Below are 72,089 nucleotides of genomic sequence, written 5' to 3'. Positions count from 1 at the left end.
TTAATAATCCTTGAAGTTGCTGAATGAGAAAACGGTCCAGAGATAATTGCTTCCTAGATAAGGTATCCATTATCCTCAGATCCTATGACATAATCTTCAAAGTGATTCGCCCAGACTTCATAATCATGGGTGTAGAGGATGGGAAGCTTTGTCGTTGATCCAATGCTGTTTGAAATATTGATGGGATTGGATTGTGACTCGTCCATAATTGATCGAATAACCTGTTCAAAGATCAGACTTGTAATATATCGAATCAGGGCAAAGATAATAAATATTGAGATACGTCAATTATGAGATGACGGCTCAATAAATATCAATGAATGCGGAATAACCCTAATCGAAGCTTTTTCACAGAAAAGAAGTGTATGGATTACACAGTCTCCTGCTCTGATACCAATTGATGAGATTAAAACAAACTTAAAGATCGATTAGATCTATGAAACAGGTAGATAAATGACTAAGTAAACAATTAAGAACAAGCTAATGAATCAAAAGGTGTCGAATGATTCAATAAACAATCCACAGAAGAGCTCGATAAAGAACGTCAACTGTAGAGGATTTTAGGGTTTACAATATTCAATGAGAGTGACGACCGTTACTATACGCATACATGCATGCATATATTTATAATGAAACCCTAACAGTTTTTCTAAGAAAAGGAAGGCTAATCTAGCTGAACACGGATTGACAAGCCCAATCCGGTTGTAAAACAAAAGGGCCCAAGACGCAACTCTATTATCTTCAACAATAAGTTGTCAAAACATTTCAAAATGCGTTTAAAGTTATGTTACTTTATAGTTATACAAAACTCTGTTTTTAAAGTACAAGCATAACTTAGTAGATAAATGAGTCTTTTCAATAACAGTCAAGGTAGAACATTAGTAAACTATTATAGGTATAGTTTAGGAGAATGCTATTCTTTACTTCTAATACAATGAAGCACACAAAGAAACAGTAGCATAACAGAAGAAACAGTGAAGAGAATCAAACAGTGAAGAGAAGCAAACAATACCATAATAGAACAAACAGTGAAGAGAATCAAACAATACCATAACAGAACATACAGTGAAGAGAATCAAACAGTACCAGAATAGAATATAACAAACAGGGTAAGTTACTATAGCATGAGAACACACAAACAGGATCTAATTATATCAATGAATCACTAACACATTAGTGATAGTTATATTGGGTATACATGATCATATAAATTTAATGTGAGTTACATGGCTTCCATGGATTTGCCTTAATCTCTTTTCATTGAGAGCGTTTAGTAGGGGTTCTAGCTTTCACATTATGACCGTAATAAGACAAATATGTTTTTAGGTTATTAGTACATCTGCATGTCATTATAAACGACATTTGTGTACTTACTTTTCCCATTACTTTCATAAAGTGATAGTACCACTTGAAAGTTGATCTATTTTCTAGTCAAGGTAGTTATAAATTAGGGAGAATATACTTTTACATTTGACAAAGGAACAGTAGGGTTTAACTCAGAAAAAAAGATGCCTTGGTAGAAGGCTACGATTAAAGGTTAGGATCATGATGCTAACTTTATGATTCCTTAATGTTTACACTATAGGATACCTATATGCTAGTAGATTCTGACAGATAAAAGGATGTGTGCTCTTCGCTGTAATTCTTGTTCCCGTTGGATGTGGGCTTGCACTGAGGTCACCCAATCTATTATTTACCCGAATCAATATATATCTATGGTTAGTATACATTAAGTCATCATAAGGTACCAGGTATGGATCAAGTCATAGGACACAGAGTCAACGCACAGTTATTCTAGTACGAAACTTACCTATCAAAGTTAGTATTTTTGTTATACAAAACTAGAGATTTCCTAGAAAAGGGCTTAGTCCATTTATTAAGCCAGTACACTTTTAGAGACTTTAGGTGAATTAACTCTATAACACCTTAGTTTATACACCATGTTTATATATAAAACTAATATCCAATAGATATTTAAATGTGTGTTTACCCCCGACATCCTGTTCCCCCAATTAACTATCTACCCGATATCAGATTATATATAGCAGTATAAACAAAGCTATTATAAAAGTAATCACCGTAGTCATTATTTTACTCTAAGAAAAATAGGTTTTCTTAAAAGAACTCTCCATTAGATATAAAGGAACCATTACAAATAACTCCATAAGTAACAAGTGATTACACCAAGGTTATATATGACAATGATCTAACAACCAATGGAATATGTGTTATCCGCCTTACTTGTTGTTCCCCGTTGGGTTGTAAGTTTAGGGCAGATGCACACAATCGATTGTTTATTTACTCTAAGTATATATAACTTGTACACACTTAGTACGCATAGAAAGGCTTGTAGTGTAATTTTACTTAACTTTCATTAAAGTAGGAAACATAGGATTTTCTAGAGGAACAAACAAACTTTTCAAAACAGAACTTACAACTTACATCACTTGTGCATATACATTTTCAACCACATTTTACAGCTTACTCACATCACTAAAATCTTATGAACTCACCAGCTTAATTGCTGATCAACTCTTTCAAATAACCTGTATTCTCAGGAGACTATTAGACAGGTGCTCGTGCTGGGACTTCAGAAGATGGAGCGTTATAACTTCAAGTCTTGTTTTGTTATTTGTTTATGACTTCTATGTTTTGTGAACACACACATTGTAAACACTTTCTTTCTAAGTGAAATGGTTGTTCATTACTTGCTTACAATATACATATCTTGTGATACTTGAGATGACGTCCTCCACCCCCGAACGTGTCCGCCGTTCCGGTTTTGGGGTGTGACAGACTGGTATCAGAGCATTGTTTATAGTGAACTAAGTATATCAACCGAAAAAAGATATACATCTATAAATACAATGGGGCTTGTGCTCTGGATAATGATATATTTTAGAGTATAACTGCAAGTTATAAAAATATACTTACTTGCTCATACATGTACACAATAGAACTAGTGTCACGAGGAGAACAAAGCTAAAAGTATTTAAAGGTTGGGCACTATCGTCAACCCGAACAATTATCTAATCATAGCTAGGATCAATATAGCATGATCAACTATATTCATTCGAGATGTGACCAACATGTGTTTAGGAATGATGTGATGTTGCAACAGGGTTAAAACTTATCGGAACACCAGTGAAGAGAACGCCAGAACAAGTATAGTTAGAGTTAGAGTACTATGGGAGTATTCTATGATACGATAGCGCGATAACAAGTGTAGAACATACCAAGTACATTACGTAAGAATACTATAGGAGTATTTTAGTCCAGATAAATAACTTATGTGATAACTTTAAAGACCCTTGCGGATAGATCTATAATCTTACAGGGTATATTTATAAAGTTTTATATATAATCAAGATCTTATAGACATAGGATTTGTGACCGATGCTTCGCTATCCATTCCTTTTATGGAAGTAGTGTTAAGGTGGGATCAATTATTCGAAGGTCTATTTGATCTTCAATTATATACAATACAAACTGCTGTACCTTGTACAATTATAGGGGGATTTCGTAAGGATCACCCCATAAAGTTACCTTAAAGCTCATAGGTTCTTTAGTCACTTTCATTCTCGCACGACAAGCCCAAATAGATGTAACCACTTCCTCATAGTATACAATAGAAGAGTTCAGGAGGAATAAGGACAAGTTCATGAGAAGATTTCAAGGAGAGATCAGCCGAAGTAACCAAAACATCTTATGCGTCACACTAATAAATGTTAATTAGGTTAATTTATCGAGCGAGTGGAAACACTGCTCACATTACATGTGTTAGAATTACTTTCTTACATGCAGCTGGTAACAGTTATCCAGGAAACATATATTCATTCGAGGATAGTTATTTCAAATTCATAGAGTTTATTAGGTATCGACTCATTTATGAATTGTTCCTAGAACCCTGTGGAAGTCACGACCCGATACATCTAGAACTAGGATAACCTTGTCTTTTCAGCTTTTGGCTTGTGTCCATTGCTATAGGCATATTCTGCCTCATCTTTGTTTTCTTATAGCAAAGATGCCTCCTCACATATCACCCAGGCACACTACTCCGATAACTCCCATACCTTCTCCACAAATCGATGCAACAACTCTGAACGCTGCAGTAGCCACAGCTGTGGCAACAACCATGGCACAATATCACCCCATCGGTATAGGTGGAGGTGAAACGCCTACTGATTCTACTCAAGGTGAGGTAACTATGTGCCAGGGAGAGTTCTCCTACAAAGACTTCACCAGATGCCAACCATTGTCCTTTAAAGGGACTGAAGGAGTCATTGCACTCATGCAATGGTTCGAGAAAATAGAGTCGGTCTTCGAAATCTGTTTATGCACTGAAGGAAGCAAAGTGAAGTTTGCTGCATGCACCTTCGATGGCAAGGCCCTAACATGGTGGAATAGCCATGCTAAGTCACTGACCCTATCAGTGGCAAACTCAATAGGTTGGGAAAACCTAATAGAGTTAATGTGGGTAGAATATTGCCCGTTATGCGAGATTCAAAAGCTGTGACAAGAGCTGTGGGATCTCACTATGGTCAGCTCAGACATAGTGACCTACACCGACCGGTTCAGCGAACTAGCAGCTCTATGCCCCGAGATGATTACCACGGAGAGAAAGAATATAGAAAGATACATTTGGGTCTGACTGCTCCGACCCAAGGAAATGTGTTGTCTTCTAACCCAGCCACGTTCGATAGTGCTAAACGCCTGGCTCAGCGACTCGTCGACCATGGAGTCCGCCATGGTGTAAAAGTCCCTATTCCTGAGTCATCTAGGGAAAAGGACTATAATCAGAAGTCAGAGAACAAGAGGAAGAAGAAGAGAACAACACAAGACATCCCACAAGAGCAACGAATGAGTACTATGTACGCCGCTACGATGCCTACTGCTTCAGCACCTGCCAGTCGTTATGCTAGAAACATTCCGAAATGTGGAAAATGCAATTTCCACCACACCAGAGTATGCCGAGAAATGCAGTGTATGAACTGCCACATAAATGGACACACCATCCGTTACTGCAGGGCGCCGGCCCAACCGATCTCCTAAGTCCTCGGAACTGAAGAAAACCAAGCCTTCTATGGCTGTGGTGAGACTGGACACCGTTAGAAGAACTGCCCGATAATCAGAAACTCAGGAGCGGATGGACGTATTCTGATGATCACCGCAGGAGAATCTACCCGGACTCATCAACGAGTAGTGGTACGTTTTCAAAATGGTAATTACTTTTAAAATTAATTTATATTCACATAAGATTAAAATTTGGGGATAACACTTAAAAGTAACAATAACAACTCACATGTTGAAATAGGTCGTAATATTTAGGAGAAATAAAAGATCCCTTAGAGAAACTATTATGGCTCACCATATACATGAGGGTTGTGCGCAACTAAGATGTTGCAGACTTAGAGTAAGTGTGTAACAACCCGAAATTTCCGCGTCTTTTTAAAAGTAACTTTTTCATAAATCAACTCGCGCAACCGATCGTCGTTCCGATTTTCGATTTCTACGTTTAATTAAGTCATTAATTAGTACACATTTAAAATGACTTAATGGGTGTCTTAATACATTTAGAAATCAATTTAACACCCAACTTTAGTGATCGGAATAATTCTAGAATTTACCGTATCGGGTTACGGTAACTTAATCGGGTACGACCAAAAACCCCGTCTAACGCCGGTATCGGGTAGAATTCCACCGTGTCCAAAACTTAAACACTATATAAACGTGTTTAGGACTTCATTTGAAGCCTTTGGTCAAATTATCACTAAACTCTTACAACCTCTCTCCTCAAGCTAGAATTAAGGTCCAAATCACAAGTTTAAAGCTTCAAACCTTTAAGGTAACCTCCCTAACATGTTATTCAACACCTTTAGCCTTCAAATTGATGAAATAATTGAGTTTTAGGTCCAAGAACATGAGTTTACGGCCAACGAACAATCTTGGGCCGTAAACTCTATTTAATGGGGTTGTAAGCCCTTAAACTCCTTCCTAAACTCAATTGGACTTTAGATATGGCTATGGGACTTCAAGATATGGACTTAGGACATTTAAAACTGTGATTTTGAGCCATTTAAAGGAGTTTACGGCCAAGGCATAAGCTTAGGCCGTAAACTCAAGTAAAAGGGGTTTTTCATGCCCTAAAACCCTTCCAAATCACTCCTATGGCTTAGATATGAATTGTAGGACCTTGGTTTTAGCATTTGGACACTTGAAACATGAATTTTGTGGGACTTATGTGAGTTTACGGCCAAGGATAGTGCTTGGGCCGTAAACTCCCCAAAATGTGACATAAATCCAATTCTAAGGTGTTAGAAAGCCATCCAACACCACCAAAAGACTTGGAATAAATCAAGGGACCAACCAAAAATGCTTTAAGGGTCTAAAACACATCATTTGTGGGACTTATAAGGGTTTATGGCCAAGGCTTGTTCTTGGGCTGTAAACTCCAAAACTTTTGGTGTTAGAATGCAAACTAAACACCCCTAAAGCCTTTAGATGAATTTTAGAAGCCCTTCTATGCAAGTTTTAGACCTTGAAACACTTTGTATGACCCTACATTAGAGTTTACGGCCATGAGGAGGGTCTCATGGGCCGTAAACTCCATAACACCCCTCAAATGTCACATAAAAATCATACTAGGTCTTGGAATAATCTTATGAATCACATATGATTTGTTTTAACAACATTTGACACCCGTTTCATGAAGATTAAGGAGTTTACGGCCAGGAGCCTATACTGGGCCGTAAACTCCCATAAAATAAGCATTTTGATGATTTACATTCAGTCCAAGTGTTCCAAGACAATTTAGAAAATCCATTCTAGCAACCTCTAGGTCCATTTGAGCCCTTAAACCCTCAAAACCACACCAACATGAGTTTACGGCCGTAAACTCATGTGTGAGTGTGTTTCATGGTTGTAAACTCATTTAAATGTTTACTTATGGAGAGTAAACTCATGTCCCAAGTCCCTAGTGCCATTACAAGTCCGAAGATGTCACCCGGGTCACTCCAAACGCTCGTTTTGAGGTGTTTAACCTCATTGGAGTGTAATGTTCCATATGATTAGCGAATGTATCTCTAATTGTATATATATGGACATTATATCATTTTACATAGGGTCATCGTGAGTAATCAAACCCCGAACCGACGTCTAGCATTCAAAACCGACACGTTTCCGAGTCCGGTGAGTTCATACCCCTACCCTTTTTCACTGTTTTCACTGTTTTCAGGGGGGAACACAAGCAAAGTACAAGGAAATTCTTGTACTCATAACATGTTTTCAAATGTGTGTTTCATATTCTTATGCTTTTATAACTGATAACTACAACTGATAATAGATCGAACATACAAATCACGTAACATATATTTGTGAAATAAGTCTTTAAACTAGTATGTTTTACATGTATTTCACAAATGGTTTTCCACATTTATCAGTTAAAAGCATGACATTAAAACATTTGAATATAATAACTGTACACTGTTTTGTCCTCGGTAACACTCCACGCACATACGCGAGTGGAGGACTTTCATATTATTACTAGTAAATTTGTTATTCCGGTACGATTGGAGACACGTCCTCGGAGAACACTCCACCTGGATTACGCGAGTGGAGGACTACACCCATAACTAGAATCTCTGGTATTTAGAGAGCGTGACTTGAGTGTATAGATCTATACGGGGCTGACTACCCCACACCTGGCTGCTAGCTACAGCCGAACCGAAATGGTTCAAAGGTGACGAAAGTCATAAATATGTGGACGACTTATTGCCACAGGTTTCAGTCTATTGTATGGTTATGGAACTCGCAATTAGGATAACAGAGATTTACTTACAGTAATAATGGATTACTTTATACATTGTTTACATCTTTTACTTACTGTAACTAACATGCAGGAAGGTACGGGACCTTCCTGGGGAAAACATGGAATCTAATCACGATTACATCTTTTACATCTTTCACATCGTTTACATAAGATACATACATGCAGGAAAGCATGGGGCTTTCCTGGGTAGCACTTACATAACTAGAAAGAGTCACAGAATGGATAACATTACATCTTTTACAATTTGTAACATACAATAAGGAAAGTATGGGACTTTCCTGGTAACACATGATAAGTAAACAGAACAGTTTAACCAGTCACATGAGTAAACATGTTTTCTGTGTACAAACTTACTATACTTTACATTTGTGAAACAATAACCAACTTTTAAGAAAATACGGTATTTTCTTGGTGTACATAACATTTCAGAAATAGAAAGGAAACCGATACATTTTCGTAAAACAAAACCGTTTATGAACTCACCAGCTTTATGCTGATTTTCAAATCGCTTGTGTTCTCAGGTCAGCGTTAGAACAGGTACCCTAAGATCCTTTTGCATGAAGACGGCGTACATGAAGATCCGTTACATTTTGTCTATATATACTATGTATCACAACTGTACAAACTTTACTTTTGAAACAACTGTAAAACTGTTATTATGTAATGTAATGCTTGTTTTACTTTACTTACTATGTACATTGGATTTGATACTCAACACAGTAGTCAACCCCGGAAATGTATTCCGCCTTCGGTTTTCGGGGTGTGACAAAGTGACTTCGCTTAGGTCCTCGTTCCTTAAATGGTTGAGGATTTGAGGCAGAGATACTCAGTCGACTTCCTGGCTCATCTTAAGTATTCACAACTTGTATATTACGGGCGATGGTAGTGGTACCATGGGGGAATCATGATATAAAAGTATCCCTTCAATTAGTAAATAACTTTTATTTGTATATATGAGCACATAGTGGTACGATACATAGGAGTGTTAACTTCAAATAGAAAACAGGAAACACGAGAACAGTTACAAGGAGTACATTGTTGAACATAATAGGAGTACAGTATCGAGCATACCACGGATGCATCGTCGTTTATCAGATGTTTCTTTCATTTGACCAAAACTTTGTTCAGTATAGAGTCCATGGTTATCTTCCGTCATGAGTTGGCGTGGTCCTCACCATACTGAGTTCATAGGTCTCCATCGCTTCGATCGGCAAGTTCTCAAAACTTTCATCATTCGTATCGAAAGTCCAACTTAAATCAAAAAATATTTTCTTTCGCATTCTAAAACCCCGAAGTACTCGTACGAAAAGTACTTTGTCCTCCAAAGCCTTATCGTCATATACCTGCAGATCGTCACGAAATACCACTCGTTTAGCAGACCAAGTTCGAGCACAGAGGCTATGGACGAATACAGCCCGCCTATTATTATTTAGTATATACGCGAGGGTGGTATATGAGTATGATTACGCTGATATAGTATGTGTGTTTCCGCCCTATCTCCTGTTTCCCGTTAGGTTGTGGACATGGGGGAGAGTCGCACATCCGATAGTCCTACTAATCCTAATTATACACGGCTTGTATACACGAGGTAATGATAGATGGACCAAGTATGAATGCTATCAAGAACACCAGGGCAAAGTTGCCAGGTCTAGGAGTGAGTATACTACAAATCAGAAGAGCGTAATCCTAGTAGTAATGCTAAAAGTGCTAATTTCTGAACAAAATTCATTCTAACGGGGGGATGATGTGACAACCCAAACATTTCTATTATGTACAACCATCCACTTCAATATGAGTCAAAACTGTTTCTGCTAACTATCAAACTTTTTGGAATAAGTTTGAGTGTTTTAAAGTTAGTGCTTCAGAAGATATCAGGAAAGTGGATACCCTAGGGTTTATTATGTAGCAATCAGTGCCAAAACTTAAAGAGTTTGGAGTTTACGGTCCAAAATGGAATTGAGACCGTAAACCCTAAAGGCTATTTAAGTGATACTTAGATATTTTATTCACTTTTTCACATTTCCAAAGACTAAAGCTATTTCTCTCTCAAGTATCATCCCGTTTTTCTTCAAGATCTTCAACTTGTAAGTGTTTCTAGCCCTATTATGTTTAGATCAAGTGTTAAACATCATGAAATCACTCAAAAATCCCAAGGACAAGGTGTTCATGGCCCAAGATTTTCTTGGACCGTAAACACCAAAAATGTGGCAAAAATGTGCCCAATGTCTCTTTAGACCTTTGAAACAAGCTTAGAAGCAACCGTTGACATGTCTAGACCTTAAGAGTATCAAGAAAACAACCAAATATCACAAGGAACTAGTGTTTACGGTCCAAGAATCTCCTTGGACCGTAAACCCTAAAAAGGGTGCTAAAGGGTGCCAAAGCGCCCCTAAACTCTTGTCAAACCTTAGACACAAACATAGAACCTTCCTTGGATGTGTTTAGAACAAGAAAACCACAAAAACGTCCCGTGTTTATGTGTTTACGGTTTGGGGAGCTCCCAAAACCGTAAACACCCCAATAAGCGTTATAATGCCCCATAACTTTTTCCTTAAGCTTAGAAACTAGCATAGACCTTTACCCGGAAGTGTTTAGGACTTGAAAACATCATTTGACCATGAACAATATGGGTTTACTACCGTAAACCCAAGGACATATGGTCCAAAAACCGTAAACCCTATAAAGTGGTGATATGTTGCCCAAATCACTTCCTAAGGCTAAGAATTGAAGTTAGGATGCTACAAAAGGACTTCTACGACTTCAAACCACCAAATGGTCAAAGTACCATGAGTTTAAAACCGTAAACTCAAGTGGAGTTGTCTACAAAACCATAAACACCAATTAGTGCCATTTCACTTCCCTTTGTTGAATCACATGTGATTCCAACACCTAGCTAAGGTGTTTCCTAGTCCCGGAAGGTGTTTCCTTTCATATAGTTGTTTATAAACACTATATTCATGTCAATATGTGTCCATATATGTAATTTAGGACTTATTGTGTCTCGGGACTTCATTCGTGGAACTTCTGATCCGTACGCGCATACCCGTTTGAATCACCCACATCAGGTGAGTTCATACCCCGTAATAATTCTTAAAATTATTTTAACTGTTTTTAAGGGGGGTATACAGGTTGAACACAATGATAATTGTGTAAATGTTTGTTGTTAAACATCTTTCAAAATGTTACTTATGTTATTTATAAGTTGTCAAAACATTTCAAAACGCGTTTAAAGTTATGTTACATTATAGTTATACAAAACTCTATTTTTAAAGTACAAGCATAACTTAGTAGCTAAATGAGTCTTTTCAGTAACAGTCCAGGTAGAACATTAGTAAACTATTATAGGTATAGTTTAGGAGAATGCTATTCTTTACTTCTAATACAATGAAGCACACAAAGAAACAGTACCATAATAGAACAAACAGTGAAGAGAATCAAACAATACCATAACATAACAAACAGTGAACATAATCAAACAATACCATAACAAAACATACAATGAAGAGAATCAAACTGTACCAGAACAGAACATAACAAATAGGGTAAGCTGTTATAGCATGAGAACACACAAACTGGATCTAATTATATCAATGAATCACTAATGCATTAGTGATAGTTATATTGGGTATACATGATCATATAACTTTAATGTGAATTACATGGCTTTCATGGATTTGCTAGGGTTGCGTTGGGTTCCCTTAATCTCTTTTCATTGAGAGAGTTTTGTAGGGGTTCTAGCTTTCACATTATGATCGTAATAAGACAAATATATTTTTAGGTTATTAGTACATACGCATGTCATTATAAATGACATCTGTGTACTTACTTTTCCCATTACTTTCATAAAGTGACAATACCACTTGAAATTTGATCTATTTTCTAGTCAAGATAGTTATAAACTACAGAGAATATACTTTTACATTTGACAAAGGAACAGTGGGGTTTAACTCAAAACAGAAGATGCCTTGGGAGAAGGCTACGATTGAAGGTTAGGATCATGATGCTAACTTTATGATTCCTTAATGTATACGCTATAGGATACCTATATTCTAGTAGATTCCAACAACTAATAGGATGTGTGCTCTTCGCTGTAATTCCTATTCCCGTTGGAGGTGGGCTTGCACCGAGGTCACCCAATCTATTATATACCCGAATCAATATATATCTATGCTTAGTATACATTAAGTCAACATAAGGGTACCAGGTATGGATCAAGTCATAGGACACAGAGTCAACACACAATTATTCTAGTACAAAACTTACTTATCATAGTTAGTATTTTTGGTATACAAAACTAGAGATTTCCCAGAAAAGGGCTTAATCCTTTTACTAAGCCAGTATAGTTTTAGAGACTTTAGGTGAATTAAGTCTATAACACCTTAGTTTATACACCATGTTTATATATAAAACTAATATCCAATAGATAGTTAAATGTGTGATTACCCGCCGACGTCCTGTTCCCGTTGGATGTGGGCTGAAGGTTGATTCCCCCAATTAACTATCTACCCGATATCATATTATATATAGCAGTATAAACAAAGCTATTATAAAAGTAATCACCGTAGACATTATTTTACTATAAGAAAAATAGGTTTTCTTAAAAGAACTCTCCATTAGATATAAAGGAACCATTACAAATAACTCCATGAGTAACAAGCGAATACACCAAGGTTATATATGACAACGATCTAACAACCAATGGAATGTGTGCTATCTGCCTTACTTTTTGTTCCCCGTTGGGTTGTAAGTTTAGGGCAGATGCGCACAAGCGATTGTTTATTTACTCTAAGTATATATAACTTGTACCCACTTAGTACGCATAGAAAGGCTTGTAGTGTCATTTTACTTAGCTTCCATTAGAGTAGGAAATATAGGATTTTCTAGAGGAACAGGTGAACTTTTCAAAACAGACCTTACAGCTTACATCACTTATGCATATACATTTTCAACCACATTTTACAGCTTACTCACATCACTAAAATCTTATGAACTCACCAGCTTAATAGTTGATCAACTCTTTCAAATAACTTTTATTCTCAGGAGATTATTAGACAGGTGCTCGTACTGGGACTTCGGAAGATGGAGCATTATAGCTTCAAGTCTTGTTTAGTTATTTGATTGTGACTTCTATGTTTTGTGAATACACACACTGTAAACACTTTCTTTCTAAATGAAATGGTTGTTCATTATTTGCTTACCATATACGTATCTTGTGATACTTAACATGACGTCCTCCACCCCCGAACGTTTTCACCGTTCCGTTTTTGGGGTGTGACATATGTACATATCATTTGTGCTTTTTGTTCTACCGTTTTCCATTTCTACTGTGAATATCTTATTGAGTGTTTTAGGGTTCTGTCTTTGTATGTGCTTGAATTTGTGACTCACGAAACTCCTCTCCGCACCACAATCAAAAAGTATGCATGCATAAGCGTTATTGAGGAGAAACGTACCCGTAACCACCGTGAGATCAAATATTGCTTCGTTCTGCCCTATTGGCATCACTCTTCCTATGCTGCCAGAATTCCTTGCCTTAGGGCAGTCCCTATTGTAATGTCCAGCCTCACCGCATCCATAACATTCCTCGCCCACCTCGACTCCAGGGACTTGGGTGATTGGTCGTGCCAGTGCCTTACAGAAATGGGCAGTGTGCCCTTTCTTGTTGCAATTGTTGCAATGAATCTCCCGACAATTTCTGTTGTGATGGAAATTGCATTTGCTGCATTTCGGTAGGTTCCCAGTGTGTTGCTTCGCTGGGGCAGAGGTAACTGGGGCAGTAGTGGGGGTAGTAGCAGCATGGATTGCCACTAGTTGTTGTTTCTTGGAAGGTTCCTGTGATGAATGACCCTTCCTCTTGTTCCAGAACTTCTTCGTCTTGTTGTTGTTGGTATTAATGTTGTTGTTCTTGTTGTTGTTGTTGTTGTTTCCTATGGTTTTCTTCGGGACAACATTTGCGAAGCCTTGACAGATTCCATGGTCAACGAGAGCTTGTGCCAACTGTTTGGCGCTATCGAAAGTGACTGGTTTGGAAGCTAGTACACTTCCTCGAATCCGGGGTTACAGTCCCCAGATGTATCTTTTGATTTTCTTTCTCTCTAGAGCAACCATCCCTGGTCAAAGGATTGCCAAATCACTAAGCCTATTGGTATAGGTCGTGATGTCCGAGCCTACCATAGTAAGGCCCCAAAATTCCTGCTCTAGCTTTTGTACTTCGCCCCTTGGATAATACTCTTGCATTAACAGTTGTTTTAGATTCTCCCATCCCATAGAGTTTGCCACTACCAGGGTTAGTGACTTGATGTGTCCATTCCACCACGTTAGGGCTCTCTCGGAGAATGTACAAGCAGAAAATTTTACCTTGCTCACTTCCAGACATGCACAGATCTCGAAAACCGCTTTTGTTTTCTCTATCCATTGTGATAGAGCGATTATCCTTCCGAATCCATTAAAAGTCATGGGCTTGCTATTGGTGAAGTCCTTGAAGGTACAATCCCCTGAGCGACCTGGGCGTTTGCCATTTGTAAGGCTATTCACTCCTCCTCCTGACCCATTATTACTCATCTGTACCATTGCTGCTGTTACTGCAGATGTTAAAGCAGCAATCAATGCGGCATTTTCCATCGACGGAGGTGGTGGTGGTGGAGGTTTTGTGCCCAGCCTGGGTCTTAGGTTTGGATGAGGAGACATCGTGCTGCCAAGAAATAAAAATAAAAGATTATAAGTTTTGGTGGTTGAGAGTTGAATGATAATGAGCTAACTATCTTTAATAGTTCGAGAATTTGGTTTGACCAACATAGGGCTTTGAGTTTAATTCATAAATGGAGTTTGAATAACAATAAACAAACTCATGAACTCGAATGAAATGCAGAGGATTAACACACGGAAGAGGTATGCCCTATATATATATATATATATATATATATATATATATATATATATATATATTAAACATATGGTTGTGTTACATCCGAAGTTAGAAAATTTTGACGTTTCTAAAGGTCTCTGATTACATAAAGTTAAAGAAGGTAAGACTTTTAGCCGTTGGTCCTATTCTATATCAAAACTTGTGGTTAGGCGGGCACTACCTGCTGCGTGGATTACGCTTGGAGCTTGACTCCGCATCCGACTACTTGGCTCCCATGAGACGCCTGTGACAACCCGATATTTCAACTCTATGTAACGACCTAAAAAGTCAAGTATTGTAACCACTTTTGTCATAATGAAATTAACTTCGAAAATAAAATATCCAAAAACAACTAATTAAATTACCTATTATGTTAGATGTCATTATACTGTGATCATACGTAAAAAGAACGCCCAAATCTGACTTCATATAAGGAAGTTATGAATTTTCCAAGTTCGGCTTAGCAACGGACAGTTCAAAACTCGAAACAGAGATCAAGTAACTTTTGACTGGAATGACCTAAATGAGAATCGAAGGTCTCGACAATGGTTTTTCAATGATAAAAAGTTTGGAAAAAACAGACGTCAGATAATGAAGTTATGAATTTCTAACGAAATTTTCTTACCGCGACCTTTTAAAAATAATTTCAAAATTTGCTGACGGAATTTAAAAGAAAGTTGTAGAGTATAGTGTCACCTACGCGTGGATATAAAGAACGTCGAAAACGGAGTTCGTATGAAGAAGATATGAATTTTTGAAGTTTATTGAATAATAAAAATATAATTTTTATATTTAATTTCGGTATTATCTGAAGGCTGAGTCACGGGCTGAGTACGCCCAGCGTACTCGCGTACGCCCAACGTACTGGAGGCGTAGGCATCAGATCGTCCACGTCGCCCCTATGCGAGGCTATGCCCCGTCCCATCCGGAGTCTGAAGCAGTCGAGAATGCGGTCATGCATGACGCACGAGTACGCCCAGTGTACCGAGCCGGTTCCCACTCCCTATAAAAGGGATGCAAGGGTTCCGAAGAAAAGGGCCAATTCCTCTCATCGTTCTTGCGTTTTGCCTCATTTTCAGTGAACGTGCTATCTCGAAGTCCCGGTTACCTTGCTCAAGTCCCGAAGGTCGTTTGTGCTCCCGAGATTCCCGAGAATCCCGAGAAAATCCGCTTTCTCGAGTTGAAATTCTGCTCGGTTTTCATCTCACCTTCTTCGATCTTTCAAGTGAGTTGATACCCCTACAATCCACAATTTTAAATGTTTTATAAATACTTTTATATGCTTTTAAGGGGGGGGGGGGGGGAATACAAGTAAAACATTCGATTATTATCGTGTGTTATATAATAAAGTTTCATTATACGCTTTTTATCAATGGAATCATATGTGATTTATAACTATTATAGGGAAACTTTCGTATGCAAATTATACCAAGATAACATCTTATCTTTTGAAATAAGAAATGATTTATGTATTTATGTAAATCAAACACTATGTTTATACTACAGGTATATGTGTCCAGTTTTGGCAGTACAAAAATTATACTTTTCCTAACAAGTGAGCATTTTCACTAGGGATTATTATACAAACAAAACGCACTTTTAGAAAACTATAATAGGTATAGTTTTACGAGAACACTACGAACTTTTACATACTGGAAATATTATTTCAAGAAGTTACTTTCATATACAAGAACAAACGAAAATTTTCAAACGTAAATCTGTTTTATACTAAGTTTTGTGAGACATTAAACTTCACGTACGCTCGAGTACACATTTCAAGTCTTGTGTTATATACAAGAATCCCTTGGAGGGGGAGCATGGTGTTTGTGTATAGATCTATACGGGATTGACAACCTCGCACCCTGACTGTTAGCTACAGTACACCATTTGGGCTGACAAACGTCAGAACATTCCAACGCCTGAAGAACGTTATGTATAGGCATTTCTAGTCAATAGCATGGTTATAAAACTCACATAGAGTATTAAAAACACATTGGTTTATGGGGTTTTTCAGACGTATTGGAGGTTTTATACGTACATAAATTAACTACTTTAGGCATTAAAAACCTAATTCTGATACAAGTTTGGAACTTCCAAAACCACTACTCACAGATGGGGAAACATCAAATTTCTAACAAACATTGGTTTTGATTTAAGGCTACATTTATACCAGTAGGAAATATGGGATTTTCTAGAAACTAACAAACAAAAAGAAACCATTTCATTTTAGTTCGTACAAATACTATCATTTAAAACTTATGAAACTCATCAGCTTAAATGCTGATCTACTCTTTCAAAACTACTTGTATGTCCCAGGGACTCAGTAATTGCAGGTGCCAAACAGCTCTTTGAAGAAGGAACGCTGCAGCGCCAGTTTAAATTCATATTTTTGGCATCATTTTGTAATTGGTTTTGAACATGTACTTTTTTAACAATGTAAACTTCCAATTATATATATGATGGTTGTATTGCTTTCTTTACTATGTATTCATTTGTTATGTTACCACATGAAGTCATCCGCCCCCGAACGTTTCTGCCGTTCCGGTTTGGGGGTGTGACAGATTGGTATCAGAGCAATGTTTATAGTGAAATAAGTATATTGAACCTCATAAGATATACAAACTATAAATGCTTAGGGACTTAAAGTCTCTGAGAAAAGGTTTTCACACCTAAAATCCTTATTTCATTTAAATAGATTATTTTAGTTCATGCAAATACAAAATACATGCATACAACGATATATTTTCATGATGAGAGCTATACAAAAAGTATTAAGATGAGTTGGACATTACGATTAGTTCTCGAGATATGTATTTGAATTTGGGACGAATATAGCCTAATCAACTATATTTATTCGAGATTGAACTAACGTATATCGAGGAATGATCGTAGTGAGCAACAAGTCAAAACTTATGAAAATGGACACTAGTATCAAACGTACAATTTAAATGCTATAGGAGTATTTGGTGCATTCAATGGATTAATTGACATGTTTAGTGTTACATGTTTTCAAGTTTTGTTCAAATTTTATGACCATATTCTCGTATAGTCAAATGGTTGGATTTCACCCATAAGGGGATCCCTACTACCCGGACCAGGGCAATGGAGGATAGGTAGATGAGGATCCTGAAGAGGATGAAGAACCTATTGAGTTGGAAGAAGGGGAAGACTCTGGTATAGAATCAGAACTAGAAGTAGTCGACCCTCCAGCCATTAGGAGGAACTTCCAGGGACCGAATCCCATTTGGGGAAGTCACCTCCACCATTGGAGACAACAACAAGGGATACGCTCTCCCTACGGTATGTGTCGGAACTTCTACGACATCAGGAACGGAGGTTCAGCAGACCGAGCACTTCCGGTCATGGTAGGTAAATTGGCCAACCAGTCCTATCAATCGGGGGTCCAAGCAAATGGAATCCGCGAAGTCAACATGGAAGTACAAGTTCACACGGCCGACATCCGTCATCTGGATATGTTGCAGGATGACACCCATCTCCGCGCCGACGCATTCCAAACACAAATGATTGCAGCCCTCGCAATGTTGAGGGAACAACAAGCCGCCTTCGATAGGCGTCTTACGGAATCAAAGCAATCAGATGCGGATTCATGCTCTAAGCGCAACACACGTCGCAAGTAGTACTTGCGAAAACGTCAATTTTTGATATAAGTTAGGACCTCGGCTAAAAGTTTTTACTTTCTTAAAATCTTGTAACCGGAGACCCTTTTAAGGGTCAAGTCTTCATGATCGTTGTATCATCTATTATATTAATATAATTTGCACGCTATTTTTACTACGTTGAGTATTTCTTTCAATCTTTAAAATATTATGGAAAAACCATACGCTTGTTCATATATTCGGATTTACGAATAACCTTCGTTCTTCTATCTTTGGGACTCATACTATCATCTGTTGTTGAACTATAGCGATTTAGTTCATGAGACACATTCATTTTCTATACTATGGACTTCTTACCCTTTTCTTTTCAATCTTTAGTTGAAGGTTGTCTGCGCGTAGAAATCCGAGATGAAACAATGGTGGGGAAGCACCGATACCACCACCACCTCCACCTCCTCAATTTGATGTTGTCATATTCCAGGCAGCAATCACCATAGCTGTGGCGGCTGCCATGTCACAGATCAATATCCCTGTTACTACTGGTTCAGGAATTGGCATACATCCTTCCAGCCATGGCGATAGTCATGGGAAACCCCGAGAGTGCACCTACAAAGACTTTACGAATGCTAAAACCCAGATGTTTAATGGAACGGGTGGTGCGATGATTTTAAGGCAGTTGATTGAAAGGACGAAATTAGTCTTTGAAATCTGCTCCTGCCCCGAGCACAGCAAAGTCAAGTTTGCAACTTACACACTTACTGATAGAGCTTTAACTTGGTGGAATGGCCACGCTAATGTACTTACTCTGATAGTGGCGAATTCAATAAGCTGGAAGAGCTTAAAAATCATGTTGATGAGGGAGTACTGTCCACGAGGAGAGATTCAAAAACTCGAGCACGAACTCTGGACTCTTGGGATGATTGGTACCGACATAGCAACTTATACCAACAGATTCTGTTATCTGGGAATCCTTTGCCCATATATGATTGCTCCCGAGAGCAAGAAAATAGAGAGATACATTTGGGGACTGTCGCCCCAAATTCAGTCAAGCGTGTTAGCTTCAAAACCTGACACTTTTGAAAGTGCCAAAGAGCTGGCACAATCGCGTATTGATCACAAAAATCATCAAAACTCAACAATTTCTGCACCAGAACCACAAAATGGAAACAACGACAACAATAACAAGAAGAGAGGATGGAATAAGGGGAAGGGTGGGTCTTCCCAATAATCCTCGAAGAAACAACTAGTTACAGTAAATGCTGCTACTGTACCTACTACCATTTCAACAAATCTCAACCCAACAAAGCCTTATGTGGGCAACCTCCCAAAGTGCACCAAATGCAATTACCACAACAATGGACCTTGTCGGGAAATGCAGTTCTCCATCTCCAATAGAAATGGACACACTGCCCGTTTCTGCAAGGCCCCCGTAAAGTCGATCACTCAAGTTCCCAATGTTGGTGTAGGCCAAGCGTGCTACGGTTGTGGCAAGGTGGGCCGCTACAAAAGAAACTGCCCGAAGGCAGCGAATACCGACGGAGTGGGATGAGTTTTGGCTATTGGTCACGAAGAAGCCGTAGCTGATCCTACAGTAGTTGCTGGTACATTTCTTCTTGATAATTCATATGCATGCATACTATTCGATAGTGGAGCAGAGAGAAGCTTCGTGAGCCAAAACATTATTCACTTACTTAAACATAAACCTAGCATGTTAGAAGAATCATTCACTGTAGAAATGGCAAATGGAAAAACGGAAAACACTAACTGCATATACATGAGTTGTACATTAACCTTAGATGGTCACTCTTTCCCAATCAACCTCATGCCAGTCCAAATTAAAAGTTTTGATGTCATAGTTGGCATGGATTGGTTAAGTCTTCTTCACGCCGAAATCATGTGCTTTGAAAAAGCAGTTGGTCTTAATCTCCCTAATGATGAAAAATTAGTGATTTACGGCGACAAATCAAGTACAAACCTTCGCATCATTTCGTGCATCGAAGCTCGAAAGTGTTTGCGGAAGAATTATCATGCATTTCTTGCACACATCGTCGATACGAGTCGTGAAGTAAAGGATATTAACAACATTCCAGAAGTACGTGACTTCCCCAATATCTTTCTAGAAGAACTACCAGGATTACCACCACAACGCCAAGTCGAGTTCAGAATCGACTTAGTTCCAGGGGCTACCCCAGTAGCAAAATCGCCTTATCATGTGGCACCAGCAGAGATGCAAGAACTTTCCAGTCAGCTTAACGAACTCCACCAAAAAGGATTCATTAGACCAAGTTTCTCTCCTTGGGGAGCACCGATCTTGTTTGTAAAGAAGAAAGATGGATCGTTCCGTATGTGCATGGACTACCGCGAGCTGAACAAACTTACTGTCAAAAATCGTTACCCTCTGCCCTGCATTGACGACCTATTTGATCAACTTCAAGGAGCAAGCTACTTCTCGAAGACAGATCTACGATCCGGATATCACCAATTACGAGTGCTAGAGGAAGATGTTCCCAAGACAACCTTTTGAACCCGTTATGGACACTACAAATTTGTAGTGATGCTGTTCGGATTAACCAACGCACCAACGGTATTCATTGACCTAATGAATAGAGTGTGCCGTCCTTACTTGGATCAATTCGTCATCGTCTTCATCGATGATATACTTATTTACTCCCGAAGTAAGGAAGAACATAGGCAGCACCTACGAAGAGTCTTAGAAACACTACGATCAGAGAAGCTCTATGCAAAATTCTTTAAATGTGAATTTTGGATTCGAAGAGTTGAATTTTTGGGCCACGTTGTTAGTGAAAAAGGGATACATGTGGACCCCTCCAAAATTAAGGCCATTAAGAACTGGTCAGCACCGAAGACACCTACATAGATTCATCAATTTCTAGGTCTAGCTGGCTACTATCGCAGATTCATAAAGAACTTCTCTAGCATTGAGAAACCTCTTACTACATTAACCCAGAAAGGTGTGAACTTTGACTGGGAAGCAAAACAAGAGAAGGCGTTCCAAACACTGAAATAGGCCTTGTGCATTGCACCGATAGTATCCCTCCCCGAAGGGATAGAAGACTTCGTAGTGTATTGCGATGAATCAAATCAAGGACTTGGTTGTGTTCTTATGCAAAGAGGGAAGGTTATTTCCTATGCCTCCCATCAGCTTAAGATACACGAAGTAAACTATACAACACACAATCTTGAATTAGGAGCAGTGGTATCTGCTCTGAAGATCTGGAGACACTAGTTGTACGGAACGAAGATTACTATTTACATCGACCACAAGAGCCGTCAACACATTTTCGATCAAAAGGAGCTCAACATGCGACAACGACGATGGGTTGAGTTACTCAATGATTACGAATGCGAAATTTGTTATCATCATGGCAAGGCTAATGTAGTAGCTGACGCCCTCAGTCAAAAATAATACACTGGTCGGAGAGTCAAATCTTTGAATATGACTATCCATTTCCACTTATCCACACAAATTAAGGAGGCTCAACTGGAAGCTTTGCAACTCGAACATGTGACGGTGAATCCCTTAGAGGAATGGAAAAGAATCTAGAAATCAAGGGTGGCGAAGCCTATTATCTCATGGATCGTATCTGGACACCGAGACACGATGGTTTCAGAGACGTGGTCATGACCGAAGCACATAACATGAGGTATTCCGTTCACCCAGGTTCAGATAAAATGTATCTGGATCTTAAGAAACTGTACTTGTGGCCTAACATGAAAGTAGAGATTGCTACCTTCGTAAATAAATGTCTTACTTGCGCTAAGGTTAAGGTCGAGTACCATAAACCTTCAGGATTACTACAACAACCGGAGATACCAGAATGGAAATGGGAATGGATTACAATGGATTTCATAACCAAGTTGCCCAAGACAACGGGTGGACTTGATACAATATGGGTCATTGTCGACAAATTGACCAAATCTGTGCATTTTCTACCAATCAAGGAGACTGACAAGATGGAAAGGCTTACAAGAACTTACATAAGGGAAATAGTGCGATTGCATGGTGTTCCGATGTCCATTATCTCTGATAGAGATAATAGATTTACATCAAGGTTCTGGCAGTCACTACAAAGTTCCCTAGAGACTAGAATAGACATGAGTACATCCTACCATCCACAAACAGACGAGCAAAGTGAGAGAACGATACAAACTTTCGAAGATATGCTGAGAACATGTGTGATTTACTTTGGAAAGGCATGGGATATCCATTTACCCCTTGTCTGATTTTCATACAACAATAGTTATCATACGAGCATAAAGGCGGCTCCATTTGAAGCCCTCTATGGCTGTAAGTGCAGGTCCCCTCTGTGCTAGACTAATGTTGGCGACACATAGTTACCTAAAGGATGAGATACTGAAAACACTCTCACCGGTCCAGAAATCATACGAGAAATGACAGAGAAGATCATTCAGATTCGTGAATGGTTGAAAGCATCTAGAGACCGACAGAAAAGCTACGCTGACAAACGGAGGAAACCTTTGGAATTCCCAGTAGGATACCGTGTTCTATTGAAATTCTCACCGTGGAAAGGCTTAATATGCTTTGAAAAGCGTGGAAAGCTCAATCCAAGATACATAGGGCCTTTCGAGATTCTTGCCAGAATCGGCCCTGTAGCTAACAAAATTAATCTACCACGTGAACATAGTAACATACATCCAACCTTCCATGTATCAAACTTGAAAAAGTGTCTGTCCGATGAGACTCTTCTTATCCCAGTCAACGAGATCGAGATCAACGAGGGCCTCAACTTCGTGGAAGAACCAATAGAAATCATGGACCGAGAGGTCAAACAAATGAAACAAAGTCGCATACCCATCGTGAAAGTCCGTTGGAGCCAAGCGAGGACCTAAATTCACATGGGAACGCGAAGATCAGATGAAACAAAAGTACTAACATCTTTTTCTCTGATTCGCATGTATCTTTCTTACTTTAAATTCGGCACGAAATTCCCTCTAACAGGGGGATGATGTGACAACCCGATATTTCAACTCTATGTAGCGACCTAAAAAGTCAAGTATTGTAACCACTTTTGTTATAATGAAATTAACTTCAAAAATAAAATATCCAAAAATCACTAATTAAATTACCTATTATGTTAGATGTCATTAAACTGTGATCGTACGTAAAAAGAACACCCAAATCTGACTTCGTATAAGGAAGTTATGAATTTTCCAAGTTCGGCTTAGCAACGGACAGTTAAAAACTCGAAACAGAGATCGAGCGACTTTTGACCGGAATGACCTAAATGAGAATCGAAGGTCTCAACAATGTTTTTTCAATGGTAAAAAGTCTGGCAAAAATAGACGTCAGACAATGAAGTTATGAATTTCTAACGAAATTTTCTTACCTCGACATTTTAAAAATAAATAATAAAAATAATTTCGAAATTTGCCGACGGAATCTAAACGAAAGTTGTAGAGTATAGTCTCTCCTACGCGTGGATATAAAGAACGTCGAAAACGGAGTTCGTATGAAGAAGATATGAATTTTTGAAGTTTATTAAATAATAAAAATATAATTTTTATATTTAATTTCTGTATTATCCGAAGGCTGAGTCACGGGCTGAGTACTCGCGTATGCCAAGCGTACTTGAGGCCTAGGCCTCGGATCGTCCACGTTGCCCCTTTGCGAGGCTATGCCCCATCCCATCGGAGTCCGAAGCAGTCAAGGATATGGTCATGCATGACGCACGAGTACGCCTAGCGTACTCGCGCACGCCCAACGTACCGAGGCGGTTCCCACTCCCTATAAAAGGGATGTGAGGGTTCCGAAGAAAAGGGCCAATTCCTCTCATATTTCCTGCATTTTTGCTTCGTTTTCTGTGCACGTGCTATCCCGAAGTCCCGGTTACCTTTCCTAAGTCCTGAAGGTCGTTTGTGCTCCCGAGATTCCCGAGAATCCCAAGAAAATTCGCTTTCTCGAGTCGAAATTCTGCTCGGTTTTCGTCTCGCCTTCTTCGATCTTTCAAGTGAGTTGATACCCCTAGAATCCAAAAGTTTAAATGTTTTATAAATACTTTTATATGCTTTTAAGGGGCGAATACAAGTAAAACACTCGATTATTATTGTGTGTTATATAATAAAGTTTCATTATACGCTTTTTATCAATGAAATCATATGTGATTTATAACTATTATAGGGAAACTTTCGTATGCAAATTATACCATGATATCATCTTTTCTTCTGAAATAAGAAATGATTTATGTATTTATGTAAATTAAACACTCTGTTTATACTACAGGTATATGTGTCCAGTTTTGGCACTACAAAAATTATACTTTTCCTAACAAGTGAGCATTTTCACTAGGGATTATTATACAAACGAAACGCACTTTTAGAAAACTATAATAGGTATAGTTTTACGAGAACACTACTAACTTTTACATATTGGAAATATTATTTCAAGAAGTTACTTTCATATACAAGAACAAACAAACATTTTCACACGTAAATCTGTTTTATACTAAGTTTTGTGAGACATTAAACTTCACGTACGCTCGAGTACACATTCCAAGTCCTATATTATATACCAGAATCCCTTGGAGGGGAGCATGGCGTTTGTGTATAGATCTATATGAGATTGACAACCCCGCACCCTGACTGTTAGCTACAATACACCATGTGGGGTGACAAATGTCAGAACATTCCAACACCTAAAGAACGTTGTGTTTAGGCATTTCTAGTCAATAGCATGGTAATAAAACTCACATAGAGTATTAAAAACACATTGGTTTACGGGGTTTTTCAGACGTATTGGAGGTTTTATACGTACATAAATTAACTAGTTTAGGCATGAAAAATCTAATTGTGATACAAGTTTGTAACTTCTTAACCACTACTCACAAATGGGAAAACATCAACTTTCTAACAAAAATTGGTTTTGATTTAAGGCTACATTTATACTAGTAGGAAATATGGGATTTTCTAGAAACTAACAAACAAAAACAAACCATTTCATTTTAGTTCATACAAATACTATCATTTAAAACTTATGAAACTCATCAGCTTAAATGCTGATCTACTCTTTCAAAAGTACTTGTATGTCCCAGGGACTCAGTAATTGCAGGTACCAAACAACTTTTTGAAGAAGGAACGCTGTGATGCCAGTTTAAATTCATAATTTTGGCATCATATTGTAATTGGTTTTGAACATGTACTCTTTTAACAATGTAAACTTTCAATTATATATATGGTGGTTGTATTGCTTTCTTTACTATTTATTCATTTGTTACGTTACCACATGAAGTCATCCGCCCCCGAACGTTTCTGCTATTCCGGTTTGGGGGTGTGACATGTCAAAGGCAGCTAGTTGCTCCCTCAAATCTCTCATTTTCGGAGAAAGCTGCAGTCATTTGATCTTGGAGGGAGTTGGTGTAGAGTTGAGCATTCCCTTGTAGCATGTCTAGGCGACGAATGTCAGCTGCGTTCTCTTCCATCCTTATGTCAACCTTGCAAATCCAGTTTGCTTGGACTCCAGATTGATAAACCTGATGGGAAAGTTTACCTACCACAAGTGGGAGTGCTCGATCAACTGAATTTCCTCCGCTAACATTGTAGAAACCCCAACACATACCGTAAGGAGGGCGCAGTCCTTGTTGCTGGCTCCAATGATAGATGTGGCTTTCCCAGATGGGGGTTGGTCTTTGAAATCCAATCTTGAAAGGAGGTCGAACCGATGGAGGTCGGACGGCTTGTGGATTGTTTACCCCGGGCTCTAAAGCTAAGTTATCTGAATCTTCCTCTTCCGTGTCTTCCATGGGTTCTTCGTCGCGGTCGTCTAGAATCCATCCTTCATTACCTTGGTTGGGGTAGCAGGGGTCGCCGGGCTGATGAAATGCAGCCATTGAGTCTATACGTGAATAGGGTTAACAATTTACTATAAGCTAAAGTACATAAAATTTACCCCTAAGTTTGACAGTTGAAGATACCCAAATACTCCCATAGTATTCGTAATGATATGATCTTGGTAAGTTTTAAATTTTTTGTCCACTGCAGACACTTCATGGCATACGTTAGTCGGCTCTCGGACCAATATAGTTGATTAGGCTATATTCATCCCAGTTCCGATTACATATCCCAAGGCACACCTGCACTGCACAATTTATTTATAATACTTATATATTGCTCTAAGTATGAAAATAAATCATTGTATGCATGCATTTGCACTTTTACGACTCAAATAGTTTAAGTTAAGATGAAATGCGATTGAAGTATAAAAACGTTTTGTCAAAGACCTTAAGTCTGTATTCATTTATAGTTTGTCTATCTTATGTGGTTCGATATACTTAGTTCACTATAAACAATGCTCTGATACCAATCTGTCACACCCCCAAACCAGAATGGCGGAATCGTTCGATGGTGGATGACTTCATGTAGTATCGCAACAATTAAATATATAGTAAAGAAAGTAATACAACCATCATATATATAATTTAAAAGTTTACATTATTTATAGGTACTTGTTTCAAAAACAAATTACAATATGATGTCAAAATGAAACTAAACTGACAGCACAATGTCCCTTCTTCAAAAGCTGTTTGTTTACCTGTTTTACTGAATTCCTGAGAAATACAAGTAGTTTTGAAAGAGTAGATCAGCATTTACGCTGGTGAGTTCATAAGTATTTAGTAACAATGTTTGTAAGAAATAGAATGAAAATGGTTTGTACATGTTTTAATGTTCCTAGAAAATCCCATATTTTCTACTATAGTGGATGGTACTTTAAGTGTTCCTAAACTTGTAATGCAATAATGCTTTTCATGCCTAAAATAGTAAGTTTATGTATAAATTGCTACGATGTTTGAAAAAACCCCGTAAATCAATGTGTTTTTTAATACTCCATGTGAGTCTTATAACCATTCTATTTGACATGATTCCTATAACAATGTTCTTCAGGCGTTGGAAAGTTATGACGTTTGTCACCCCAAGCCTGCCGGCCTAGCTGTAGCTAACAGCTTGGGTGTGGGATTATCAATCCTGTATAGATCTATACACAAGTATCACGCTCCCCTACCATGGGATCTTGGTATATAATATAGGACTTAAAATGCATACTCGAAAGTACGTGAAATGTCTCACAAAACTTACTATAAAACAGATTTACGTACAAAAATGTCCATATGTTCTTGTCTATGAATATATCTCTTTGATATAGTGTTTCTAGTATGTAAATGTTCATGATTTTCTCGTAAACTATACCTATTATAGTTTTTCAAAGTGTGTGTTTCATTCGTATAGTAAACCCTAGTGTAATACTCACTTGTTATGTAAAGTATAATATTTATAAATGCATACTCGAAAGTACGTGAAATGTCTCACAAAACTTACTATAAAACAGATTTACGTACAAAAATGTCCATATGTTCTTGTCTATGAATATATCTCTTTGATATAGTGTTTCTAGTATGTAAATGTTCATGATTTTCTCGTAAACTATACCTATTATAGTTTTTCAAAGTGTGTGTTTCATTCGTATAGTAAACCCTAGTGTAATACTCACTTGTTATGTAAAGTATAATATTTATAGTGACATACTAAAAGTATATATAATGTGTTTGATTCGTATATATATATATATATATATATATATATATATATATATATATATATATATACATATATAAACATGTTTTTTTTCCAAAAGACAAGATGTTATCGAGAATGTATATATCACATACGAAGTTCCCATATAGTAGTTATGAATCACATATGATTTACTTGACAAAAAGTGTATGTAGTGAAACTTTAGGTTACACATGATAATAACCGTGTGTTTACTTGTATTCCCCTATAGAAGTGTATAAAAAGCATTGATAAAACATTTGAAAGTGTAGTTTATAGGGGTATGAACTCACCTGATAGCTTGGAGAAGGTGAGACAAAAACCGAGCAGAACTTTGACTCGAGAAAGCGGATTTTCTCGGGATTCTCGGAAGCATAAACTTACTTCGGGGCTTGGGTATGAAAACCGGAGTTGCGGGATATTTCTTGCACGCAAAACGGGGTAAAAACGCACGAGAAAGAGAGGAATTGAGCAAATTTACCCAGAACCCTCGCCTCCTTTTTATATGAGGCGGAACCGCCTCGGTACGCTGGGCGTACTGGGGTACGCTAGGTGTACGCATATGTCATGCGTGACCGCATCCTCGGCTTCCGAAGCTCGGATGGAACGGGACATAGAGACGTAGAGGGGAGATGTGGACGTTCTGAGGCCTAGCACTCGAGTACGCTGGGCGTAACTCGGATTGGCCCGGTGACTCCTCCTTCGGATAATACCGGATTTTTAATTAAATTTATATTATAATTATTTAGTAAACTTCTAAAATTCATATCTTTTTCATACGAACTCCGTTTACAATGTTCTTTATATCCACGCGTAGGTGAGACTACGCTCTACAACTTTCGTTTACACTCCATCGGAAAATTTTGAAAGTATTTTTATTATTTATTTTAAAAGGTCGGGGCAGGAAAAGTCTGTTAGAAATCCATAACTTCTTCATCCGATGCCTGTTTTCGCCAGAATTTTTACCATTGTAATAACAATGTCGAGACCTTCGATTCTCATTTAGGTTGTTCCGGCCAAAAGTTGCTAGATCTCTGTTTCGAGTTTTTAGATGTCTACCGCGATACCGAACTTCAGAAATTTATAACTTCCTCATACGTGGTCAGATTTGGGCGTTCTTCTTGTGTACGCTCACGGTTTAATGATATCTAACATAGTAGGTAACCAAATAGAGACTTTTGTACATTTTATTTTCAAAGTTAATTTTATTATTGTCAAAAGTGGTTACAATACTTGACTTTTTAGGTCATTACATAGAGTCGAAATATCGGGTTGTCACAATCATTAGGCAATCAAATCATCTTCTCTCTCCTCTGTCACCAAAGTAAATAAGGGTAATTGGTTCAAGAGTTTCTTTACATACCCCAACTTTTCTTGATCATCTTTGGTCATTTTCAAAGGTAATTTCATTTCCCTATTTTCCTTTCGTTTTCCTACTTTTCCAATCATGGGAAAGAAAATTGATCGTTCTCGTGCTACCATACTTTCTCCTTCCGATGATGACTTGACTGATCAAAAAATCCTACCTCTTGACGAGTCATGCTCTTTTGATGACGAGGATATACAATCTTTGAAGACTAAAGGTGCTTTTCCTAATAGTGTTTGTAACATCCCAAAATCTCAATAAATTTTTTAATCTCTAATTAAAGAGAAATCATTGTTTTCAATCAATTCAAAACATAAAAACCTAAGATCAAATAAAAATGTTCCAAACTCAGGGTACCATAATATCTCCAAAACATGTCACCAAAGGATGTGTACAATCACGCCTTTACTTTTCCCGGTCATCTGAAATACCTGAAACATAAAACTTAAATTGTAAGTGAAAACTTAGTGAGTTTTCCCAAATACGACATAATAGAACATATATAAATAATATGTGATTTCCATTGTGAAGTCTATATATGGAAAGCTAGGGTTTCAAACCCTAACTAATAGTATGAGATGCATAATTGATGGGGTATAATAGATTTAGAGGAAGAAATTGAAATGTTATTTTTATGACCAATTAAGTGATCATTTTAGTATGGAGAGTGATTAAGCTAAAGGCTAATTCTTCAAGAAAAAAATTTCATGATTCAAGAACAACAACTCAAATAGACGTGACAATAGAGTAAAAATTTCAAAAGTGGAAACTGAAATTCCAAGAAATCTAAAGGAGAAGGATACAAGCTGTATCAGAAAGATGAGGAGAATTAAGAAAAGAAGTTGGTTAGTGATTCAGGGTTCAGTTGCAACTATTGCAATGGGAAGAACCACTTCGCAAAGGAATGCATTCTTAGGAAACAAGATGAGAAGAAGGACAAGGAAAAATATGAGGCTTATTATGTGATGAAAATAGAGGATCATCGAAATGTAAAGCTTGTAGAAAAAGCATTGACAATGGAGGAAGATGACAATGATAGTAGAAATGTTGAAATCTGGTTGACAGACTCTGTGGAAGAAGAGGTTCGAAATCTGACTCATGGGGCTTGTTTTATTGCAAATAAAGTTGAGGAAGGAAGTGGTGGTAAGTTTTTTATGGTGAAAAGTTTCAGTTCGGGAGGTCAAGGATACTATTATGATGAAGGTGAAAACTCTGATGTGTGCCTATCTAGTAAATCCATCCGTGATCACGTTGCTGAGAACGAGAAGCTAATAAATAAGCTACAATCTATCCTTAAATCATTAATATTCCTATTTCTCATTATAATTTTGAACTAACTAAGCTAAGTTATACGATTTATGAATTTATTGAAAGCTTAAAACATAATCTTATTAGAACATCTAATCTTTATGATGATCTTAGTAGAGTTTCATTTAAAAGTGAGGAAAGGAGGTTATGGATAGAGCATTTGGAGATTAAACTTTCTAGGTCTAAGAAGATTTTATTTTGTTAAAAAGAGACAATAGATTTGCAATGAAACAACGTAATATTTTCCGCCAAATTTCTCTTCGTTTGTACAATAATACTACTCAACTTTATCTTCATTGTGACATCGCAAAAGAAATGCATAGAAAAAAGTTACCATTCTTAGAATTTAAGGATGAAGAAATAGATGCTGATTGTTTTGATTACGAATCTTAGTCTCATCTGGTGAATCATTAGGTGATACATATAGATTTGGACTACAAAAGATAGAGGAGTTTTTGAGTTCAAAAGAAAAGAAAATAATGACGAATTACGTGTTAGTAGAAGAAGGCAAACAATAAAAAGAAAAAGAATTTAATTGAGAAATATTACTCTTTATGTCAAAAAATTGAATTCGGAGGAAAATCACAATTATGTGAATGATTCTGATTTTGATGAAAGTAAAATGACTGAAATTTCAGTTGAAGATGAACTTTATTTTCGTCTTTTGTAAAACATGATGAAGAACCGAATTTTTTTTCTGATTTTTGAAGACTTAATTGAATTTGTACAATTTGTTGAAATCAAGATATGAAAAATCTAGAAGAGAAAGTAGTTGCTCTTCCAAAAGTTCATAAAACACCAAATCAAGTTTTTGTTACAAAAGGACTGGACATAATAGATAAAACTAATTTGACTTCATTTGTAATTAGAGACATCAAAGGCTATGCAATGATAAGCAATGAAAATTTATAATTCGTAAGGTACCATATGTTGAAGGATTGCAATATATTCTGATAAGCGTTTCTGAACTTGTTTTAGGTACTAGTTTAGAAGTTTTGATTGATGAGGAAGGTTCAGAAATAACTGATAAGGAATCAGAGAAAGTGATTTTCAAATAAAAAAGAAAAGGTGAAATGTATCCTCTTATCATGAAGCCTATTAAAGGAAAACCTTCTATTTGTTTTCTTGTGAGATCATTTTCATAGGATAGTTGGTTATGGAACAAGAGACTCTCATATATGAATTTTAGATATATAAACAAGCTTGCTCTTGGTGATCTTGTGTGAGGACTTCCAATACTTAGATCTGACAAAGATCGTTTATGTGTCGCTTGCAAAATAGGAAAGCAAAGCAGAAAAAGTAAATTATACATAATAAATACCAAGATAAGTGAACCACTTAAATTACTTCGTATCGATATGTGTGGTCCACCTTCCATGGAAAGCATTGGTGTTAATAGGTATATACTTATTATTGTTGATGCTTTTTAAAGATTTACTTAGGTATTTTTTTCTTAAACAAAAATCTGAAACGACTTTAAAATTTGTAGATTTTATGAAGCTAATTGAATTACAATTGTAAAAGCATGCTCAAAAGATTCCTACTGACAATGGAACAAAGTTCAAAAATTAAGCATTTTAGGAAATTTTGAAGAATATAGGAATTAGTCATCATTTTTCATCTCCTTATACTCCACAACAGAATGTTGTTGAAAGGAGAAATCATTCTCCCTGTGAAGTTGTGAGGACTATGTTATCATTCGTAAATCTTCCATTATATTTCTAGGCTAAAGAAATCAAATATGCATGGTTGAGTCAAAATAGATTTTACATTAATAAGTTGTTTTCAATTACTTCTTATGAGATATTGAATAATCACAAACCTAATGTGAAATTTTTTCATGTTTTTGGTTCCATATGCTTTTATAGAATTCAAAGAAACATCACAAAATGTTTGATGTCAACGAAAATGAAACAATATTCTTGGGCTATTCAATTAGATTAAAAGCACACATAGTGCTCAACAAGAAGTCAAAGAAGATTAAGGAAATATATTATGTTACTTTTTCATGAGAAGTACATCAAATCATTCAAGAAAACAATGTTCAATATAGAGAAATCTTTCCCTCATCTTGTTCAAAGACAATTCCTTCTCGTGACATTATATGAGGATTTTCTAAAATTATTCGATGAACCTAAGAAGGTTATGTCCACTAAATAAAAATTTGTTGATAATCAAGAAAACGGTTGGTGAAATTGGTTGTTGAAGCAATCGTAAATGTTGAAATTCATGTCGAAGAAGATCTGTCCAAAAAAGTCAATTCTTTGAATACACAAGTTGAGTTGAAGAGTAAGGAAACTACTACAGCTCCACAAAGAGAAGAAGTGTCTACTTCATCTAAGAATCCAATTTTTGATACTCATTTCAAGGGGGGATAATATCCTAAATGACGATTTTTTTTCACAGGGAGAATTTAAATACTAATGATAATGTATAGGGGGAGAGTTCTTCTTTTGATACCAATGTCCTTGGGGAGAATTTAATAAATAATAATGATGATGATCATTAAAAACCTAAATAAGTTAATCATTAAAATTTTCTTAAACATGATTTGAATTATGTTGTATTGAGAAAATGGACAAAGGAAGATCCAAAAACACAAGTTATTGGTAATATATTTTCTACAGTTCTTACAAAAAAATAAGCTTTATTATCTAAACATCAAGAATTCTATATGTTCAATTCATTTATATGTAAAATTGAACATAAAACTATGAAAATTGCTATTGATCATGAAAATTGGGTAAAAGCTATGCAAGACGAGTTGAATGTATTTGAAATAAACAATGTACAAATATTGATTCCAACATCTCTAAATGCATACGTTGTAGGTCTGAAATGGGTATTTCGGAATAAGATGGATAAAGAAGGCAACATTGTAAGGTGTACAATACATCTCGAAGTAAAAGGATACTATCAGGAAGATGGCATAAACTACAAAGAGATGTTTTCACCTGTTGCAAGTTTAGATTTAGTTCACATTTTTATAGCATATGTAGCAAACAAGATTTTTAAGTTTTTCGAATTGATGTAACGTGTGCTTTTCTCAATGGAGAACTTGAGAAGACTATTTATGTAAAGCAACTACTAGGTTTCATTAATGAATAATATCTGAATCATTGTTGTATTCTTGATAAAGCAGTTTATGGTCTTAAACTGGTTCCTCATGCTTGGTATGAAGCTCTAACTGGATTTATTAAACAATCTAAATTTAAACAAGGTTCAGTTGACCCCACATTCTTTTGAAAAACGTTTGGTGATCTTATAATGATTATACAAATTTATATCGATGATATTATTTTCATTTGAACACATCCAAGTTTACTTGCTGAATTCTGAAATTTAATGGAGACTAAATTTGAAATAAGTTATATGGATTCGGTAAACTTTTTCTCAGATTAAATATTCAGCAGAGTAAAGGGAGTGTATTCATAAGTTCGGAAGCTTTTACAAAGAATCTACTTACAATGTTTTTCATGACAAGTGACTCAAAAGTTTAAATCTTGATGGCTTTCAGAACTAAGCTTACACCATCCCTTGAAAAACTAGCAGCCGGTCTTATTTTGTATTGACAAAAGATCGAGTCTTTGCTCTCTTTGACTTTAACTATACCTGATATAATGTTTGTTGTTTGTTATTATAAAATGTTTCAAACTAATATTCGAGAACGTCACATGAATGCTATGAAGAATATTTTTAGATAAATTCGTAAAACAACTTCTCTTAGTTTAGGAGATCCATCTAATACACTGTTCTTTGTGCAACCATATTTCGATGCGAATCTAGGAGGTTGTGATCTTGATCATAAGAGTACACTAGGTGGATGTAAATTCTTAAATGGAAATCTCGTAAGTTGGCAATCAAAGAAACAAACATGTATTTTGTTATCCACTTCTAAAGCATGTAAGGTTACATCTTATGATCTGATGAATGAAATACATGACACGCTGATCTATCAACGCCATCATCTACACACTGACAATGCCAACGTATCAAGTTTATCAGTATCAACTATCAATTTAGTTATCTACTAGTAATCCTTTGTATATTAAGTGATGATATATTTATAGAAGAGATCACAGATCCTGTATATTTGTGATAAGATCAGTTTTTAGTATAGATTAGATGAATACCCTTAAATCAAGGGATATACATGTATAGATTACTAATACAACATTAGGTTTGACCCTAATGTTGTGGTAGCAGTCATCGTTTTGTTTGTGGCTTTGTGTTAATCGTCTTTGTGACAAACGCGTCTTCTTGGTGAAGACAAAACCTCTTTTCTTGGCGAAAGGAACAATTTGGAGAATTTATGTGTTATTTATTTTATGTTGATTATTTTTCTTAGATTAGTTTTATGTTTCTTATTCGTACTTGAATTGTATCCAATTGATATAAATCTTTAATTGGTATCAGAGCGGGTTTTTGATAAACTCAAGTAATCATGTCGACCTCCTTCATTCCAAAGTTAAATGTCTGTAACAAGATCCCTCTATTTAACAAACACAACTTCTCTGATTGGAAATCAAAGGCCATGGAATTTTTGGATTTCATGGATTTCGATATGCTTGATGTCATCAACAAAGGACCTGCAGCTTCTATGCATAAATCATCAAATGATGGTGCACCTAGCAATAAGCTGAAAGGGAAATATGGTCCTGGTTATAGGAAGGAAGAAAAAGGATGTTGAATCTTAATGTAAAGGCTACAAGTGCTATTGGAAAATCACTCGTTTTTAATGTGTATCCTTTGGTTCAAAACTGCTCAACAGCTCAAGAGTTGATGACCACTATATCATCTACTTTTGAAAAGGAAATCTCTTCACATGATGAAGTTAAGTGTATCATGGGTCTTATTTTTGAATCTCATGCTGACACTTCATAGGACATCTTTGGTATTCTTAACACAGATTCTTCTCTCCTTGATAATAACCTAATGTCAGAATGGGATGATGCATCAACATATTAGGTAAAAAAACTTATCAAACTTTCCTCTATTGATAATATAGAAAAAGATGATACAATCGATATTTTATGTTTCAAACCATTGATCTAAAATAAAGAAAAACTTTCTCCAAGTCTTGAGCTAAAGATTCTCAAAGAAAAACTCCTATCTTTAGATAAATTTGTTTATGTTTTAAAAAAAGAAAACACTTGTATCTCGCTAACCTGTAATTTTCTTCACTTTGATAAACAATAGCCTATTGATCATGCTAATCACACTCAACTTATTTTAAATTTCTGGGCATCCTCTCACTTTAATGTCAGAAGAATCATTAATGCTCAGATTCCATATCATTGTAAGAAAATTCTTGGAGGTGATATAGAAGGTGTTGTTTCTTTATGAAAAGTTGAAACTAAACAAAACTTTTATGAAGATGACTACTTAAGAGAAGACTTTAAAATTAAAATTTTGAGTTCTTGCTTTATAAATCAAGCCTTAATGGATACTCACTGCTTTACTGATTGTAATTGTATTACTAGATTTGTTTCTAAATTACCTACTCTTGATCCTTATCTCAACCTTCTCTTCATGAGTATGTTCTTCCCTCTACTAGTACTTTGCTAAATTTTCCAATATGTAATGGTGTAGTTCATTCTAGAAATAAATATCTTAGCATGTTTCCTCAGTGCTTAGTTAGCAATTCTGAACCTGAAGTTCAATCAAATCCGTTTACTCCTAATATCTATTCAAAGGATCATGACTCTTATAAAAAGGTAGTATATGAACATACTGTGACAACTATCAATTCAGGTCATTCTCGGACTCATGCATCTTTATAAAAACCATTCATGCACAACATGACATGACCTAGTAGTATAAATTAGGTCAAAAATCTTGCATAAACTAGGATCCAACTAAGGTTTAGGACTAATATACTTGATACTTACAATTCTAGTAAGTTGCTTAGCTACAATAGGAAATGCCAATATTATAATTAGAATAAAGCTTCAAGCTTTGTTATAATTGAAATAGGGTATAAAACTCTAAAAATAAATTAAAACATTCTAATTATACTTCAACATGTTGTTGAATATCAAACAATATTCCAAAAACCCTAAAGAGCCAAAAATCCAAATTTATAAATCTTAAAGCTTAAAAACTTTATAAAATTTGGCTATAAACTTCCTAATATCAAATTTTATTAATCAAATTATGGATTATACCAATGAAATAGAAATTAAATTATCAAGTTTTAATCATAAACTATTGGTTAAATACAAAGATTTTTAAATAAATCAAGAACTATATAAAGAAGAAATTTTATAAAAATTCTTGGGTTTTATAAAAATTAAGGAGGGATTTTTATAAAATTTGAATTGAGGAGAGAGAAGGCCCTAATCCACTCAAAAATCTGGCCATTCTCCCGTCTCCCCATGCACTCTCTTCCCAAAACTCATGATTAAACTCAAACCCACACTCCACCTCTTCTCTCTTCACACTCTTACACTCCACTCTTCACACACTTCACTCTCTTCTTCCCTCTCTCTAAACTCACGAAAATCCTCTCAATCCTCTGCAAAATTTACAGATTTTGAAGCCCTTGAAGTGTTCTTACTTCTCTCAAGGTCAAAACCAAGGTAAACAACAACATCTTCTTCCATAGTTTCATGGTTAAACCTCTTTTTCTTCTTAGTCTTCTCTACTTTTCGGATTCTATGCCTTTCCATGGCTAGAAATCTTTATTCTACCCTTGTGTTTTGTAGATTCTCACCATAACACAATGCATGTGTTTGAAATGGTGAAAATCCGAGATACAACCCATGCAAGGAGTGAAAAAGATGCACATATGATCATGTGACATCAAAATCTAATATTTCATGTTCTTCTCCATTTCTTTTATGTTCATGCATGACCAAAAGAATTTAAACCATTTCTAGTACATCTTGGATGCTCATTCATTCCATGCATGTGTTAGAAATCGGATCTTACCAAAAGCATGCATGATGTTCCTGTTGAAATACCTTAATAATGCACACAAACAAACATGCAATCTGTCAGATTACTTTATTCAACTTTGAACGGCCATAACTCAGTAATTTCTTAACCAAATCATGTTATTATTTTTGTATTGGTTAGCTCCACGAGTTAACTTTCAAACCCAACTGATCTCACTGTAAAATATTAAATATCCGATTTTTGGAAGATTTTACAAAAAGGTTGCGCATACAGCTCTTTTTCTGTGATCACTATTTTTATCTTGCTTAAACAATGGTCTTAAACCCAACCATAAATCTGAGGAAAAATACCTTAGAAACTTAATATATCTAGTGATTGATGGTTGAAATTTTGTGGCTTAAAACCTCACTGAATGGGCTACACAAATTCATGAACTTCAACCACATTTACACTTCATGCATTATTGCATGCAAGTTTTCTTAAATTGTTTGGAATCATTACCCTCATTTCTCTTCTGAATACATTCTTAACATTTTTCCTTTTGAAAGCCTTTGCATGCATGAGATAATCTGGAAAATTTCAAGAGCTTTTGTTATTTCTTTGATTTATTAGAATTATTGCTAAATCCAAGGGCATAAATCATATAAAATAGTTCCAGAGGTCAATAAATCCTAAATAAATTCATGGATGATCCTTGTGGAGAATAATGACCCCTCACCAAATTTCAGCAATTTTTGTTACTGTTTCGTATGATTTCTAATTTTATTTTGTTTAGGGCATGATAAATTACAAAACCACTTTAGAGGATGTGAAATTTGTATCCAACAATTTTCACATACCTTGCCTGTGATGGGCGACTCCAGAAAATAATTTCAAGATTTTTCATCATGTCTAGCTATTTTTCCCAATTTTTGGTAATTATAATGGTCTAAAAATGGGAAAAATAGTTCTGATTATCCAAAATTCATGAAAATTTACCAGGATATCATATTATAAAGTAGGCAGTTACATAAACATTTTGAGGCTTTTTCTCTACTGTAAACTATTTTTCTCATATTTTCTAAAGTTAATTATACTAAATTACACTTAAATACACATAAATACCCAAAACCAATTTATACATTATGAAAACAACTTTTGATATTTTTCCCAGGTTATTTATACTGTAAATGATGTTACGAAAATTTATGGTGATTTATTTTAACTGTTTAATATTATTTCTTTAATTAATGACTATTTAAAGGAATAAAACAAGGAAAAACAGAAATACCCACTGAAAAATATCTTTTATATTTTTCCCAGCCTACTTATGTATAATAACAATTAAATAAAATGTTTGGGTAATTTTGGAAACTGTTTTCTATTTATTTAAGTTTTTATTGGATTAAATGCCCATAAATCATAAAATATAATTAAACAGCTTGAAAATCCATTTTTATATTTTTCCCAGCTTAGTATTGTGTAATAACATTTAAATAAAAAGTTTGAGAACTTTTATCCCTCGAATGCTATTTTTCGTGAATTTATGTTGTTATAGAGACTTAAAAATTGGAAAATGAACCTTCCAAGGTTGTAATTAATCGCACGACTTGTAAAATTTCAATATTTCAGCAAAAGTGTAATCAATTGATATAAAATCCAATACTAAAACATAAATCGGCATTTCCCTATATGTAGAGTTTAGTATATTAGCATTAGATATCGACATGGAAACTCACTAGTGTGTGTGTTTGATGTCGTAGGATCTCGGTAGTAAGACGTTGGTGCATCCCGAAGTACCGCATGTCCAGAAAACTATTGTTTGCATGATGTATTTAAATTGTTTATTATCAAACATGATTGATATTGTATTGCTATGTTTCTTTATGTATGTTTATGCAACACGGAACATGAGAACTTATCGTACTAAGGCCCTTCCCTTATCTCTAACCATTAACTCTTTGAGCCAATGGTCATTATGGATAGCGCTATTAGGAATTGACAACTCCTCACTCGCCCGAATCGCTGGAGTGCATAGATCTCGATAGGGCTTCAGTCATAGGTTTGGTTGAGACTCATTGTTTGCTCATACACATACAAACTCGTTTCTCGTTGTAGCAATAAACTTGTATTCCTTAATAGCAATCAACTTGTTTATCATTAAATCAATGTACTTGTATTTACGAAAAGCCTTGTTGTACGCTCGATTTTATAAACTTGTGAACTCACCAACTATTTTCATAGTTGACGCTCGTTTTACATGCTTTTTCAGGAAATAATTAGTAAGTGGATGTAAAGATTCATCATCATAGAGCATGTTGCGTCGTGTTGAAGCTATTATGAAGTTATATTTTGAACAATGTTATTTTGAAAAACTTGTATTTTGTTTCTTTTGAAGCCATGGGTTGTAAACTTTAAATACTGCTATGGTGATATATCTTTATCTTTTGCAATGAAACCGTTATCGCTGTCATACCTTGCGTTTCTGCTTTAGCGGGGTGTGACAGAAGTGGTATCAGAGCTAAAGTTATAGAGAACATCGGTTTTTCTTTAAGAAAACACAACCTATAACTAAAACTTACAAAGAAATTCTTTTTACATCAAACATATTACTAGTATAATTAGGTTGGGAGTTGTATTATTGGACCTCAATTAAACATAGCCTGATCACCTATGTTTAATTAAGGAAAGATTTATACAAAGCCTGAGCTAATTATAATGGGAATGTGTTCAACAAAAATATTTGAGAAAACTTTATTTCAAAATTTCAAAATGGTTAATTTTGGTGTGTTTAAGCATTGCATATTATAGGCATACATTGTCATTTATTTCGTATCTCATTGAAACTATGTCACAGTCCACTATGTCAATATCGTCATCTTCCCGCGCTACCGCCTCAGCCGATGAGTCCAGCTACGTTACGGTTATCCCTAGACATAATCCCCCCGCCTTGGTAGAAGAAGACCCATCAGAGGATACAGAAGATACTGGGAACTCGGTGGAGATTAGAAATGACAACGCCCCGAGTCAACAACGCGAGGCGTCACCTACATCGGTGTTGCCACAGCCACCGCTTTATGGACTTCGCATTCGGAGGACGGCGAGGAAGAGTGTTCCCATTCCAGGAAGGATACCCGCCAGCACAGCAGGACATGGCACGGCAGGACCTAGCGGAGTAGGACCCAGTGTTGCAGGACCGAGAGCACCGCCACCACAGCAAGTTATAGGAATACCTGTTAGGCAGCCATGTATGACCCCGGAGCAGTCCCGGAGGATGTATTTGATAGAAGCAGATTTGTGCCAAAGCCTCGCTGTAATAGCCAGGCAACAGGAGGTATTGAACGAAGTGATGACAGGAATGGAAATCCTGTATAAGCATTCGACGGAGACTGCTAACACTGCTAGTGCTGCTAGACGAGAGGCAGGTCATGTGATGACAGCATATTATGTGTTTGGAGGGCTGTTTCTGATTATGGTGTTGATGCTTCTTGTTGGACTAGCGATTGGCTTTTGGTTCTGATTTTAGTATTTTTCTTTATTTTGGTCATGAAATGAAAACCCATGTTTGGTGTCTTTTGGGGAAAAACTTTTTAAAACTTTATTTTGGGATTGATGTATTGGTTTGGTTTTAAAGTTATTTCAAATGGTAATGAAGAATTTTATCTTATGTTTGAAAACTTTTACTATGAGGTCAAACCCTAGAATTTATTTAGTAAAAGGTTGAATAAAAAAAAGATTTTTCTTTTCTTTTCTTTCAAAAATCTATATGCCTAGTATTAATGCAAACCAATGATTTGACAACACTTGCTGATTTCAAAATAGTAGTGAACTACATATTATACATTATGTTATGTATTTATACGTATTTCTTCTCCTGTGTCATAGAACCATGGCAGGAAGGCCTAATCACGGGTGCCCGCAAAACGAAACACCTGATGTTGCTCAAGTTGTAGCACAACAACTCATGCAAGCAATCCCAAACATTGTTATTCAAGTAACTGCAGGACTTAATGCTAACCAAGGAAGTAGCGGAGGAAACCAGGGAAACAATGAAAGAGAATGCCACTACAAGTCCTTTATGGCCTGTAAACCTAAGGAGTTCCATGGAAAGGAAGGTGCGGTCGGGTTGCTGAAATGGATTGACAGCATGGAGTCGGTCCTTCACATTAGTAAATGCCTCGAGCGCAATAAGGTTGAGTATGCAACTTGCCTACTCCAAGATAGGGCATTGACCTGGTGGAATACCCTAGTGCAAACCCGAGGCCGTACAGTGGTATACGCTAACCTGGGAAGACCTAAAGAAGCTGCTGATAGAGGAGTATTGTCCCAAGGATGAACTTCAGAAGCTTGAATCTGAATTCTAGAACCACTCTATGGTTAGAACGCAAATAGAGAAGTACACAGTCCGATTTCATGAACTAGCAAAGCTGGTAGCTCACATGGTTACTCCTGAGGAGAAACGGATAGATCGATACATCTGGGGTCTGGCACCAGAGATTCAGGTTGTCACAACTAGAAATTTTGTGTCTTGTAATCACTATACTCAAGTAAATGTTGAATTAAAAAACGCAAGAGCATGTATGATGCTTACTCAATGGAAAACTGAACCCCAATTCACTACATCAAGCAATTGGAAACCCTAGAAGTTCTTGATTAGGTCCATTTTGGGACTAGGACTTCCTTATTGGACCTAAATGGACCAATAAGCTTCCAATTTGACTATCATGGGCTTAGAACCCTTAAATGGGCTCTAGTTGGACCCACATTTATTTATTTCAATATTTTGGGCCATGTTGGGCCTAGAATGAAATGAATTAAAAGCTTTGATCCATGATTAACCTAAACTAGCTCAACAAAGTATAAAAATCATATTATATTTCCTTTTAGGTTAAAACTCATCCAACTTAACTCTAATAATGTGTTGGGTTTTAGCCATAAGAACTTTCCTATGTGCGCATGCAAAACCCTATTGCTTGGATCTAGGCTTTCTAATAAACATGCTTTTGAATCCAAGACTTCTAATAGCTAATTAGGTTAAACAACAACATTAAAACAGATCTAGAATCATACCTTTGAGTTCCTTGTTGATCTTCTTGTCTTGGAGCTTCTAGAGTCACAATTGTCACTCCTCTAATGGTTTACAAGCACCAATAGCAAGCAAGATGATTTAGGAGAGAGGAGAGGGGATGGAATTCGACCAGAGGTTCCTTGCTTTAGGTTCTGAAAGGTAGTGCACGAATTCCTCACCCCAAGGGCCTATTTATACCTTTAGACTCCTTAAGGGTTTCACCCTAAACCCTAATTGGATAATCTTCACTTAAGGCTATCCAAATCCATTCCATAGATATCCTTATGGACTATTTTGAGCTATCCTAAAGCTCTTAGAAACCGTCCAAAGTCCATCCTAATGGATTTATAGTCTAAAGTCTAACTATCAAACAATTGACAGTTTATACCCTCTTATTTAATTAATCTCTTTAAGTCACCAAATTAATACCAATTAATTTATGACTTATACTAATCAAATAGCTAAATATTATTCCTTTATAATATTTACTCTCTCTTAACAAATCATCCTTCAAGTTGCTATGGTGAAGGAAACCCAAAAGGACCATGCACAACCGAATATAGTTACAGCCTTAGACACTATTCCAACAGTCTCCCACTTGGATAAGTCTAGTAACCATACAAGTACAATTCGGTTTGCAATCGTAGCTCTCAAAGACGCTGTCAACTCTGATTTAATCAATCTTGTCCTTTAGATAAGGGATCGTACAGTCCTCTGTTAGATATCATGCTGACAATCCTATGGAATAGTTAGTCTAGCATTTAGATTTCTCGATCTTCGATTTATTTGACATAGAACTTAATCGAACACATCAATTCAGTTCTGACCGGGCCCGACACATAAGTCAAATCAAATCATCGAGTGGCCAAGATATCTCTTCTACCCTTTTAGGATAAAATTTACAGATAAACTTCGACTTATATGCATTTACTTATTCATTAACCAACTATACACAACAATGCGTTTTATAACATCAAGTTACTGATGCGTTTTCGCATTATCAACGCACAATCAATTAACAAATAATAAACCATATATCTAGGTTTTAAGACCATATGATATTATCGTCTTGCGATCACCTTTTATATCGTATTCCATAAGGTGATTCCAGCAAGCGCGGGTTTATTCCAATGCTCAAAACTAGTTCGTAAGCACTCATGAACGTTGCAGCAACTCTTGCTATGTCTAACACCATTTAGACACTCTACACACCAATTCACGACAATCTTCATTCATATCTACTCCCAACATATGAACGATTGTGGACCATTTGAATAATTCGATTATTCCTAATAAACTCAATTATTCTGGAAGTCAAAACATGCAAAGTGAAACAATAGTTAAACAACTAACATGTGATAGTAACTTTACTCATAAATAAAACTTCTTTATTTAATCATCAAATGTCAATTACATTTATCTATTATACGTTTCTAATACCATCTAATCTATGCTAATATCATCCTTCAGCCCAATACTCCTAGCATGCTGTAAGTGCTTAACCCTACTCAGTCCCTTCGTAAGCGGATTTGCTGGGTTATCTTCTGATGATATCCTCTTCACTACGAGTTGTCCTTCTTCTACACGATGTCTAATGAAGTGATATTTTCTGTCGATATGTCGAGATCTACCATGATCCCTCAGTTCCTTGGTCAAGGCAACCGCACCTTCGTTATCACAGAAAATCTCCATGGGCTCCTTTATGGCCGGCACAACTCCAAGATCACCGATGAAGTTCTTCAGCCATATTGCCTCCTTCGACGCTTCGCTCGCTGCGATGTACTCTGATTCGCACGTTGAATCAGCTACGGTTTCCTGCTTGGAACTTTTCCATGTCACTGCTCCTCCATTTAGGGTAAAGACCCAGCCTGACTGCGAACGATAGTTGTCCCTGTCGGTTTGAAAGCTGGCGTCACTATACCCTCGCACCTTCAAGTCATCACTCCCTCCAAGGACTAAGAACCATTCTTTCGTCCTCCGAAGGTACTTAAGGATGTTCTTCACCGCAATCCAATGTGCTTTGCCAGGATTCCCTTGATATCTGCTAACCATGCTCAAAGCGAAGGCTACATCAGGGCGAGTACAAGTCATAGCGTACATGATTGAGCCAACTGCGGAAGCGTATGGTACTCGGCTCATTTCTGCTATTTCGGCTTCGGTACTCGGACTTTGAGTCTTACTCAACTTGGCATTTCCTTGTATCGGTAGTTCTCCCTTCTTTGAGTTTTCCATACTAAAACGTTTTAGTACCTTCTCTAAGTAAGTATTCTGACTAAGTCCAATTAGTCTCTTACTTCTTTCTCTTACTATCCTTATTCCCAAAATGTAAGAAGCCTCTCCGAGGTCCTTCATATCGAAGCACTTCCCGAGCCAGGACTTAACCTCCTGCAGAGTCGGGATGTCGTTTCCTATGAGTAATATGTCATCGACATATAGAACGAGGAAGCTTACTACACTCCCACTGGCTTTGACATATACACAAGATTCGTCTTCGCTTCGTACAAATCCAAACTCTTTGACTTTCTCATCGAAGCAAAGATTCCATCTGCGAGACGCTTGCTTAAGTCCATAAATGGACTTCTCAAGCTTACACACTCTATTCGGATGCTTCGGATCCACAAACCCCTCTGGCTGAGCCATGTAAACATCCTCAGCCAACTTTCCGTTAAGGAAAGCGGTCTTGACATCCATTTGCCAAATCTCATAATCATGAAATGCGGCAATTGCTAGCATCACTCTACTAGATTTAATCTTCGCAACTGGCGAGAAGGTCTCATCATAGTCAACTCCGGGAGTTTGAGTAAAGCCCTTCGCAACCAATCGCGCTTTGTATGTGTGTACGTTCCCATCCACGCCGGTCTTCTTCTTGAAGATCCACTTGCACCCTACGGTCTTACGTTCGGGCACGTAATCAACCAAATTCCAAACTTGGTTATCGTACATGGATTGGATCTCGCTATCCATCGCCTCTTTCCATTTCGCAGACTCCGGGCCTGCCATGGCTTCCTTATAGCTATTAGGTTCATCAAGATTTACTAGTGTACCATCACTAATATACGTGTCCCCTTCGGTAGTGATATGAAAACCATAAAACTGGGGTTGAACTCTAAATCTATCGGAACGTCTAAGAGGTAAGGATTCGTCAATCGGTTCAACCGGAGTTTCCTCCTCGGGTTGAACGCCAGTGATAGAGGTTCCTTCATCTATCGATTCTTGAATCTCTTCAAGTTCGATTTGCCTCCCACTGTCTCCTTGGCTTATGAGTTCTCGCTCTCGGAAAACTCCTCTCCTCGCAACAAAGATAACATTATCTTTCGGTCTATAGAAGAGATATCCAAAGGAAGTTTGCGGGTAGCCGATGAAAATACATCGCTCACTTCGAGGTTCAAGCTTGTCGTGAGTATCTCGTGTTACGAAAGCCTTGCAACCCCAAACCTTGATATGTGCCAACGAGGGAACTTTCCCCGTCCACATCTCGTGAGGTGTTTTGGCAACCTTCTTAGTAGGGACTCGGTTAAGGATATGGGCGGCAGTCTCTAAGGCATACCCCCAAAAGAAGATAGGTAGTGAAGCACGACTCATCATAGAGCGAACCATATCCAATAAGGTTCGATTACGCCTTTCTGCCACACCATTCAGTTGCGGTGTCCTAGGAGGCGTCAATTGCGAAACTATTCCACACTCCTTGAGATACTCGTGGAATTCAAGACTTAGGTACTCTCCTCCTCGATCGGATCGAAGCATCTTGATTTTCCTGCCCAATTGATTCTCCACTTCACTCTTGAACTCTTTGAACTTTTCAAAGGTTTCTGACTTTTGCTTGATTAAATAGATATACCCATATCTACTATAATCATCAGTAAAGGTCACATAGAAGCGGTTCCCATCCTTCGTGGTTGATCTAAAAGGTCCACATACATCGGTATGTATTAGGTCTAATAGTCCCTCACCCCTTTCACAAGTACTCGTGAAGGGTGATTTAGTCATCTTTCCAAGTAAACAAGATTCGCATGTGTCATCTTCCCTAAGGTCGAATGACTCCAACACTCCATCCTTTTGGAGTTGGGCTATGCGTTTCTTGTTGACATGTCCAAGACGACAATGCCACAAGGATGCTTTATCCATACTAGTGGAAGAATCAATATTCAAAACATCATTTCCTAAGTTATCAACAATCATAACAGTTTCATATATTCCATTACATGGTATAGCTTCAAAATAAAAGACACCATTCAGATAAGCCAAAATAGAACCATTCTCATTATTAAAAGAAAATCTAAAACCTTGTCTATATAAACCATGAAATGAAATGATGTTTCTAGCCATTTCTGGCGAATAGCAACAATTGTTCAAATCTAAAACTAAACTATTCTTAAGCACCAAAGAATACACTCCAATCTTGGTCACAGGCGAGGATCTTCTGTTCCCCATGATTAGATTGATCCTTCCTTGCTCCACATCCCTACTTCTTCTTAGTCCCTGCACATTAGAACAAATGTGATAACCACAACCGGTGTCAAGAACCCAAGAAATAAAATGATTAGAATTGTTAGATTTGATTGCATATATACCTGCGAAAGATGGCTTGATCTTTCCTTCCTTGATGGCTTGCAGGTAGTCCGGGCAGCTTCGCTTCCAATGTCCTATCTTGTGGCAGTGGTGGCACTCTGCCTCCTTCGGGTTAGAGCAGGGCTTAGAGGGATCAACTTTTGTCCCACTAGAAGAGGAACCATCTCGGGCTTTCACCTTTCGATAGTTATTTGAAGAAGCTTTCCTCTTCTTTCCCTTCCCTTGACCAATAGCCAAGACAGGAGCAGTAGACGGATTGGGAGTTGGTGCAACAGACTTGTCCTTGAAATTGCACTCAGCAACCCTCAAGAGACCTTGGAGCTTACTTAGAGTGACCTCCTCTTTGTTCATGTGGTAGGTCATTCTAAATTGATTATACATCGGAGGAAAAGAGTGAAGCACCATGTCGATCGCCAAGTCTTCGCCGAAGTCAACGTTTAACTTGCGAAGGCGGTCGACATACCTTTGCATCTTTTGCAAGTGCACGGTAAGAGATTCTCCATGACCCATCTTAGCGGAAATCATGTTAGTGAAGATCCCGTAACGCTCTTGTCTCGCGTTCTGGTGGTACCTCTCCAACAAGTCTTGATGCATCTCGTATGGATACATGTCCTCGTAGGACTTTTGGAATTCGGAGTTCATGGTGGCGATCATGATGCAATGTACTTTCGTCGCATCTCGCTCATGAGTTTCAAAGGCGGTGATTTCGGCGGGAGTAGCAATTTCGGGGTTGATTTTCTCGAGCTTCTCATCGAGGACATACTCTTTATCCTCATAGCGAGCAATGGTGCGAATGTATCTTATCCATTCGCCAAAGTTCGTTCCATCGAAGGTGACCTTTTGGCAAAGGCTCATCAACGTGAACGAACTAGCAGCAGCGTTGTTTGCGTTTGACATCTATAGAAAGGACAAAGATAGATTAGAACAAGAATCCCTAATTATCACCCAATAAGAAAAATTAGGGCTAGGATCCAACAATAACATTTACATACTAGAAAAGGGATGCCGTAATCTAACATGCAAATAAATTGAAGGTAAGTGAATGACGATTCACTAATTCTCCATCAAAACTTAAACTTTTAGTCCTAAGTGTTTTTGAGAATTCCTAGGTTCGGATGAGATTCATTGAACTATTCAATGGCATGTTTAAATCTCGATATGCCCCTCTTGTTTGTGACTGGGATGCCGAGGATCACAAAGTGGGTGTGAATTACCATGCAAATTTACATGGTGCCTTCATTGTTACGATCACCTATTCGATGTGCCGGTAAACCACACACGCTCCATCGAACTATGATAAACAATGAATCACCCTTTGCCACCTTCGCTTAGAACCAATTAGTGTGCCGGTAAACCACACACGCTCCACTAACATCTTAGCAAGGTGCAAAGTGTAATTTCATGGGATTGCATCAATTCACTTTTCCTAAAGTAACTAAGATTGGGAAATTTTAAAAGAAAGTTTAGTTACTTCGTATTTCTTATGATACTTTTAATGAGAGGATGAGGTTGCCCTATCCTACCCGTTCGGCTAACGACCCTCCACCAATCAAGCAAGCGGTGGGTGTGAGTGTACACCCATTAAGCGCCATTTTATAGGCCGCAACCTTATACCCACCTTATAGATTGGCTTCGTGAATGAGGCCTACTAACGGTAAGACTAGCATTTAGTTATACATATATATATTATACTATTAATATCATATTAGTATAGGGTTGTATTTTAAACCTTTTTTTAAAATCTAGGGATTGAAATTTAAGTTGTCTAAATTAGAACTTTTAATCACAAATATAAATTTCAAAACTATAGGGTAGGTTTTAAACATTTAAAACATGGAGGATCAAATAACAAATAATTTCAATTAGTATCTTAATTATCTTTATTTGATTTATCTTTGATTTCTTTGAAGATAATTACCAAAAATAATCAAAATAATTAATTAATTATCATATAAGGAAACTAAATATTTAATTAGTTGATAATTACCTTTAACTAGATCAAGATAACACTTATATTTATCAAGAAATCGGATTCATATTGATCTAATTAGTTTATGGAAAGTTTGGATAAGATAAACACAAAGAAATCCCGAATTTTGCCTTTCCTGACGCCTGGACTCGCCGAGTGCACAAAGGGACTCACCGAGTCAGGCCTACTCGACGAGTCCACCATGGAACTCGACGAGTCAGTGACTAAAAACCTAAAAATTCGAATTTTGCAGGTTTGTTTCAGTTATTCAAGCAACAATTTGTAGAAAACCAATCTAGGCTCTGATACCACTGTTGGGTTTTAGCCATAAGAACTTTCCTATGTGCGCATGCAAAACCCTATTGCTTGGATCTAGGCTTTCTAATAAACATGCTTTTGAATCCAAGACTTCTAATAGCTAATTAGGTTAAACAACAACATTAAAACAGATCTAGAATCATACCTTTGAGTTCCTTGTTGATCTTCTTGTCTTGGAGCTTCTAGAGTCACAATTGTCACTCCTCTAATGGTTTACAAGCACCAATAGCAAGCAAGATGATTTAGGAGAGAGGAGAGGGGATGGAATTCGACCAGAGGTTCCTTGCTTTAGGTTCTGAAAGGTTGTGCACGAATTCCACACCCCAAGGGCCTATTTATACCTTTAGACTCCTTAAGGGTTTCACCCTAAACCCTAATTGGATAATCTTCACTTAAGGCTATCCAAATCCATTCCATAGATATCCTTATGGACTATTTTGAGCTATCCTAAAGCTCTTAGAAACCGTCCAAAGTCCATCCTAATGGATTTATAGTCTAAAGTCTAACTATCAAACAATTGACAGTTTATACCCTCTTATTTAATTATTCTCTTTAAGTCACCAAATTAATACCAATTAATTTATGACTTATACTAATCAAATAGCTAAATATTATTCCTTTATAATATTTACTCTCTCTTAACAAATCATCCTTCAAGTTGCTATGGTGAAGGCAACCCAAAAGGACCATGCACAACCGAATATAGTTACAGCCTTAGACACTATTCCAACATAATGGGCTTAAGGGCATTAAAGCCCAAAACCCTTCTCTTTTTTTTTATTTTCGGCCCAAAAGTCCATAACAAAGATGAAGAGTTGACTTCATCATGCCACATCAATAATACCTCATGGATATCCATGCATTACACTCCAAACCTCCATGCAATCCCATTTCTCCATGCACATGTCATCTCAAAGTCACTCTTCTTCTTCCTCCCTCTCACTCTCGGCCGAGGATACACACACACACATCACAAAAATTCAATTCCAATCTCTTTAAGTCTTGAAGAGCATTCCTCCCTCCTCCTTCAAAATTTTCGTGAATCAAGAGCTTCACAAGGAGAATCCATCACCAAAATCATTATCTAGGTAAGTTAATGCTTGGATCCATGCTTTGGACTCTTTCTTGTCTTCAAAAATCTCCTCTTAACTCTCATGAAATCATAAACTTGTGTCTTAGAACTCCATAAACTCGAATTCATCATCAAAGGGTGCTAGAGTGAAACATCACTTCATTTCTTCCATTCTTACTTCAAAAACCGAATCAACACCCAAGGTGAGCTTCATACCCCCTTATTTTAGGTTTTTATAAGTTTTTGTGGGGGAGGATACAAGCAAAGGTGTAGATCCATCATTATGTGTATGTTTTGGTTGATTTCTATGCTTATATGTATGTTTTGTATGATCTTGATGCTTGATCTAGTTATGAATTGCTAAAAACCAAGATATATCTTATACTAGCATAAAATATACTACTACATGCAAAGTATACCAAGAAAGATAGCCAAATGGCTTGACAACACTCATTTTGGGCTAAAAACTCATTTTTTTGACACAAAATGCTAAAAATACAAAGTTGAAGGGCCTAAAATGAAATATTACGAAATCTGATGGGTGAGATGAGTCAAAATAGTTTCCATAATGTATTTTCTGAAAATATACTATTTGAAAGGTTAAAAGCATAAATTTTAAACTTAATGGGCTAAAAATGACAATTTCGGCCCAATAGAGCCCATTATGCGAAATTTTCTGTTTTGGAGGGCCAAAACTGTGCTTTTCTGTAAAACAATGGACCACTAGTGTCACAAGTACTTTTCAAAGGTTTAAAGTGCTTTTCAAATTTATAAAGGACCAAAGTTGCAAAATTTTTCCAATTTGGGTCAAAAATGTAAAAGTTGCGAAAAAGAGGGGTTACAACCGAGAAAACTGCAAATTCAGGGACTTAAACTGTTTCAATGAAAAATATGCTGAAAAATGTTAATTTCAATAATTTTTGGTGTTAAAATGTCAAGAAAAATGGTTTAAGGACTAAACCGGAAATTATTTTACCTAAAGGGGTGAAAAAGTAAATTTACAAAATAAAGAGGGGTTGTAAAACAGAAAATTTTAAATGATAATTCAATACACTCGTTGTGAACAAAGATTAACACTACGACTCTCGATAAATTACAATACACAATATCACCAACAATCGTTACCAAACGAATTGATTCGGTCTCGAATTAATAACAAATCCAAAACTACTAACACTACAACGCTCAATACACATATGGAACTCTTGGAACTCTTTACTCTCGTGGAATTACTCAATACGTCGACGTACACTCCTTAGGCCCAAAAGTTGCAAATCATGCTTGTTGAGCCTAGCTAGCCCGATGACATGATCTTTAGGCCCAAAGGACACTTGCTTACATGTAGTTGGGTCTAATACGACTCGACCGCGTGTAAAAGGACTTTCAATGGCAAACATGCTGCTGGTCCCCAAGGGTCCTTCAGTGCTGCTAGTAAAGTCGGGAACTCACGATTGCGGGTCGGGCTTCGGGCCCTTCGCAATTGCAATGGTCTTGAACGACGCAGGGAAATACCGAGGGTTTCGCACCTTCTCTTTTTCCCTCCGGACGTGGGACTACACAAGTACGGGAGGATTGAGTTGTGTGAATAAGTGCAAGCGACGCCCAAGGGATCGCTGGTACGGTTGTCGACTGTACGTTTTCATTAACGGACGTTACAACAATTCACCACCCACTTTATACTCAATGCCTCCGGAGCTCAACGAATACCTCTAACGTAACTAAATAACAGTACACAAACTAAGTAAAGCAAAGTGATAGGAAAACGTCGGGTTTTCTAGGGTTTTCAACAAGTACACTTATGAACTACATGTCGAATTTCATAACTCTTACGCTTACATTTACAGAATTCAAACAAGCATACTCACGGATCTTCACATATTTTTACGCTATTCCATTTTCAGAAAATATCGGATTTTCTGGTGGTTTTTTTTATAACATTACAAACATTGGATTTCAAACATTACTTATGAACTCACCAACATTTCACATGTTGACGTTTTTCAAAATACTTGTATTCTCAGGTAATAGATAAGTGAAGAAAGGACGGTATTCTATGATTGTTTTGCGGTTGTTTAAGTAACAATGAACCATGTATTTTGGAATGTAATATTTTGAAACGATGTAATGGATGTGAACGCTACCAGTTGTATCATTCCAATGCTTGGTGATGTATAATGTTATGTTTCATGTGTATTCATTGTGATGGTATTCAATTGAGTCACAACAGCCCCCGGACGTTTCCGTCGTCTGGTTCGGGGGTGTGACACGGGGAATGGTTACCTCAGCAAACCCAACTACCATTCAGAGTGTAGTAAGCCTAGGAAATCGACTAACCAATGATGTGATAAGGATAGGAGCATCAACAAAGGAAAGCTCTAGTAGCAAGAGGAAGCCAGCAGATCAGGGAGAGAAGAAGCATGGAGACAAGTCAGGGAGGAAGCAGAAAGTCTCAAGAAACTTTATGGTAAGAGCCCAGGAGCAAGAACCAGTGAAAACTCAAGAACGGGAAGTGCAGGAGTGAAAGCAGTACTCAGGGCCGCTTCCGAAGTGCAATAAGTGAAATTTCCATTACAAGGGAGCTTGCCCAGTGTGCCAAAACTGTAAGCAAACAGGCCATTACTCGAAGTATTGTAAGATGAATAAGGAGGGAAAAAGGGCATGTTACGAGTGCGGGAGTACTAATCATCTCCGTAGAGCATGCCCCAAACTGAACAATGGACTGTTGGATAAGGTGTCTAAGTCCATAACTTATTTGGTATATACTTGACCCGACCGGCATGGTCCATTTGGGTTGCATCTCATCCAAACTATTATGGATAATTTTATGAGAGTTATACACATATGTTTATTAATAAATTATGAGTTATAATATATTAATATGAAGTTACGTTATTTAATTAGTTTTAGTCTTAAATTAATTATGAATTAATTTAGAGATTAAAAGGAATACTAATTAAATTATGGGCTATTTGTTTTATATAGTGTGGGCTAATACTCATTTGTTAATGGGCTAGGCTTATGTGGAGGTCCATGGAGCTTTTAACCCATGGATCCTTGGAAAAGGAAAAGACATGGGTTATTAGGGTTTCACCCTAACCATGCACACTATATAAGCATGCTTATGGAGCATGAAATGAAGCCTAAAAAAAGAGAAAACTAGTGAACTAGTGTGTGTGTGTGCATGTGTGTGGCCGATTTATACAAGGTGTATACTCTCATCAAAGTTTTCCAAGAGTTTGTGGTGTTTGTGATTCCATTTGAGGCATTCACACTATTGGTGCTTGGCCCTCAAACTCCTTAGAACCAAACTCACCAAAAGGTATGTAATCTCTTCTAACTCTTTTATGTTGAAATGTTCCCCATGCCATGTTAGATAGGTTATAAACCTTGGAAAATTATTATTTTGCATGTATTTAGACAAACATAGATCCAAGGTTTATTAGGGTTGCATGCACACTTAGGAAGTGTTAGATTGCTCAAAACCTAACAGTGGTATCAGAGCCTAGGCTTGCTTGTTTGATACTTGATGCAAAATAGTGAAAAAAAAAAGTCGAAATCGTTGCTGTCAGCATGGTGGACTCGCCGAGTCCATTGGGGGGACTCGATGAGTCCAAGGCAAAATTCAACCTACTCGACGAGTCAGTTCATGCACTCGACGAGTAGGATCGAAAGAGTGCAGATTCTCAACTTTTGCTGCTGGAAATGGACTAGAAACATTACCCTAAACTGTTTTGGTGTTATAAAACTTATTTTAGTTGGTGTAATGGTTGTTCTAATCCATTTGCAATAGCATATATCAAAATTCCATGATTTTATGTGTTCATATAATTCTTGAATTTTTGATGATCATGTTCATGTTCTTATGAATTTAGAAAATGATAGGAATTATTTGCTGAATTGTTTAGGATTAATTCTTTATCATTTATGTGTTTTAATGGAGTCCATAATTTGTCGTCAAGTTATGGATTACCAAAAGTCACTTTCATTTAACACACACTTAAAACACATAAGTTACATGAAAATGAAGAGTCTTCATTTTTATGAACCTTTAATTCATAAGTTATGAAATGAAGAGTTTTGCAAAGTTACAAAACTTGCCCTCAAGTTTTGGAATTTGTAAAGTTTCACACACTTTAATAAACTTTAATTCCAAACCTTAGAGTTTTAATAGTTAAAATTCAACCCTTATACTATTTATAACATTAATGGTTAATTATTATATATATGTATAAGAATAAGTTGTTTTACTGTTAGTAGGCCTCATTCACGAAGCCGGTCTATAAGGTGGGTATAAGGTTGTTGCCTATAAAATGGCGACTTAATGGGTGTATACTCTCACCCACCGCTTGCTTGATCGGTGGAGGGTCGTTAGCCGAACGGGTAGAACAATGACTTTAAATCCTCATTAAAAGTATAATGAATATTATAAAATAACTAAACTCTTTTAATTCCCAATCTTAGTTATTTTAGGAAAATGTGAACATGGTGCTAATCCATGGAATTCACACTTTGTACCTTACCAAGTCGTTGGTTGAGCGTGTGTGGTTAACCGGCACACTAACTAGGACTAGTAAGGATCACGAAGGGTGACTTAATGTTTGTCATAGATCAATGGAGCGTGTGTGGTTAATCGGCACATTGATTAGGTGATAATATTAAGAGTACCAAGTGAATTAGCATGGTTATTCACACCTTGTTTTGTGATCCTCGGCATCCCAGTCACAAAACTTGAAGGGCACAATCGAGATTGAAACATGCCATTGAAAAGTTCAATGAATCTCAAAAGAATCTATGAATTTCAAATCCAATTAAACCTAATTAATCATTTCGTTTTCATGGTGGAAATTGGTGAATCGTCATTCACCTACCTTTCAAATATATTATTACTTAGATTACGGCATCCCTCTTCTAAGTGTAATATATTGTGATTGGATCCTAGCCTTAATATTACATTTGGGTGTCTTATTAAGGATCCTAAATATCTAATCTAAACTTACTTTCTTCTTTCAGATGTCTTCCAACACTAATGCTTCAGGCTCTAACCCAACTGGTTCTTTCTCTCTCATGAATCTTTGTGGGAGGGTCATCTTTGATGGTTCCAACTTCATGGATTGGATTAGGAACATCAGGATGGTTACTCGTTACGAAGAAGAGCAATATGTCCTCGATAAGGAGTTAAAAGAACTTGATGAGTCTACTGCTACTCCTGAGGAGATCGCTAAATTCAGGACTCATGAGAGAGATGCTACTAAGGTGGCATGTATCATGATGGCCACGATGACAGCCGAGCTCCAAAAATCGTATGAAGATTTCTACCCTTTTGAGATGCACCAAGACCTGATGGAAAGGTACCATCAGAGTGCTCGTCAGGAGCGGTATGAAATAATCTCCTCCATAATAACTACCCGCATGAAGGATGGTGAATCCATCACGGGCCACATGCAAAAGATGCAAAGGTATGTGGACCGTTTGCTGAAGCTGAATGTTAACATCCCCGAGGAGTTGGCAATTGACATCATTTTGCACTCCTTGCCTTCTTGTTATGATCATTTTCGAATGACATATCATATGAACAAGGAGGAAGTTACCCTCAGCAAGCTTCAAGGACTCTTGAAGACCGCTGAAACCGGTGTTAAGGGTAAAGCGGTTGTTACCTCTACTACTCCTACTCCGACTTCTACCCCTGTTTTAGCTATTGGGCAAGGCAAAGGGAAAAAGAGGAAGCACCCTTCGAAGGGTACCAAGGGAAAGTCTCTTGAAGGCTCCTCATCAAAGACTAAGAACGGTTCTATCACTCCTTCTGCCATTCCCAAGGATGTTGAATGCTTTTATTGCCATGAAAAGGCACACTGGAAGCGAAACTGCCCTAAGTACTTGCAGGATCTAAAGGATGGGAAAGTGAAACCCACCTATGCAGGTATTTACACTATATTGTCTAATTACTCAACATATTCTAACTCTTGGGTGCTTGATACAGGATGTGGTATTCACATATGTTCTGATTTGCAGGGCCTAAGAAGAAGTGAGGATGTGGAGCACAGGAAGATAAACCTAATCATGGGGAATAGGAAGGCTTCACCTGTTTCCAAGATTGGAGTTTATACTTTGTTGCTTAATAATGGGTTAAAATTAGATTTGAATAAATGTGTGTACTCGTCTGAAATGGCGAGAAATATTATTTCTTTTCATGCTTTGTACAAACAAGGTTTTACCTTTTCGTTTGATAATGAATGTGGTGGTATTAATGCTTTCTTTAATAATGTGTTTTATTTTAAAGCATTACCTTGTGATGGTGTGTATGAAACTGTGTCGATTGCAGACAACTTAGGAAATAATGTGTTGTATATTGATTCTTCTACTAGCCTAGATAAAGCATCATTGTGGCATTGTCATCTTGGACATGTAAAAAAGAAACGCATAGGCCAACTCCAAAAGAGTGGAGTCTTGGAATCATTTGACCTTAAATCAGATGATAGTTGTGAATCTTGTCTACTTGGAAAAATGACAAAATCACCCTTCACTGGAACTTGTGAGAGGGGTGAGGGTTTGTTGGACCTAATACATACTGATGTATGTGGGCCATTCAAAACCGCCACAAGGGATGCTAATCGGTATTATGTGACTTTTATTGATGATTTTAGTAGATATGGGTATGTCTACTTAATCAAACATAAGTCCGAAACCTTTGAAAGGTTTAAGGAATTCAAGCAGGAAGTAGAAAATCAATTGGGCAGGAACATTAAGATGCTTCGATCCGATCGAGGTGGTGAGTAGCTTAGTACCGAGTTCCTTGACTATCTTAAGGAGTGTGGAATTGTCTCACAATTGACTCCTCCCAGGACACCACAGCTGAATGGTGTAGTTGAGAGGCGTAATCAAACCTTGTTGGACATGGTTCGCTCTATGATGAGTCGAGTTTCGTTACCAATCTCTTTTTGGGGGTATGCCTTAGAGACTGTCGCCCATATCCTTAATCTAGTCCCTACAAAGAAGGTTACCAAAACACCTCATGAGATGTGGACTGGGAAGGTTCCCAATTTAGACCACATCAAAATTTGGGGTTGCGAAGTCTTCGTGAGGCGCGAAACTCATGATAAGCTTGAACCCCGAAGTGAAAGGTGTATTTTCATCGGCTACCCACAGAAATCCTTCGGTTACCTCTTCTACAGACCCAGTGAGAATGTGGTCTTTGTAGCACGAAGAGGGATCTTTCGCGAGAAAGAATTTATAAGCCAAGGAGACAGTGGGAGGCAGATTGATCTTGAAGAAATTCAAGAATCAATTGGTGAAGGAACCTCAGACACTAGCAAACAACCTGAGGAGGAAACTCCTGTTGATCCAGCTGACAAGTTTGTACCTCCGAGCGTTCCACACGGGTTAGGAACACACCTTCGTTTTATTATGGTTTTCATATTACTACGGAAGGTGATACGTTTATTAGTGATAGTACACTAGTAAATTTGGATGAACCTAGCAGTGTTAAGGAAGCCATGGCAGGCCCGGAGTCTGCTAAATGGAAGGAGGCTATGGACAGCGAGATACAGTCCATGTATGACAATCAAGTTTGGAACTTGGTTGACAATGTACCAGGCCGTAAAACAGTCGGGTGCAAATGGATCTTCAAGAAGAAGACAGACATGGAAGGAAAAGTGCATACTTATAAGGCTCGACTGGTTGTGAAGGGTTTTACTCAAACTCAAGGTGTTGATTATGATGAAACCTTTTCGCCGGTAGCAAAGATTAAGTCTATTAGGGTTATTTTAGCCATTGCAGCATTTCATGATTATGAAATATGGCAAATGGATGTCAAAACCACTTTCCTTAATGGAAAGTTGGCTGAGGATGTGTACATGAATCAGCCAGAGGGTTTTGTCAATGCAGAGTACCCTAATAGAGTATGCAAGCTTGAGAAATCCATTTATGGATTAAAACAAGCATCTCGTAGCGGGAATCTTTGTTTTGATGAGAAGGAAAAGAGTTTGGCTTCTTGAGAAGCGAAGATGAGTCTTGCGTGTATGTCAGAACTAGTGGGAGTATAGTTAGCTTCTTGGTACTGTATGTGGATGACATACTACTCATAGGAAATGACATCCCAACCTTGCAGGAGGTTAAGTCCTGGCTTGGGAAGTGCTTTGCTATGAAGGACCTAGGGGAGGCTACCTATATCCTAGGGATAAGGATATTAAGAGAAAGGAGTAGAAGACTAATTGGACTTAGTCAGAGTATCCACTTGGATAAGGTGTTGAAAAGGTTCAACATGGAGAATTCCAAGAAAGGAGATTTACCGATCCAAAGCAATACCAAACTGAGTAAGACTCAGAGTCCGAGTACAGAGGCAGAGATAGCTGAGATGAGCCAATTACCATATGCTTCCGCAGTTGGCTCGATCATGTATGCTATGACTTGTACCCGTCCTGATGTGGCATTTGCTTTGAGCATGGTCAGCAGGTTTCAGGGGAACCCTGGCAAGGCTCATTGGACCGCGGTAAAGAACATTCTCAAGTACATGCGGAGGACTAAGGATTGGATCCTTACCCTTGGTGGTAGTGATGACTTGAGAATATTAGGGTATAGTGATGCTAGTTTTCAGACTGATAGGGATAATTTCCGCTCTCAGTCGGGCTGGATCTTTACCTTAAATGGAGGGGCAATTTCTTGGAAGAGTTCCAAGCAGGAGACGGTGGCTGATTCGACTTGTGAATTAGAGTATATAGCAGCGAGTGAAGCAGCGAAGGAAGCAATATGGCTAAAGAACTTCATCGGAGAGCTTGGAGTTGTACCAGCTATTAAGGAACCTATAGAGATTTTCTGTGACAACAATGGTGCGGTTACCTTAGCCAAGGAACCAAGAGATCATGGCAGATCCCGACACATTGACAGAAAATATCACTTCATAAGACACAAGATTGAAAAAGGACTCCTTGTGACAAGGAGGATATCGTCGGATGAGAATCCCGCAGATCCCCTTACGAAGGGACTGACGAGGGTTAAGCATTTTCAACATGCGAGACGCATCGGGCTGAGGGACGATATTAGTTTTACAGATTAGATAGTTTTCCTGAAACTTGTAAAATGTAATCGACGTTTGATGATGAATAAAATTTGTGATTTATTTATGAGTAAAGTGTTACTATCATTGTCAATTATTTACTATTGTTTCAGTTTTGCATGTTTTGACTTCCAGAATAATTAATTTATTCAAACCTCCACAATCGATCATATGTCGGAAGTAGGTATGAATCAAGATTGTCATGAATTGGGTTTGTAGATGCCTTAAAGGTGTTTAGACATGGCAATGGTTGCTGCAACATTCATGAGTACTCATAAGTTATGAGTATTGGTATAAACCCACTCTCACTTGTATCACTTCATGGAATTTATCTCGAGTGATCGTGAGACGATAACGTCATATAAATCTTTAAACCTAGAGATATGAGTTGTTACCTATGAGTTGGTTGTGCATTGATTGCACGTAAACGCATCAGTAACTTGATGTTATAAAACGTGCCTTTGTGTACAATTCAATAAGTAGTAGAACAAGCATATCAGTCGAAGTTTATCTGTTCCTTCTAGAAATAGAAGCGATATCTGGGCCTCTCGATGATTTTGTGTTGACCCATGTACCAGGCTTGGTCAGAACTAAACCGATGTGTTCAGTGAAGTTCTTCGTCAAACAAATCGGAAAATCGAGAAACAACTGCTAGACAATAAGCAAGACATAGTTCCATGTGTTTGTCCGGCTGATATCATGAGAACAGAGGATTATGTGATCACTTATCTAAAAGGGCGCTTCATAGTTCGACATAGTCTTCATTGTTCGAGGGAGTTTTCGAGAGCTACAATTGTTGGTTGGTTCCTGAAGTTATAGGCAAATATAGTTATTAGACTTATCCAAGTGGGAGTCTGTTGGATAAGGTGTCTAAGTCCATAACTTATTTGGTATATACTTGACCCGACCGGCATGGTCCATTTGGGTTGCATCTCATCCAAACTATTATGGATAATTTTATGAGAGTTATACACATATGTTTATTAATAAATTATGAGTTATAATATATTAATATGAAGTTACGTTATTTAATTAGTTTTAGTCTTAAATTAATTATGAATTAATTTAGAGATTAAAAGGAATACTAATTAAATTATGGGCTATTTGTTTTATATAGTGTGGGCTAATACTCATTTGTTAATGGGCTAGGCTTATGTGGAGGTCCATGGAGCTTTTAACCCATGGATCCTTGGAAAAGGAAAAGACATGGGTTATTAGGGTTTCACCCTAACCATGCACACTATATAAGCATGCTTATGGAGCATGAAATGAAGCCTAAAAAAAGAGAAAACTAGTGAACTAGTGTGTGTGTGTGCATGTGTGTGGCCGATTTATACAAGGTGTATACTCTCATCAAAGTTTTCCAAGAGTTTGTGGTGTTTGTGATTCCATTTGAGGCATTCACACTATTGGTGCTTGGCCCTCAAACTCCTTAGAACCAAACTCACCAAAAGGTATGTAATCTCTTCTAACTCTTTTATGTTGAAATGTTCCCCATGCCATGTTAGATAGGTTATAAACCTTGGAAAATTATTATTTTGCATGTATTTAGACAAACATAGATCCAAGGTTTATTAGGGTTGCATGCACACTTAGGAAGTGTTAGATTGCTCAAAACCCAACATGGACCTGGTAACAATGGACAAGGCCAAGCCAGCCAAAACTTTCAAGGAAATCAAGTTGGACGGCCAAGAGGTGTAGCCTTTGTGATTGGTGCAGAAGAAGCTCGTCAGAACCCTGAAGTGATAACAGGTATGTTTCTCCTGAACAACCATTTTGCTTCAGTAATATTCGATGCGGGAGCAGATAGGAGTTTTGTTTCTTTAATATTTAGACCGTTAATTGGCTTGAAATCGGTAAAGATGAGGAATGCTTATGCTGTTGAACTTGCTGATGGATATGGAATTAGGGCTAGTGATATAATTCCTGGTTGTACTATGAATTTAGCTGATAAACTCTTTAGCATCGACCTAATTCCCATAGAGCTAGGTAGTTTTGATGTGATAGTGGGAATGGATTGGTTATCCAAAAATAGAGCGGACATTGGTTGTTACGAGAAAGTCATTAGAGTGCCTCTCCCTAATGGAGAAACCCTTATCATACATGGTGAGAAGCCAGGAAGAAGCTTAAACATAGTATCAAGCATGAAGATTCACAAATACCTGAAGAAGAATTGTATTGCATTCATGGCCCACGTGCTAGAGAGAGAACCTGAAGTTAAGCAACTCAAGGAGATTCCAGTGGTTCAAAACTATCCCGAAGTGTTTCCGGAGGAATTACCCGGTCTACCCCCTTATAGACAGGTCGAATTTCGGATAGACTTAATTCCCGGAGCGGCACCGGTAGCAAGAGCACCCTATCGCCTTGCACCATCCGAGATGCAAGAACTATCCGGACAACTTCAAGAACTTCTAGAAAAAGGGTTTATTCGACCAAGTTCATCACCGTGGGGAGCCCCAGTGTTATTCGTCAAAAAGAAAGATGGTTCGTTCCGAATGTGCATTGATTACAGAGAACTGAACAAGTTGACAATCAAGAATCGATATCACCCAGGAAAGGCTAACGTAGTAGCTGACACTCTTAGTAGGAAAGAAAGAGTGAAACCTTCCCGTGTGAGAGCTTTGGGAATGGTAATTCAGACAAGCTTGAAATCTCAAATCATTGATGCCCAGGAGAAAGCGTTGTCCAAGGAAAATCTTCCAGGCGAGACTTTACATGGTTTGGAAGAGAGATTTGAAACCAAACCTGATGGAGTTTGTTATTTTAAGGACATGGTTTGGATTCCAAGGGTTAACAATCTTAGAGACATGGTAGTAGAGGAGTCTCATTGATCTAAGTACTCAATCCACCCTGGAGCGGATAAGATGTACAAGGATCTTAAAGGGTACTATTGGTGGCCTAGAATGAAAAAGGATATTGCCTTGTATGTTGGGAAGTGTTTGACATGCTCAATAGTCAAAGCTGAACATCAAAAACCATCCAGGTTGTTACAACAACCTGAAATTCCCCAATGGAAATGGGAGCAGATATCTATGGACTTTGTTACCAAACTTCCTAGAACTGCTAAAGGTCATGACTCAATTTGGGTCATAGTGGATCGACTGACGAAATCTACTCACTTTCTCCCCATTCGAGAAGATTTTAAAATGGAAAAATTGGCCCAAATCTACATTGAAAAAATTGTTTCTCTGCATGGTGTACCCCTGTCTATCATTTCTGATAGAGATAGTCGTTTTACATCACGATTTTGGTGGATGTTACAGAAGGCACTAGGAACCAAGATAGATTTGAGCACAGCTTACCACCCTCAGACAGATGGACAAACAAAGAGAACAATACAAACATTGGAAGACATGCTACGAGCGTGTGTCATCGAGTTCAAAGGAAACTGGGATACTCATTTGCCTCTAGTTGAGTTCTCTTACAATAATAGTTACCACACAAGTATCCAATGTGCTCCATATGAAGCATTGTATGGACACAAGTGTCGTTCGCCCTTATGTTGGATAGAAATCGGAGACAGACAGTTGACTAGACTCGAACTTATCCAGGAAACATCTGACAAGATTGCTATCATCAAGGATAGGCTTAAAACTGCCAGAGATCGTCAGAAAAGTTATGCGGATAATCGTCGAAAACCATTAGAATTCCAAGTAGGAGACAAGGTACTTTTAAAAGTGTCTCCTTGGAAAGAGCTTGTATGTTTTGGTAAGAAAGGAAAACTAAGCCCGAGATATGTTGGACCCTTCGAAATCATTGAAAGGATTGGTCCGGTGGCGTATAAACTTCAATTTCCCCAAGAGTTAAGCACCATTCACGACACATTCCACGTCTCCAACCTTAAGAAATGTCTAGCCGACGAAGCATTGATAGTACCCCTGGAGGAAATTAAGATCAATGATAAGCTGAATTTCGTTGAAGAACCGATAGAAATCCTTAATAGGGAGGTAAAACAACTTAAGCGGAGTAAGATCCCGATTGTGAAAGTTCGATGGAACTCAAAACGTGGGGCGGAGTACACCTGGGAGCGCGAGGACTTCATAAAGGAAAAGTGTCCACAACTTTTCCCTTGCGACGACAAACGATGACATAGAATGAATTTCGGGACGAAATTCTTTTTAAGTGGCGGATACTGTGACAACTGTCAATTCAGATCATTCTTGGACTCATGCATCTTTATAAAAACCATTCATGCACAATATGCCATGACCTAGTAGTATAAATTAGGTCAAAAATCTTGCATAAACTAGGATCCAACTAAGGTTTAGGACTAATAGACTTGATACTTACAATTCTAGTATGTTGCTTAGCTACAATAGGAAATGCCAATTGTTGAAGATAATAGAGTTGCGTCTTGGGCCCTTTTGTATTTCAACCGGATTGGGCTTGTAATTCCGTGTTCAGTTAGATTAGCCTTATTTTTATTAGAAAAACTGTTAGGGTTTCATTATAAATATATGCATGCATGTATGCGTATGAAAACGGTCGTGATTCTCATTGAATATTGTAAACCCTAAAATCCTCTACAGTTGACGTTCTTTATCGAGCTCTTCTGAGGATTGTTAATTGAATCATTCGACACTTTTTTGATTCATTAGCTTGTTCTTGATTGTTTACTTAGTCATTCATTTACCTATTTCATAGATCAAATCGATCTTTAAGTTTGTTTTAAACTCTACAATTGGTATCAGAGCAGGAGGCTGTGTAATCCATACACTTCTTTTCTGTGAAAAAGCTTCGATTAGAGTTATTCCGCATTCATTGATATTTATTGAGCCGTCATCACATAATTGACGTATCTCAATATTTATTATCTTTGCCCTAATTCAATATATTACAAGTCTGATCTTTGAACATGTTATTCGATCAATAATGGACGAGTCACAATCCAATCCCATCAATATTTCAAACAGCATTGGATCAACGACAAAGATTCCCATCCTCTACACCCATGATTATGAAGTCTGGGCGAATCACTTTGAAGATTATGTCATAGGATCTGAGGATAATGGATACCTCATCTGGGAAGCAATTATCTCTGGACCGTTTTCTCATTCAGCAACTTCAAGGATTATTAAAACTCAAAAGGAGTATAATGATCTCCTGAAAGATGTTAAAGATGTAGCGCAAGATGAAAAAGCTAAATTTCAGTGCAATATCAAAGCGCTAAGATTGATTAGATTTTCTCTTCAATCCGATACCTTTAGGCTGGTAAGTTCATGCACAACTGCTAAAGAGATATGGGACAGGCTACGTGAATTGTACTCTACAGATGAAGATCTTGAACACTCCATTCAAACCTTACTCTTATCTGAGTTTGGTGAGTTCAAGCAAGGAATAGAAGAAACAGTGACTCAAACGTTTGGTCGCTTCAATCATCTTCTTAGCAAGATGATCAAACATGACATCGAAAGGAAGCTTATCGAACAGAAGGTTACTTTTTTAAATGGACTCAGGTCTGAGTGGAGAGCAATTGTGTCCACAGTTAAAGCACACGAGAAATTCAAATCCTACTCTTTGGCGAAACTGGTGGGCATCCTAAAATCTCAGGAAAAGATTGTACTGCAGGAGAAGACCGTGGTTTCAAGTCTGGGTTCATTAGCACTCCTGTCGAAAAGTAAAGTTGTGATAGAGGACGAAGATCTCAACTTGGATGATTACGATCTCACATCTGAAGACTATGCTATGATGGTGTCAAATCCTAAGAGATTCATTAAGAAGAGATTCCCCACAAATAGGAACCAAAACTGGCAAGGAAGCTATAGCACTGAAAAGGTCAAAGATGAACCGAAAGCTGATGAAGCAAAGAAGGAACCGAAGGCTGAAGGAGATTTTGGAGTGAGCTGCTATTATTGTGGAGGAAAGAACCACTACGCAAAAGATTGCGTTCTAAAAAAGATGGCAGAAAAGAACGAAGAAAATGATGAGGAAGCTGTGTTGATGAAAAAGCTTGATGAGCTAAGGAAGAAGAAATCTGCTACTAACCCTTCCATGAATGCTTTAATTGTGCAGGGCTTGGTAGCTGATGATGAGTTCGGTGGCGTGGAGGTTTGGTCAACCGATTCTGAAGATGATGAAGTGAGGAAGCCATCTCATGGAAAGGCCTATGTAGCGAAAGAAGAAAGCAGTGGAGGAAGATGCTTGATGGTGTCTGACGTTTCGCAGATGAGAGGTTACAACACAGATGGTGGGAATGATGACAAAGAACAACAGAATCTATGCTTTACCGCCAAACCACTCAGCGAGCAGTTCAACGAACTTGATGAACTGATCAAGAAGGTACAATCAGTTTTTGTCACATTTAAAGTCCCACAATGTTCATATGAAAAGGAATTAAAAAGTGTTAATTCAAGAATCTCTCATCTAGATAGTAGCTTAACTCAAACTCGGGTCACCAATTCTAACCTAACTGATCAATTAAGCAGGGTGTCTTCGAAGAGTGAGGAATGGCGGATGTGGATCGAACTGAAGGAGTCAGAGTTAATCAAAATAAAAGATGAAAACATCTATTTGCAAAGAGATAATTTAAAGCTTTTGAAACATCGAAATGTTTTTTGTCTGATTGCCAAACGTCTTTATACTAATATTACTCAGCTTCATTTAAATTGTGAAATAGGGCAAAAGATTCATCGCATGATTTTACCCTTTCTTGAATTTAAGGAAGATGAAATTGATGCTGATGCATTTAATTGTGAGAGTATTATTTCGTCTGAGGATGTTAATCCAACATATTTATATGGACTGGACAAAATTGAATCTTTCATAAAATCCAAGGACCACAAGAATAAACCTGATTGCTTTAACGTGGCAAGTACCAGTGGAACGAAAGATGTTCCTCAAGAGAAAGAAATTCCTGCAAAAGAAGTCAAATCTCCAAGCAAAGCAACATCGGAGCAGAGTGGTTCAACTAATCAACATAAAGCTAACGTCCATCATCGTCCAAAGCAGATGAGAAGTCAAAAATGGGAAAGGAATCAGAGATATAGGAAAAATCTCTCCGAAAGAAAACAGTTTTGGCGATCGCAAAATGCCTATTTCTCACATCAAGACAGGAATTTAAAACCAGCGAAAAATCCTGATGAATCGACGGACAGCACCAATAACCGAACGCAGAGTCTCGGTTCTGAACAGAACAACAACCGAAAGCAGAGTTTCGGTTCTAAGCAGAACAACAACCAAAAGCAGATGTTCAGCTGAGAGCACAACAACAACCGAACGTATAGATTCAGTTCAGAGGATGATTTCAACCGAAAGCACAGGTTCGGTCCGGGAATTAAAAGAGGACAAAACTCTAAAGTTGGTCCTTCCATTAATCAAAAGCAACAGAGTCATCCAGAATCTTCAATCAAGAAGTCATACCGTTCTAAGTCATCTCATCCTAACACTTCTAATTCCTCACAATCCTCTGTCTCTTCTCGTCCTCAAGTCCGTTCTTCTCAAAAATCTCAGTCTTCAGCTGATCAAAAATGGAAAAAGAAGGTTTCAAACACTGAATCAAAATCTATTCTGAAACCATCAAATCCAAATCAAATCAGAGTTTACACCATCAAAAGAAAAAATAATACAACACTAATTAAAAGAACATATGTTGTTGACATCTCTCTTACTATTCCCGCAAACAACTCACGAGGACCCAAAAAGCTCTGGGTTCCTAAATCTGCTTAATTTTTGCAGGTTATTAGTGACGAGCAGTATGACAAAGAATGGTACATTGATAGTGGCTGCTCGCATCACATGACAGGGAGGAAGGAAGAACTCAGGGAATTCAGATCTCTTTCCAATGGTGGTAATGTCAAATTTGGGAACAATTCCTTTGGAACAATCAAAGGCTATGGGATGATTACAAACGGTGATTTCTCAATTAGGAAAGTTGCATATGTAGAGGGATTGCAACACAATCTCATCAGTGTATCTCAGCTTGTTGGAGGTACTGGTCTCAAAGTCTCATTCGATGATGAAGGTTCGGATATTATTAAGAAGAAGACGAACAAAGTTATTCTCCAATCAGAGCGCAAAGGTGAAATTTTTCCCCTAAATCTCAAACCAATCAAAGGAAACCCAGCCATCTGTCTGTTATCCAAGGCACCATCTGACGAAAGTTGGCTGTGGCACAGAAGACTCTCTCATCTCAACTTCAAAGATATCAACAAACTCGTCACTGGAAGTCATGTGAGGGGTCTCCCATTGCTCAAATATGACAAAGATCATCTGTGTGCTGCATGCGAAATGGGAAAGCAGAGTCGTCAAAGTCATCCATCCATAATAAACACTAAAGTCGTTGAACCACTTGAATTACTTCATATTGACTTATGTGGACCATCTTCTGTAGAAAGCATTGGTGGTAGCAAGTATATTCTTGTTATTGTTGATGACTTTTCTCGTTTTACATGGGTGTTCTTTCTGAAGCTTAAATCTGAAGCGACTCACAAGCTAAAAGTGTTCATCAAGCAGATTGAAGTTCAGCTGAAGAAGATTGTTCACAACATCAGAAGTGACAATGGGTTGGAGTTCAAAAATAAAGAATTTGAAGAATTCCTGGAAGAAAAAGGGACCAATCACAACTTCTCAGCTCCTTACACACCTCAACAGAACGGAATTGTTGAAAGATGAAACCGATCCTTATGTGAAGCTGCCCGAACAATGCTAAGTTTTGCTTCCTTACCTTTATATTTTTGGGTTGATGCTATTTCTGCTGCTTGTTTTACACAGAACAGGTCGTATCTTAACAAACGCTTCACTCTTACTCCTTATGAGATCATCAACAACAGGAAGCCAAATGTGAAGTTTTTCCATGTGTTCGGTTCCAGGTGCTTCATTTTCAATTCCAAAGAACACCACAACAAGTTTGATGTCAAAGCTGATGAAGGGATATTTCTGGGATATTCTCTTACTTCCAAAGCATACAGAGTGTTAAACAAGCGTTCAAAGAAGATCGAAGAAACTTACTACGTGACTTTTGATGATAGCTATGTTAAGAAGCTACAGGCCAACGAAGACACAACTGGAGAAATATTTCCTCAAACTGGCCAAGTCACAGCCTCGGTCGCCAATCTATTCGAGAAATTCATGGAGCTTTTTGATGAACCAGAGAAGGCCACTCTTTCTGAAGCCAGTGCAGCAGACAACAGGGTAGATAACTTGAAGCAACTTATTGATGATGCTTCAAGAAGACTGAATGAAGAATAATCGAGTTCACAAGACCCTCCTCAACACAATGCATCAGTAGAGGGGGAGGATCCACCTGCATTCCAGTCAAGTTCACAAGTTGAGTGGGAGCTAAGGTCTCATCCTCCAACCGAGAGTGCTTCACCAACAGAGAGTGCTTCACCAACAGAGAGTGCATCACCAACCGAGAGTGCTTCACCAACCGAGAGTGTCTCACCAAACGACAGAGCCTCTCCAACCGTAAGTTCATCAACACCCGAAAGATCATCACATCAGGAAACCCCTATAGCTCATGATTCACAAGACATTCCTGCAAGATCACATGTCGAGGGGGAGCATGCTGATATGTCATACGACTTCGACAGTCTGTCCGAACCAGAAGAAATGATAAATGTTGAATTGGATCCATCCTTTGATCCAAACTTCCCTCCTCTCACCAAATGGACCAGAAATCATCCTATTTCTCAAGTGGTCGGTGATATCTTAGAAAAAGTTCTGACCCGATCACAACTCAAGGCAAAACAAGCATCCTTGTACTCAAAAGTTGAATTCTGCATGTTTAACTCATTCGTTTCCAAAGTTGAACCAAAGACAGTTAAAACTGCTCTTGATCACTCTGATTGGGTTCAAGCAATGCAAGATGAACTGAATGAATTTGAAAGGAACAAGGTCTAGCGTCTTATTCCAACTCCTCCTCATGCCTCGGTTGTTGGTCCCAAATGGGTCTTTAGGAACAAACTCGACAAGGAAGGGAATGTTATCAGAAACAAAGCTCGTTTAGTCGTCAAAGGATACTTTCAAGAGGAAGGCATTGACTATGAAGAGACTTTCGCTCCGGTAGCTAGGCTGGAATCAGTGAGAATATTTCTTGCTTATGCTGCTCACAAAAACTTTGAGGTCTTTCAAATGGACGTCAAGTGTCCTTTTCTCAATGGAGATCTCAAAGAGACTGTGTATGTGGAGCAACCTCCTGGATTCGTGAATGAAAAGCATCCCGATCACTGTTACATATTGGATAAAGTCGTGTATGGTCTCAAACAAGCACCGAGGGCCTTGTATGAAACGCTGACTAAATTTTTAAAGATGTCCAAATTCAAACAAGGTTTGGTTGACCCAACCTTCTTTCGTAAAAAGGAAGGTAACCACCTTATGATAGTCCAAATTTACGTCGATGATATCATCTTCGGCTCCACGAATCCAAGCCTAACAGCTGAATTCAGAAAGGTGATGGAGACTAAATTTGAAATGAGCTCAATGGGTCCCATTAACTTTTTCCTTGGTTTAAATATAAGACAGGGACCTGAAGGCATCTTTATCAACCAGGAAGCTTACACCAAGAATCTCTTAGCAAAATTTGGCATGATGGGAGATTCAAAAGTCAAAGTCCCAATGGCATTCGGCACTAAGCTCACTCCATCCCTGGACAAACCAGCTGTTGATCTTACTCTTTATCGTCAAATGATAGGCTCTCTAATGTATCTTACTGCTAGCAGACCTGACATAATGTTTTCCGTTTGTTACTGTGCTCGATTTCAGGCAAATCCAAGGGAACCTCATATGCTTGCAGTGAAAAACATATTTCGATATCTCAAGCGAACTACCTCTTTAGGTCTGTGGTACCTTTCTAATTCTGGCTTCTTCGTTCAAGCCTACTCAGATGCAGACCTTGGTGGTTGTGGTCTCGACAGGAAAAGCACTAGTGGCGGTTGCCAATTCCACGATGGGAAGATAGTTAGCTGGCAGTCCAAGAAACAAACCTGCGTGTCACTGTCTACTGCTGAAGCCAAATACATTGCTGCTGCTTCCTGTACCTCTCAAGTGATTTGGATCCAGAGTCAACTTCGAGATTATGGACTCAATATGAAAAATATCCCACTATATTGTGACTCTGAAAGTGCAATTAGGATCTGTCATAACCCAGTGCAACATTCCAAGACCAAGCATATCGCACTGCGGTATCACTTCATCAAAGATCACGTGGAAGACGGAAACGTTGAAGTACACTTTGTTAGAACCACTGATCAATTGGCCGATGTCTTTACCAAAGCTCTTCCTGAAACGAATTTCAATAAAATTCTACAAGGCTTGGGTATGATGGTTGGAGAGTCGGTCCCAAATCCTCAAATCTCCATCTAAGAATCAAGAACCGAACGAGACAGACCGCTCAGTTGCTCTCTGCTCTGGTGATTTAAAGGAACCGAAGCAACTAGACCGCTCGGTCTCTCTCTCTGCTCTAGTGAAATAAAGGAACCGAAGCAACACGACCGCTCGGTCTCTCTCTGCTCTTGAGATTTATAGGAACTGAAGCAACCAGACCGCTCGGTCTCTCTCTGTCCTGGAAATTTAAAGGAACCAACGCAAACAACACGGTCGGTCTCTCTCTGCTCCAATGATTTACTGAACCGAACTAGACAGACCGCTCGGTTCCTCTCGATTCTGAAATTGTCACCGAAATACACAGATCGCTCAGTCTATCTCTGCTTCCTCAATTTTTTATGTTGTACAATTTTATCTTTCTGTTTTATTTATTTTTCAGAAAATTCAAAAATTCCAAAAACATTTTATCCTTCTGTTTTATTTATTTTTCAGAAAATTCCAAAATTCCAACAACATTTTATCTTTCTGTTTTTATTTATTTTTCAGAAAATTCCAAAATTCCAAAAACATTTTATCTTTTTGTTTTTATTTATTTTTTAGAAAATTCCAAAAACATTTTATCTTTCTGTTTTTATTTATTTTTCAGAAAAATCCCAAAATTACAAAAACATTTTATCTTTCTGGTCGGTGTACGTTTTGCACAGGTGAATACAAGCATCTCCTTCTGTAGTGTTTACTCAGGTATGTTTTATCTTTCTCAGACTAGTTAGACGTCCCTAGAAGCATGCTGCTGTATGTTGTCGCAAGTCTCTATGACCTCGAGCAGGCCTTAATGATTCGATCAATACCTATCGTTTCTTCCCAATCAGGCTATTCTCTCACACTCGGTCTAGAGCTACCTTACTCTACTCATCTGAAACATGAGTTGCTCTGCTTCGTCCCTATTCTGTAGCAGAAGGTACGTTCAGTCTCTTAACCATCTCCTCAACTTCTTCATTTACCTTCGATTCCCCAAAGTAACCCTTGATGCTTTCGGTCTTTACCACTGAGGCTTATGGTTGCATAACATCTGTGTTTATGATCTTGGATTCGTTTACCACGCTCTAAGTGAAACCCAAAATCCAATACCTGAAATGAATTGACGGTGAGTGATAAACTCAAGCTATTACTTGGAAATCTCATTTTCTTTTTGTGTGATCTTTTATGAAATTGTCTCCACCTAAGACACTTCTTCCCAAAGAGGCCCAGTTTATTTTTGTTTGAGATTTCTATCTATCCCATTCTTGTTACGCGATAAT

Source organism: Lactuca saligna, chromosome 8, assembly GCF_052625555.1.
Source record: "Lactuca saligna cultivar CGN05327 chromosome 8, ASM5262555v1, whole genome shotgun sequence".
NCBI classification, from domain to species: Eukaryota; Viridiplantae; Streptophyta; class Magnoliopsida; order Asterales; family Asteraceae; genus Lactuca; species Lactuca saligna.
Note: the sequence above shows the minus strand (reverse complement) of the source record.